Source organism: Zootoca vivipara, chromosome 1 (genome assembly GCF_965207765.1).
Source record: "Zootoca vivipara chromosome 1, rZooViv2.hap1.1, whole genome shotgun sequence".
NCBI lineage: Eukaryota > Metazoa > Chordata > Lepidosauria > Squamata > Lacertidae > Zootoca > Zootoca vivipara.
The window spans coordinates 116,537,185-116,609,273 of NC_142582.1; the positions used below are offsets into that span (position 1 = coordinate 116,537,185).

General features: G+C 43.6%; 1 protein-coding gene across 9 annotated transcripts; it reads left to right on the plus strand.

Annotated features, from left to right (window-relative positions):
- Positions 1-4,068: 4,068 nt before the first annotated feature.
- VRK1 (VRK serine/threonine kinase 1) lies at positions 4,069-43,868 on the plus strand. Of its 9 annotated transcripts, none has more exons than XM_035106459.3 (14): positions 4,079-4,226; positions 13,002-13,160; positions 14,833-14,888; positions 17,616-17,685; positions 18,993-19,080; positions 21,825-21,933; positions 22,067-22,159; positions 25,608-25,740; positions 26,563-26,683; positions 28,623-28,681; positions 29,582-29,760; positions 38,931-39,042; positions 39,322-39,406; positions 43,507-43,868. In XM_035106459.3, exons 2-14 carry the CDS (start codon positions 13,010-13,012, stop codon positions 43,604-43,606), a joined length of 1,356 nt encoding a protein of 451 aa, XP_034962350.2. In that variant the 5' UTR covers positions 4,079-4,226; positions 13,002-13,009; the 3' UTR covers positions 43,607-43,868. The 9 variants fall into 9 exon arrangements, with proteins under 9 accessions (XP_088529261.1, XP_034962350.2, XP_088529256.1 ...); XM_088673130.1 differs by lacking the exon at positions 4,079-4,226 and adding an exon at positions 4,278-4,389; XM_088673131.1 differs by lacking the exon at positions 4,079-4,226 and adding an exon at positions 4,278-4,389 and having other exon boundaries at positions 13,007-13,160.
- The last annotated feature ends 28,221 nt before the right edge of the window (positions 43,869-72,089 follow it).

Genomic DNA, 72,089 nt, shown 5'->3' on the forward strand with positions numbered 1-72,089 from the left:
TGGAAGGACAGATCGTGAAGCTGAGGCCCCAATACTTTGGCCACCTCATGAGAAGAGAAGAATCCTTGGAAAAGACCCTGATGTTGGGAAAGATTGAGGGCACTAGGAGAAGGGGACGACAGAGAACGAGATGGTTGGACAGTGTTCTCGAAGCTACGAACATGAGTTTGACCAAACTGCGGGAGGCAGTGCAAGACAGGAGTGCCTGGCGTGCTATGGTCCATGGGGTCATGAAGAGTCGGACACGACTAAACAACAATGCAAATTTGCCTAATGCACACATTTAACTATCCCACAATATAATGCATCTTATGCACACTTTAACCCAATATATTCAAATTTGGTTGGAGAACAGCGTGGCAAAATTAGGAGCATTTCATATTTTGAAGGACAGCTGTCATTGGGTTTGCCTGTTTTGGGAAATTGCAAATTAGGTACGTTCACCTTTAAGTGCACACGTTATCAAGTTTCTTCCTCACCCCTAATAGGAATTCACTCTAGCCTTTCAGTCCCTCAGTGTCTGGGGTTGTGCCTATTAGTAGTATTAGTAGCAAATGAGGATTTAAAAATACACCTACCTTCCACCTCACTGCATTGTGCCTGTTCCTAATTACCTCAGGAAATCACTCTTTGATCAGCAAAGCTTCTATCACTAAAGGCCAAACTCACTTCATTCAAGAGCTTTACGTCCTCCCAGCAATAGAGTAATAAATAAGGAGTTTATAGATTCTGGGGTTCTTGTTTTTAAATAGCATGTATTAAGAACACCGCTAGCATTTAATACAGTGATGTTTCGAGGTATGCTAATAGCCACAAGAAAATTTTCAAACCTCCATAATGTGCTTTAATCACCGGCTGGAGATCAAAACCCACCATGTGGTTTTATACAGCCTGGGCACCTTCCAGGATTGCCTTACATGGAAACAGATCAATGGCAAAATTGGTAGATACTGCAAAGCTTTTGCAATAAAAGCTTTTTATGTATCTCGTTCAAAGCATGTAAGTGCCTTTTAGATCACTGATTGAACTGTAGACAGTATAAAGTGGAACCTTTTAATACTAAAATAAATTTCCAGAGTAAAAATTCCATTATAGGGAAAAGTGTTTTTGCTGCAGCAGGATAGATAATAATTCTTTCACACGTAATGGGATTCATGAAATGTTTGATGATAAACAGAAGTCCTTTGTACAACCATAGCAAGACTGTACCGTTTGTGGGGGCCTGTATTAGGTATATGGTGGGTGGCATCATATGTTATATTCCAGAAGGTGATTAGAAGGTAGGCCTAATGATGGGCCAGGTAAGAGGGTAAAAAGCACTCTCATCAACAAAAAAATTGGGGCGATAAAATAAATAAGCATAACCACTTTGAAAGTCACAAGAATCCTTTTAATTTGAATTGATGTCATTCAACAACAACAAAATAATTTCCCAGGCTTGGAACTCTTTAAGAGACTCCCAAGTTGAACTTACTGAAGTGAATCATTCATCCGCCTCCTGATATCACTGGGGAAAATATTGTTGGCCTGCTTCCCGTGTAACTTTCTGCAACTACAATGAATATTTTCAACCCTCTCTCCCACCAGTGATTCCAAACTTCCAGGGATGCATATGTGCGGAAAGGTTATACAGTCAAACCTCGGTTTGCGACCGCCTCCGTTTGCGACCGCTTCGGTTTCCGACCACCGCGGACCCAGAAGTGTTTTCATCCGGGTTCCGCGGCGCTCGGATGCGCAGAAGCGGTCTGCGCAGCGCGCGCATGCGCAGAAGTGCTCTATTGGTGCTTTGTGCACACGCAGAATAATAATAATATAATAATAATTTATTTATACCCCGCCCTTCTGGCTGGGTTTCCCCAGCCACTCTGGGTGGCTTCCACCCAAATATTAAAAACAGAATCAGAAGCGTGCCTTCGGCGAGCGGCTGATATATATGAAGCCCTTTTGGAGAGGGTTCACAACAGCAGTCAGCACCCTTGGGCACCTGCTGACGGCCCTCTGCTTCTGACACATGGCGTCTTCTTTTCTGGAACTCCTCCAGTGATTGCCAGGCAGTTGCCATGCTAACTGCTCACAGTTACCCCAGAGCACCTTACCAGCAATCTGCAGAGATAAATAGAAGGGTTGCCCACTGACGTAGGAGACACAGTGGTTCTCAAACTCTTTTCCCTGGGCCACACTTTCAGACCCTCCAAGTGTTCCTATTTTCCAAGGACAGTCCTGGGTTTACAAAAGCCTTCCCGGTTTCTGATGTGATCCCCAGATGTCACACTTTCCCCCAGGATGTCCCTATTTTCAATGGAGAAATGTTGGAGGGTATGGTAGGACGTCCCTGTCTTCGTCAGAGGAACCGTAGAGGATATGCACTTTCAGAATAAAAATGTTATCGTGCCACACTGAATTTTTTTATTGATAAGAAATACATTGGGAAACAAAAAGAAACAACTCCTAGCAGTCCTTGAACTGCAACATAGAACACAAATACTTTATAATATAATCATTGGACATCCAGAAAGTATGAAACAATGCAGCTACATAAGAACAGGAATCAAGAAGCTGTTAATTATACAATGGAGTCATATATATATATATGTCCCAATGATCACTGCCTGTAATTTTTGCATCTCATAATTTTCTGCTTCATATACCTGCCAATTAATATTTCATTTCATGCCTCTGACAAAGCGAGCTTGACCTCTGGAAAAGTTATGCCAGAATAAATTTGATAGACTTTAAAGTGCACAATACTATTTTGTTATATACGGTATGCTTAACATTGAACTTAAGAATGGAAGGAGAGTTTGCTGGGTCAGGCCAGTGGCCCATTTAGTCCAGCATCCTCTTCTCACAGTGGCCAAGCAGATGCCTGACGGAAACCAGCAAGCAGAACCTAAGCACAAGAGCACTCTCCCTTTCTGTGGTTTCCAGCAACTAGCATTGAGCATAGCCATCATGGCTAGTAGACCTTATCACTCTATCCTCTGAATTTGTACCAAATCCTCTTTTAAAGCCATCTAAGTTGTTGGCCATCACTGCCTCCTGGGGGAGTGAGATTCATAGTTTAACTGTGTGCTGTGTGAAGCAGTCTTTTCTCTTCTCCATCCTGAATCTTCAACGTTCAGCTTCATTGGATAACCACAAGTTCAAGTGTTATGAGAGAGGGACATTTCTCCTCTATCCGCTTTTTCCATTAAATGCATACTTTAAAAAAACTTCTACCACGTTGCTCACCTTTTCTCTAAACCAAAGTCCCAAATGCTGCAGTAGTATTTTTCTTACGGCTGCGCTATAAGTTCTTGTTCTTTTCTAACACATTTGCTGTTTGCTGACCACTGATGCACTTTCTCCCACTTCTGTACTGACTGAAATGAGTTTGCGCGCACAGTTCTGCCTACCTAGAAAATATGAACAAGCTTATTCCATGAATATGCATTCTACTTATTTTGCATGAAGCTCTTGCCAACCTATTGCATTTTTTTTATTTTGAAAAAAATGCAAATGGCAGCTAATCTTAAACAAGGGGATTGCCTAGCCCTTTCCCATCACATGATTTGCATAATAAGTCACCCAGAACTGGGGTACTGGCATATTGAGTATTATTATTATTATTATTAATTGTTGTTGTTTAGTCGTTTAGTCGTGTTGGACCAGAGCACGCCAGGCACTCCTGTCTTGCACTGCCTCCCGCAGTTTGGTCAAACTCATGTTCGTAGCTTCGAGAACACTGTCCAAATTAATTATTATTAATAGAATAACAGAAAAAGGTGGGGTGTTAACAACAACAACACCCCAGCTTTTCTTCTGAGGGGACTCAAGGCGGCTTACAGAAAAAAAAGACCCACAAAGACATAAACGAGGCGCAGGGGGAATCATTAAAACAACAACCACAAATCAACATATATAACATCTACCAGTGAATGTACAGTACGGTAGTTTAAAATACTGTACATTCAAACTTAGCACCACCCCCCTCTTCAAAGGCGCATGCGCGAGAGGAGTGGGCGGGGTGGGAATAAGCGAGAAACGGCGGCGCGCCGTTCCTACGCGGGAAATAAAACTACACTTCCCAGAATGCATTGCAGCACGCGGTGGTGTCGGGGGAGAGAGAGAGAGAGAAAAAAACGAGGCGTTTGCCTTGCGACGGCGGCCAAGGAGGGGCAAACGTCACAAAAAAGAAGCCTCGTCGCTTTCAGGAGGAAGGGCGCGTGGATTAATTAACCAATGAGGTGCCGCGTCGCGCGGGGGCGGGAAAGGGTGGAAGCCGAGCGCCGGACTTTGACAGGGAAGCGGAGAGAGCGAGGGACTCGGCGGGAATTTCAGAGCGGGCGGAAGGAAGCGAGCGAGCAGAGGAGGGAAGCAGGGAGGTATATTACAGAAGTAAAAACAAAAGTAAGGAAAGGCCGTTGCTGCAGCCTGAGGGAAGGCAGGCGGGCGAGCCCGTGAGGGGGGCGAGGCGGGCTTAGGCCGCCGCAGGCCCAGGCTGCTCGCTCCTCTCCCCCCCCCCCCCTTCGGCATTCCCAGCTGCACAGTGTAAATAACGATGATGATGATGATGATAAGAATAAGAAATAACAGCCTCCAGGGTAGGGCTGGGAGGGCAACTCTGCTGAGGCGAAGTGAGGCGGGGTTGGACTAGATGATCCTTGGGGTACCCCTCCCGGTTCTACACGTGGGCTGGCAGGTTGCGGGGTAGGCGGAGCCACTCGGGAGGGGGGACTTTTCTGTGAGGGAGTTTTGTGGCACATTATTATTATTATTTATTATTATTATAGAGTGGGCTAGGGTCACTTTTATCAGATACAAACGGGGAGAAGAAAGTGCGTCTGCATCTCATTCCAATCCTTGCCCTCCTCCCCATTATTGAGACTCCTTAAAATCACTATTATAGCTGCGCTCATTATCCTTGGAGGTGCTGGAGGCAGCTTAGGTGGCTGTATCTGCGGCCCATTTCGTCCTCATGGGAACCATTGGGAGGGAGGCCTGTTCAGGAGAGAGGCAGGGAGTAATAATACTACTAATAATAATTTATTATTTATACCCCGCCCATCTGGCTGGGTTTCCCCAGCCACTCTAGGGCGGCTTCCAACAAAATATTAAAAATACAATAAAACATCAAACATTAAAAACTTCCTTAAACAGGGCTCAAGGCCGCTCAGTGTGTGGCTGGGTGCAAACCTAACTCCACTTGGCTGGGTATAAGCCCCGTGGATTTATTATTTATTATAAAACCTAACCCCACTTGGCTGGGTATAAGCCCCGTGGATTTATTATTATCTATTAAATTTCTTGTCATTTTGCCTTGCCCAGGGAAACCCAAAGCAACTTTGCAACTAAATAGATGTGGTTAGGCTGGACTGCAAGTGGGGATGTTCACCTGGGTATGGCGAGCCTCTGGCCCTCCAGATGTTTATGGACTATGGTTCCCATTACTGCTGACCACAGCATTGAGCTGATGGGAGTGGCAATCCGACACATCTTGAAGGCTGCTGGTGACAATCAGCCAAAACTGCACCAGCCACTGCACCATGCTGGCTTTGGAGATAGGGGAAGGGGGTTGTGTGCTCTTGCACACTTTATCTCACACACAACCATCACCTGCTGGAGGCCTTTTCATTATCTCACTTTGTATTGAAGCCCATTCCAAAGGGAATTCCCTTTGGTGTAAATGTGGCAGGTTGTATTCCAGCTCAGGATACTCCAGGTCAACAAGTTTTAATGCAAAACAAAGGCATTGTAGTGGCGGAGTTTTTAGAGCTGTCACGTACCAATAGAACTGCAAGAGAGCCATGCTGAATCTGTCCAAAAAGATGCACACACCTTTGCACTCTGCTTTTCACAGTGGGCAGTGAGATGTCATCTTGTAATTTGTCCCGTTGTTTGACCTTGGTATCAGCTATTTGGAAGGTACACTACCCCTGAACCTAGATGTTCCATTTAGCCATCATGATCGACAGTACAATGCTCTCACAAGGAAGTTCTATAGTGAAAGGTCTTACTCTCTAGTGAGACTGTTTAGGATTGCAGCTTAATCTCTTCCAGAGTGGGATCTATGGTATGTTCGTCTTTTGCCACACAAGCAAAGTTTGTCATCTTAAAGGTTCATGTTTATTACAGGGCAATATTTTGTGGGCTAGTGTTGATCTGATGAAGTGAACTGTAGTCCACAACAGCTTATGCCATAATTGGTTTATATTGTGCCTCTTATCTTGCAAACCATTTAAAAAAAATGGTAAACTATCCTATATTCTTGGGTCTTGGAAATCCAGGTTCACATTTCTATCCATGAAGTTCAGAGGGCTCTTCTAATAAATGGCTGTCTTCCTCCTAACCTACCTTGAAGACTTGCTGTGAGGCTAGAATAGCAACAATGTAGTCATGTAACTGAATAAATTAAGTTAAATATAAACAATTTGAGAATATACTGTATACTTACGGGATCTGCACTGATGAGTGACTGACAAGGAAGGAGATTTTAGGAGTTGTAGATACTTGAATGTGAAAAGGTCAACCCAGTATGCCGCAGCTGTGGAAAAGCGGAATTAAATTATGTATTATTTATATGCATTCATATAATAAAGTGTCTTACTATAACCAGGTGGAAGATATTTTTAGAAGTCAATATCCTGTTTAGGTTTCACTTGGTGGTTCTAGTGCTCTGAATGATTAGTGCTGTCACACCACTGATTCATCTCTAGCCCAGAGGACTGTCTACTCTGACTGGCAGGACTCTTTTTCTGCTACCTGATATTCTTTGAAACTGGAAATGTCAGGACTTGAATCTGGTACCTTCTGCGTGCGTTTCTTTTGTATTTCTGCATTATTATTATTTTGCTTTTGCACATTCACATTAAATGCATAAGAGAATCTCAAAAGCAATTTGTCTCATGTAAAAATGTGTGTGGACTTTGTTTTGTACTTCCATTTTACCTGTTTTTAATAACGAGGAGGTGAAATAGCTTAATGGGAGTTTTGTTAATGAGTTCTAAATAAGGATTTCTCATATATTATTATGGAGTTTGTGGCATATAAACCCACAGAACCTGACATTACATGTCATCTTCTGGTAACTCACCCCCCCCCCCCCCAAAGTGTACTAAAGGCCTGAGAAGAATTCTATTCCGTTTCCACCCTGAGATCTTATGATGAAGGGCTGCATATAAATTTAATAAATAATCAGATGTTAGTTGCTTTGGAAATTATCTGTTTCAACTCTGGTTGGCATCCATCTGTCGTTGGAGGAGTGCTCCTTTGGGGGTGAAGTCAAAGGTTGCAGCGCTGGCTGTGGCTGTAGAGACTGATGCTGGAGAGACCTGTTTTGTTGCAGCTGGGGCAGATGAAGGCATCCGGTTGTGCTGCTGCAAGTGTGCTATGGCTTTTCTTCTCTGCGCTCCTTCCAGTGGTCATTCCTCCTCTGATCACTGCTGGATGCTTGACCTGCCTGCCTGTCTCCAGGCATTGTGGTAGTCTGCAAGGGATTCCAACATAGCAGGGTTGATGTTCCCAGCCTTCATGTCACATTTGCACTTGTTTCAGCTCTCATCTAAACAGAACCTGCACAAGTGGAAAGCACTTTTGCTTATGTAAGCCCCTCCCCATTTTCTGTTAGTTTCTTCTTTCTGCTGCAGCCTCCTTACAACCACCTTAGCACCATATCCATTGTCAGTCCATGAAACTTTATAAGAGCTTCTGGGTACACAGGTCTTAAGCAGGAAAGAGGCAGTGAAGCTTTGCTGCATGGGCAAAGTACTGCTCATATTTTTTTTGTTACAGCCATTTGTAAATTACTAAAGTATCCATATTCATTTCCCCCCTTTCTCCTATTTGATAAACAGTGCCTCCTCATTTAAATAAGAGGAAAATCTAATTTCTTTATTTTTGAGGTTGAACGTGGGTGTGGTATGTCCCCTGTTCCTTGGGTTTTCTTAGAAAATTTCAACTATGCAGTAGTTACAAACTTAGTGGCATTGCCTGATCACTAAAAGGAAGCAACCTTGCTGAAATAAACAGCAGTTTGTGGTGGATTAGAGCACTACCAAATGAGGAAGGACATCAGCTGTTGAATCATTCTGTGTTCCCACACAGCAGAAACTTTGTGTTCAAAATAAATTAGAGGCATGTTCATTTTAGTTCTGTTCAGCAAGGATGGAAACATATAATAGGAAATGGCTGCTAAGAAACGAAGTGTGCAGGGAGGGAGGGAGGGGGGGAGAAAAATTAATGGCAGATGCAATGACACTGAACAGTCATTCATGCCCTAGTTATGTCTAAGTTAGATCATTGTAACACACTGTTGAGGAATATACCGTAATGGAGCAAAAAAGACTGTTGCCTAGTGAGAGGTGTTCCAAGTGCGCCACCTGAACATTATTTCAACTATAATACTTGCCCATACTATTTGCTTGTTCTTCTTGCTTCAAACATAGTTGAAGAAAGATTTTTTATTATTTTAAACCTCCTTTGCAAGCCTGAGCTCATTATGAGCATTGGCCCACCTGACCTCCTCCTTGCAACTCTTGGCTACTTGTATAGACTTTTACTTTGTGATTTCTCCTTTCTTCAATTTCTTATACCTTCCCTCCTTACATCTCAGTTCATCTGCAAGCTCCTTATGCAGTCACATTGGTTTATGTAGGTGCCTCCCACTTTCTGTTGAAATTGTCTACCTTTGGGCCTTCTTAAAATATTTTATCTTTAAGAAACTCCCATCTGTCTTGGACTCCTTTCTCTTTGAGTATTTCTGACTGGGATTTCACCCAGTAGTTCCTTAAGCTTTTTGAAATCAGCCTTAAAGTCCAGTTTCTATGTCATTCCTTCCCTCCATTTTCAGGATAGAATATATCATAAATTAGTTTGCATACTTTTTCTGTGTTCAGAATTTGTTTTTTTCACTAGAGGAGAATCTACCGTATTTTCCGGCGTATAAGACGACTGGGCATATAAGACGACCCCCAACTTTCCCAGTTAAAATATAGAGTTTGGGATATACTCGCCGTATAAGACTACCCCTCTTCCTACAATCGTCCGTGGGCCGGACATGCCCACGCTGCCCATATCCAAAATGTCCACATCACCAGAAATCGCTTCTGCACATGTCCGGAAGCCGAAAATCGCATCTGGATATACACAGAAGCGATTTCCAGCGCCGCGCTGCCCATTTCCAAAATGTCCGCAGCACCTGAAATCGCTTCTGCAGCTGCGTATAAGACTACCCGGCGTATAAGATGACCCCCAACTTTTGAGAAGATTTTCCTGGGTTAAAAAGTAGTCTTATATGCAGGAAAATACAGTATCTTAGTTCGCAAAGTTACAGACCCTGGGCAACAAAGTCATGACCTATTTCCTCTGTAGCTCACGCATCTTCAGATTCTTCTCACAAAATCACGAGGACTGCTTAACTTGCCTCTCTCCCCTGACCCCTTCACTTAAATAAGATTAGGAAGAAAGGCTGCTTTCAGAATACAAACTCCATGCAAGTGTCAGGTCGGCTGGAAAGCGAGTCAGAAGCCTTGTGACCTACACCTACCAAGGGGGTGCTTTAAGAAACTCCCATCCATCTTGGACTCCCTTCTCACTATGAGATCTTACACCAAGTGACCTTGAACTTTGATAACTGAGGCTTTCCTGGCGATCTTCCACCATATGGAGTATAGTGGATGGGAACAAAAGATGGGCCCTTTTCATAATCTTGAACTTTTTGTTTTGTGGCCAAAATATAGTTTCTCAGAAGAAACTGTAATGATTTAAAGTGGCCTATTTAATTTATTTATGACTGCGGTTACTGCTTTTTCTTTTATGTTTCTATTTAACATTAGCTTTGTTTTGATTTTGTCATTGTAAACTGCCGGGAGCATTTTATGGAAAGACAAGGATATTTTTATAAACAAATAAAATAATTAAAGTTGTGGTTCTTATGCTTTCATAATGAGTCTATTCTAGTTTTGGTATTGTAGGTTGTCAGGACCACCAACACAGTTCCACTTCCTCCCTTCTCCATTTTATCTATTCATTTGTTAATCACCTTTTATCAGAAGATGCCTGGGCAGTGTATAAAAGTGGGGATAAAAACTAGGTATGCCAGAATGCCCAAATAGAACTGCTATAGCTAATTTTCCTAAGCTTTTGCACCTTTTGGGACCCAGGTGGCGCTGTGGTTAAACCACTGGGCCTAGGGCTTGCTGATCAGAAGGTCGGCGGTTCAAATCCCTGTGACGGGGTGAGCTCCCGTTGCTTGGTCCCAGCTCCTGCCAACCTAGCAGTTCGAAAGCACGTCAAAATGCAAGTAGATAAATAGGAACCGCTACAGCGGGAAGGTAAACGGCGTTTCCATGTGCTGCTCTGGTTTGCCAGACGCAGCTTTGTCATGCTCCCTCGGCCAATAATGCGAGATGAGCGCGCAACCCCAGAGTCGGTCACGACTGGACCTAATGGTCAGGGGTCCCTTTACCTTTACCTTATGCCAGAATGCCCAAATAGAACTGCTTTAGCTAATTTTCCTAAGCTTTTGCACCTTACAGCCCCCCCTTATATATATTTGCACATTTCTAAAAGCAAGGGGTGATAGTTAGTTAATGAACAGAACAGTTTATTTTCAAGGGGCAAAAAGAGGAGAACCCTGTTTGTTAAGTCTTCTCAAATATAATAGCCAACAGCTAACTATATCAGTTATACCTTTTAATCCAGCGCATTTCTGAGGTGTTGTAGTTCAGTGACAGAGCACATCCATTGTATGCAGAAGGTGCCTGGTTCAATCCCTGGGCATCTTTACTTAGAAACCAGCTGATGGTAAAGACCTGAGGCCCTGGAGAGCTGCTTCCAATGGGAATAGTCTTTGCTCAGCTTGATGGACAAATAGTCTGACCCAATTTAAGGCTGCTTCCTATACTTCTAATTCACATGGTAGTTAAGCCATTTGAAAAAACAACAACTAGATGCTGCTATTTGTGTTATCTGACAGTCTGCTGCTCACTGTTGTCAGCATGCCATCCGTGAAACTGCACATGCTAACATCTCCAAGTCATTTATGCATATTCATATTTATTTAGATATCTAACCTGACTTTTCTGTAGGAAAATTGGGTGGAAACGTGCATGGATGCCTGCACAAAATTGCCTCTGCTGTATCTTAAATCCCAATGGACAGAAGTACCTTTTCCTGAGTCTCGGGGCAGGTTAAAGGATGTTTGCAGTGAGTTAAATTTGAGCTGTAGGGGTAGTCATAAGTAGGGTTGTGCAAGATTTGATATCTTCACAAAGAGCAGGTTGCCTGGAAGTGAATGAATACTGTGAAACTTGTGTTCTGCCCATTCAGACTCATTGCTTGGCATCAAGGCCCTAGTAATAGTTTGGCCACCTTGCAAATAGGCACAGTGCCATCATAAGCAGATGGATGTGGGCATTCTCGGCCAGGAAATGGAGCCTGTGCAGTTAGCATAACAGTAGGATTCCTAGAAAGAGTCCTGCTTTTAGTTTTCATAGTTAAGTAGTCTCCCTTCATGTGCATTGCAAGTAAGCATTTATAACTGTGTAGCACTTTCCTTCCAATTGAGAATACGTTGCACAATAATATTTATTTATTACTGTATAAGCAATTGTATACAGTACCACCCTTTCAGCCAGGTTACCTTACTCCCTCTGCCCATGTTTGTGAAACAAGGTAATATAATATGTTGCCACATCTAAAGTAGGCTTGCCATCGAGGCTTGCCAGGCTGCTGCTGTGACTTGTAGGTTATTTCTACCTGCACTCATGAGAATGAGGTGCAGAAACTCTGGATAAAATTTTAACTGTTGTTTGGCCATCAACACAGCCCTCTCCTCCCCCCTGGTTCAACATCTCCAATTTGCTCTGTTGCCATTTCCATCTACAGTACTGGATAGTGAGGTCATAGTTATGGTGAGGCTAGATAATTAAGACACATTTTAGAGCACAAGACAATTAATGTCTATAACAGGGCAGCATAAAGAGCTTTGCTCACATAGAAGTGTTGAAACTGGTTGTTCAGATGTACTCAGTCTTTATGAAGGATTGAGAACTGCTGATTAAATTCAGGCCAAAAGCCCATCTAGTCCAACATCCTGTTCTCACAGCAGCACAAGAGATAGATGCCTCCAGGAAACCTGCAAGCCGGATTTGAGTGCAACAACCCTCTCCTCATTTGCCATTCCCAGAAACTGGCATCCAGAGGCATACTGCCCCCAGCAGTAGACACAGAACATAGCCAGCAGGACTAGTAGCCATTGATAACCTCATTCCCTGTGAATTTGTCCAATCCCTTTTTAAGACCAGCTGCCTTTGGCTGTCCCTCAGCTGTCACCTTGCAGTAGCCACCAAGTTGAAGCAGAGAGAAAGAAAGGAAGTATGGATCTTCAACTGGCTGTACTGAAAGATCAGCTGCCTTTGGCTCTCCCTTATCTCCCATTCCATCAGGTTACCTGAGCAATTTCCATTCCAGCTCTTCATTATAAGAGCTGTAATTTAAAATGATAACAATACCTGAGTTTGCTTTTTTCCGCTGTCTCGTCCCCTTTTCCTTTCGTGTTGAGGCTTTTATATTGTAAGCCTGGGGGCAGGGATTGTGTGTGTGTGTGTGTGTGTGTGTGTGCGCGCACGCTTTTTAAAATGGATCTGGAAGTCTTTTCAGCTCAAGAGCAGGGTAAAAGTGTTTTAAAATAACCTGTATGGTCATAATGAGTGTTTGAGAGTTTGGTCGCTGATACATATGCCATTTACAAACTAAAGAATTCTTAATGTTGTTCATGTGGGAATATGGTTTTAAGATTCAATTAGGAGAAGGCAATTTTGTCCCAAAAGGGGGAGAAAACAGCACTTCAAGTATCTTCATTCTGGAGTGAGAATTTGTTTGGTTCTTATTTTAGTACTTGGGTTTTGTTGGAGGCAGCATATGTCGAAGAAAGAGAACTGGTATATTAAACAACTAAAAGCAAGTGACTGTGTGGAATAACCTACCTCTTAACAGGTGTGTTGTTTTTTGTTTTGTTTTAGTTTAGAATATGCCTAAGAAAGCAGCTGGGAAAAGAGGCCCTGCAAAACGGAAACTTGCAGAAGAATTTCCTCCAGGAGAAGTTTTTACTGACCTATCAAAGAAAGATTGGAAGCTTGGTCCGGTTATAGGCAAAGGTGGTTTTGGCTGCCTCTATCTTGGTAAGCCTGAGAAAGAAGCCTGTTAAAGTTGGAGCACTGCATTCCTTTCTTTAGGCCAGGGGTGGTGGTGTGGGGAACATATAATCCAAAAACATGGACACAGTGAAATCAATTTATCATGGGCACAATTTGGCTAGAGAATGGCAGCTTGATTTCCCTCCTTTCCTTCAAAATTATCACCTGATGAGCCCAAAGACACACTTAACATTCTGCATTGTTTAGATTATTCATTTGCTTAGCTTATTAAGTTTCTGCTGCTGATCTGGATTTTATTCATCACTTTCCATGCCCTGCTTGGAAGCTTCCCAGACGCACCTGGCTGGCTGCTGTTTGGAAAGAGGATGCTGGACTTGACAGACCCTAGTCTGATTAAGCAAGGCAGTTCTTATGTCCTTTGTTATGTGTAAGTTTGGACACAGTTGGCTGTTGGCTGGGCATGGCTTGTAAAAATGAATAATGCATTTCAGCTAGAGATTTCCAGAGTAATACCTGGAGTTTGTGTCTCAAATTTGTTATGATGTAAAACCTACTCATCACTGCCTAATGAGTTTTCTTCTTGTGTGTGTGTGTGTGTGTGTGTGTGTGTGTGTGTGTGTGTATGTAATCTGGTTTAGGAACAGAAAGTTGAAATTGATGGCCATAGTGTAAAGGAGAGGGAGGGATTTCTGTCTCAAGACTTGTTTCCTGCCAGGTTGAAGCCAGAGGCTCTTACTTTCTAATCCCTGCATATATTTTTTGCTTTTTCTAAACTTCTGATAAGTATGTCAGCCACAGGATTCCTTTATGAGCTGAAATATAAATGAGCAGAGTCTTAATATAAAAAGTAGCCTTTCTGTGTTATAAGAGCATTCGCTTCTACGGTGATCAGAGTATTAATACAAGACCTGCAACAGGAAGTACCTCAAAGACAGTGTAGTTTCTAGTTTCAGCAATTGATGCAATTGTGGCTCTTCAGTGGTACCGTTACTGTGCTGTCTGTACTGATCTTGCTCTGTTTGGACTAGCAATAATTGGAATGCAGAGGGCACGGTCCCTTTCTGGCTCGCAAGAGTTAGACAGGCTAATGTCACTATCTTCGTCACTTGCAGAAGCTAAGTGCCTGCTGGAAGTGACAAGCAATTCCCGGAGAGGCACTTCATGGTACAATTTAACATGTGCACGGAAAATTTAAATGTTAAGTGTAACAAGCACATGTTTATCACTATGGTTTAGCGCAGTGTGTATGAGCTGGAATGAGTCTAATCGAAGTCGCCTATTCGTTCCTCCTTCGGTGTTAATGGGAGAAGGATTTCACCAGTATTATTGTACAGTGCACACAGGCCATGTCCACTTGCCACACTAAACCATAGTTTAGCGCTGTGTCCAGGAGCTGCAATGCGCCTGAACAAAACAGTCTTGTGTGCTACCATCTCCTTCTGCCAGGAGGAGAACTTCACCAGCATTTATTTTCAGTTTCCTCTAATCCTGCCTTGCCATTGTGTGAAAACCAGGAACTGTGATTTGTCACAAAATTTGGTCAGTTACAAAACAAGCCAGCGTCAAACCACTGGTTAGGAAACAAGTTGAAAACTTAACTTTAAGCGTCCAACATACTTATTTGTTACTACTAACTGTATATTAAGCAAATAGTTCTTTCACCATGCTGATAAGAAAACCCTTCATATTTTAACAGCTGATGTTAATTCTTCAAAATCAGTCACCAGTGATGCACCCTATGTTATAAAAGTGGTAAGTATATATTTGAAGTACGGTAGTATGCACAGAATATCCTAGGAAAACTAGAAAGACTCTTTCAGTAGGTATGTGGAATTTTGTGGAGAGAAAATCCTTAGGCACCCAATGTCCCATGAATTACAAGTAGGTTGAAATAATTTTAGATAAGTTGAAGCCTTGCTTTAAAATCTTTCTATTCTGTTCTGCCATTAGAATTCCTTACGCATTGCTAAACCACTTCATATGAACATTCATAAATGGAAATAAATAAATACATAATACATTTAAAAAACACAAACATTGTCCTGTTGCTGAAATAACTGAACACATACTGACCTACATTCCTATAACTGCACGGTTATAGTCTCAAATTACCCTACTGCATTCATCTGCTGGGATTGTTTTTCTGCTTTAAGATTCCCTGAAATATTTATCAATCGCATAAGAAATGGACAGTTACTAATGCTGTGACAGATTGGAGCTGGAGTACGGGCTTATAACTTTTGGTATTGTATATGTCCTTATTATGGTATTAGAGGTGCTTAGCTATAATTACTTATTTGGCAACTAATTCTGGCTACAAGCCATTATACACAGTGGAGGGCCAGATCACCCCCCCCCTGTCCAGTCCCCGACTGCTGTCCAACTGTACCTCTCATCATCTTATTGCCTGACCTTGTTATTGTTATTAATTGAATTTATATACTGCCCTATACTTGAAGGTCTCAGGGCGGTTCACAGAACAAGACTGTCGATATAGAGGTGGCTGGGAGATGATTGGGCACTTGTTTCAGAGCCCTCTGCTATATTGGGGCGTTCTGACTCCATACACCAGCCAGACCAGCAACAATAGGAAAGAGAGCCATGGATTGCTTCTGATACAGCCCGTTTCCCCATAAAAAGTGAACGTGTCACCGAGGACAGAGTGCAAGCTTTGTGCAGCCACTTCCTTTCTGCTGCCTCTCCATTCCCTCTTCCACAGTCTCGCCACCCCTTGAGAAGGAGTGGATGTGGCATCCCTGGAAAGTTGGAGGGCGGGGGAGATGGCACCCCTTGAAGCGAATAGGATTTGGCCCTATTTGCTGAAACCCTGCTTGCTATTGAGACTATTGCCCATTTTGACAGTAAGAGGGAAGCCTGTTTATTTTTATTTTTTATTTATTTAAGCCAAATTGTTAAGTTTCCATTTAGCATAGTTGCAAGTATTATTGCCTGGTAGCAGTAAGCTAGTGCCGTGAATTTGCCTGTATTGGGCTGCCTGTTATTTATAGAGTTATAGACACTATGAATCGATTACGTTTATGTTTGTAAAAATAGCCTATACATCATGCCCCTGACTACTAAATGTATTGAAAAGCATTAATGCGTAGTTCATGCCGGTGATATATGTGTGGTTTTAAGAGGATGCTGATATAAACATTTTATTTATACAGAATATCAGTACTTTGTAGCTTGCTTTAGTGTGTAACCATAATGGAGACAAATTGTGTTAATAAATGAATGCCTCTGACTACATAGAATAGACAGCTTGAAAACGTAAATGTCTCTTAGAGATGGGGACGTATGACCCCAGATGTAGATATGAGAAGTACTTGTGTACATTTCAGTTTACCCTGGATCAAGATTGAGTTGCTTAAGTCAACTTCATGTGGACAAAATAATGTGGTATATGACATGGGCAAAGTTTGTACTTTGGAGAGAAGAAAACAAGGTTGAAATGGGTTTCTTGGCAAGGGAAGGCCTACCATACCGTTCAACTTGCGTCAGATCTCAGCAGGACGTGGCTGAACTAACATGAACATTTCTGACCAACATTAATCACCCATGCCTACTAGGCTTTGGTGTGCATAAGCTCACTCACTGCCATTAGTGGTAAATGATCTGTGCTCTTGAGCCAGGCTTCCTCAAACTTGGCCCTCCAGATGTTTTTGGCCTACAACTCCCATGATCCCTAGCTAGCATGACCAGTGGTCAGGGATGATCTGAGCCTTCGTTGTCATAGGAACTGATTCAATATAGCTCAGATGGTTAGAGCATGGTGCTGATGATGCCAAGGTTGCAGGTTTAATCCCTATATGGGACAGTTGCATATTCCTGCATTGCAAGGGGTTGAACTAGATGATTTTCGGGGTCCCTTCCAACTCTATGATAAAAAAGTATCCCTTGTATATATTGGAGGGACCATAGCTCAGTAACAGAGCCCATGGTTTGCCTGCATAAAGTCCCAGGTTCTATTCCTTGTGTCCTCAACCAAAAATATCAGGGAACAGGTGATGGGTAAGATCTCTGCTTGAGATCTTTGGGAGCTGTGGACTGTTAGAATAGACAGTTTGGGGCTAGGTGAACTAGTGATCTGACCTGTTATAGGGTATATTCCATTGTTACAAACACATATTTCCTCTAAGAGGGGGTCAAGCAAAAATGTATATATTAGTAATTTGCTATTTCTGCATACCACAATATTACTGAAACGCAGAATATCACTTAAGTTTTCAGTCAATCCCTGCTCCCAGCATTGAAATCTACAAAAATGTTCATTTTTTAATTGAATGCTGTTTTATGTAACAGTCATTAAGAAGATAAAGAAAAAGGAAGAGAATTTACAGTGGTTAGGTTGTTAGAATTCTGCATAGGACAGGGGAAGAAAGCTTTATTTGTTAAAAAGTATTTACTAGAGAGAGGAGAGTACCCAACAGATTTGAAAGCTTTCACTTTAAATATATATATGTGTGTTTTTCAAAGGAACCCAGTGACAATGGACCACTCTTTACAGAACTGAGTTTCTACACACGAACTGCTAAACCTGACCTAAGTAAGTGATCTACTGGTGTTTGAATCAACAAAACAACTTCTTTAAACCTTTTTGAATATCCTGACGTGAGACGTTGGGAGAGGTGTAATAATATATTTAATGATTCATGGGCAACAAAAACCATAGTTCTCGGAGGACTCTGAATGGTAACTTTGAGGGCATACCTAATTACAACTCTGTGTTTCTTCATAATGGTGCAGTGTTGGGTAGTTATTGAAGGTAATTTGTTTATAAACAGGGCCTACTGAACTGGAACACTTTCTCTTGTCCTTTTTTATGCTCGAAGGTCACAGCCCATTGAGGCTGCAGCCACTAATTTCCAAGGGGAAAGTGGAATTTCCGTAGCACAAGGTGGCTGTTCAAAGGGGGGAGAAAGCATAAGCAATTTTAATTAAATAATATACTTGAATTTGCTAGGAGGCGAGATGTTTGCTATATTAAAATTGCCAAGAAGGCAGAAAGAAACTCGTGGAACGCATAAATGATAGAAAGGGCACAATGCAGTTCCTAAATTGAGCCCTTTTAAATCCCACTAATTTCAGTGAGAGAGACCTAAGCACACGCCTAACTCAGTTGTTAGAGCATGAGACTCTTAATCTCAGGGTCATGGGTTTGAGGCCCACATTGTGTAAAAGACTCCTGCCTTGCAGCGGGTTGGACTAGATGACCCTTGTGGTACCTTCTAAATCTATGATCTTGTTGAGCCTTAAAATGCTTAGCGTTGATTAGGTCACATGCTTAGTAACTAAGGGAGCAATCCTATGCACAAACAGGTTGGCCTAAGGCAAGCTGGTGTAAGTTAAAGTTACACCAGATCCAAGCGCCATTCAGCGGCAGGGCTGCTGCTTTGCCTAAGCCTGGCAGATGGAAAACAGACCTCAAAAAAAGTGTTCTGTGCTGGGTCGCCAGGTCACATGACCAAACTGATTGGGCTTAGGAGCCCTCCTAAGTCCCTTACCCCTCCATTCTGGTACAGCCCCAGAATGCCACTTTTTTGGGTACACTGACCTTGGCTCTGCCAGCCGAGCTGGGATGAGCAAGTTATATGAGCATATCCTTAGCTGAGCCATGATTGGGGACTTAGCACTGGTTGAGCCAGTGCGTCCTAATCTTTTCAACCTGGCAGATCTTGCCATAAGATTGCCCCCTTAGTGAGTTAGTAGTAAATGTTTAGTACTTATCCATAGGTGTTCATCATTTTGCTTTCTGTCTGATTTAACTAATCACATCCTTACACAAATATGGCAATAATTGCTTTGCAGAAAGCTGTAACAATGCATATTTGGAAACTTTTTTTCTTGTTTCAGTTAAGAAATGGATTTCTTCTCACAAACTGAAATACTTAGGTGTACCCAAGTACTGGGGTTCTGGCTTGCATCAAAAGAACGGCAAAAGGTACAAACCTTTTCTTATTTTTGAGTTTATAGGATTTTTCATAGCCACTACTCCCCTATGTGAGTTTCTCACATTCTTACCACATCTCAGTAACGGATGGCCTTTGGTGTTATGTCAGCATTCAGACTTAAAAGTTCATCAATGTGAAAATATCGGAGGTATTGCCATGTGAGAATAAACTCTATATAGAGAATTAAACCTGTACTAACAGTTAAATTAATGTTACTGATGAACAGATCAATGTTACTGGAAATATGTATGGACAGATACATGCAAAAGGCATTCTTAGATTAATTTTAGAACTTTTTTCTGAATTGTATTCAGTTGTGTCCCTCTACTTGATGGGAAGCTCTTGAATGTAGTAGCAGCAGTTGTTTTTTTCTGGGGGGACGCAGCGGTATGCATACCCCTAAACATTTTGTGAATCTAAGTTTGGCCTCATTGAGGGGCAATATTTCTATATGAGTAGGAAAATAAGAGTACCCCTAAACATTTTTAATAGGAAAAAAAGCACTGAGTAGTAGCTGGAAATACAATTTTAACTGATTCTCCCTTCCCTTCTGGAACCTCCTTCACCTCCCAAAGTCTTCTCCAGAGGGTTGGGGAAGTAGCCCAAGAGGCTGCAGGAGAAAGGGGGCATTTTTTATTTTTAAAAAACCACCCACTCAGACAGCTCACAGAAGATTCTACATGATCAAAGAGCCCTTTTGTTTGGGGAGGGACTGAATTTGTCTATAACCCTCTATCTTTTGTGGCTCTTTAAAAAAAAAAATCAAAACCAAGGGTTTCTGAAGACACACCCTTACATATAGCTCAGTCGTTAGAACATGAGACTCGTAATCTCAGGGTCATGTTGTTTGAGGCCCACATTGGGTGAGATTCCTGCGTTGCAGGGGGTTGGACTAGATTATGCTCGTGGTCCCTTCCATCTCTGTGATTCTAGGAGCAACTTTTCACAGTCAACTAATACAGTTTCTAATTTCTATGTGAGTCACAAAAGCCCTCCCGTGTGGACTCCACGCTTTCCGTAATTTTGCTTTCTGGTTTCTGACCAGAACTCCTTTCTTTGGAATAGTTGCTTGAATGTTCTGCAGCTTTCAGCAGCAGCTTGTTATGAGTACCACCACGAAAGGGTGGTGGGTGCTGTGGGTTCCATGGTGGTGTTTTCATTTTTAATAAAATGTTGAAATGTCGTATCCTGCTGCTCAAAAGCAATAAGAACTTAAGCAATCTGTTAAAAGTGCATTTTCAATGGCTGTGAACCAGATAGAGTCCTCGGTGGGATCAGGGCATTCAGACTTCATTGCAGGGCATTAGCACCAAAGCAAAAGAAAAGTGAGTCAGTTATGTGTTATTTCCTCTACAGCCATCTTTTTCTCAGAGCATGGAATATTCACAAGCATTATAGGGCCTTTTTGGCATTTTTTTTGGAAAAGCAGCTCAACATCAGCATGATTTTTTAACTTCTTCAGTTTTTTGTTTTTTAAATGAGCAATTCGAAAATATAGAAGTGTAGGACCTAAGTCCCACCCGGGTATTAGGAGCAATGGAACCACACAAAGAGGCAACATGCCAGGCAGGATACGACAAGATTTATTTGCTCAGCATATGCTAAGTAAATGGTGCAGTGCAATCAGCTCGCAACCTGCACACAGAATTGTGGAATTACAATACTTTTATACAGTCAAAAACAGGCCAACACCTTATTTCCTTAACTACAAAAACGCATGTATTCCAAATGCCATACACCCTTATCTGGTCCTGTGAACCCAGCTTGTACTCTCCTCCTCCTTTACTTGGCGTTAAGAGAAAGGCAGGCATTTGATAACAGTTTGCAAGCTACACGCCCATGGGGCCCCCTGCCTGTGTCTCACTTCATGCCCCTCTATACAATGTTCTGGGTATTTGAATCCTAAATACTATACAACTATTTTCATATCAATTATGTGTGTCTTAAATAAAAGTACTGGCCCTTCATTAGGAATAGTAGGTAGAAATGGAAAGTAGGAAACAACCATTCATCAAATTATTAAATGAAAAAAGTAGAAGAGGAGAGAGAAGCAGCCTGACCCAACCTTGTCATTTGACGCAGAGCATTATCCTTTCCATTTAGTCAACTGCTTCCTGTTTCTGCAATTGAATCTTATTGAGGTTGGTGGGGCAGTGCCCCACCGGCTATAATGGATCAACCTCCACTGCTTGAAAGAATTACATTTTCAGTTTGAGATCATAGTATTTATGGATGATCTGCTTCTACACGATCACGCCTGCCTCCTAAGATATTTTGGTGAGGCCCAGACCTCTGCCCCACCAACATCTCTTTCTCCCGCTGTCATGGGACAGGAGACCAGACCCTGGAACACCCTCCCTCAGGAACCTAGTCTTGTCCCTGTTCATCCTTAGTAAACTTGCTTAGGAAACATCCTTAGGAAACTCGCTGTCTTATTCTGACAGTCCTTCACTGTTCATTTGTTCTCCTGTTTAGATTGCTCAGATTGCTTAGATTGTGTGTTATCTTTTTTGCCACATAATTTAAATAAATACATTTAATGTATCTATGGTAGATATTAAATTTCTGTTGTTAAATGTGCATGTTTATTCATTTTGTACTGTGCTTTGGGGCTTTTTTTCTTTGCTGGAAAGCAACCTAAAATTTAAAATACTTACACTAAAAAGGTATATATATTTTTAAGGTATCTCGTATGGATTATCTTAAAGGCTATGTTTTCTTTTTCTTAAACCAGCTACAGATTTATGGTAATGGACAGATTTGGGAAAGATCTCCAGAAGATTTTTGAAGAGAGAGGAAAGCACTTTACCCGCAAAACAGTATTACTGTTGGGCTTGAGAATAGTAAGTCAAAAATTAAGTATTATTAATGTTATCTAATGTAGTTTCTTTGCTTTAAATTAACTTGTAAAGAGTAGTTGCCCTCTGCTGTGTGTGGTTTATATATGCTGAAATTGTTCTGTTATGTCTTTATTAGCTTGATGTTTTAGAATACATTCATGAACATGAATATGTGCATGGAGACATCAAGGCCTCAAATCTTCTCCTGGGCTACAAGGCTCCACATCAGGTAACTTCCAGGTTTTTTCTTTCTTCATTGTTTAACCTATTGTTGTTTTTTTAATGGAGCTGCTGTGAACCTCAGCAGAAATCTTGCCTTTATGAATGTGTACAGCATTAATATTTCTGCTTGACATTTATATCTAGTTAATGTTGTACATTTTTTATTCACTTTGCTGGCAGTTGATCAAATTGGCTATTCTGCCCTGAATAATATTCAGGAGAATGCTTGCGATACAAAATGAATTTCAAATAGCTATTTGGGGGTGGAAGTTTAAAATTATATAGTACACCGGTGAATTACATTTGCCTGTCTGCTTTGTCAATTTTTTATTTCCTTTGTTTGAGGAATCCATCAAGCATAAGTGTTCTGTTACTTGGAAAACCTGATTTTTAACATGTTGATTGTTCAAATCAATTGGTTTACAGAAATATCTGTAGCTGTCTAATTTTATTATTATTATTATTTTACATCTTTAGTGTTTGGCAAATGCACATACAAAGTCCATAATTTCCCCTTGTTTGAGTGCTTATCTTGGAGTGAATAAGTGAATGTTATACTTTTTTTTAAAGTGGCCCAACTAGCCTTGCAAATGAATTCGTGACACTTACTAGCTACCCACATGTATATGGACTAAACTGGCCAGAGGTCTAAATGTCACTGGGCAATTGCTTTTTTATATATATACCCAAGTAGGAGTGCCAGCAAGAAAAGATCAGCTCTTGCCCTCATCTAATAAAGATGCCCATTTAAAGTTCACTGCTGTTCTGGCATTGCTGAACTGATCTCCATCCTCTACCTAATTCCCTCCCTTCCCTTCCCTTGGATGTCTTGTGTTTTTTAGTCTGCCAGCCTGAGGTCAAGGCCTGTGTCTCATTTTAATTTATGTACAGTGCCTCCCACCAGGACTGTATTGAATTTTTCATTGATGTGAGCTGCTTTGGGAGACAATATTTTTGTCCGAAAGGTAGGATGAAAATATAATTATTAAAAACGGTTGAACAATTTGTTAAATCCTTTATTATCAAATTAAGTATTCAACCAGAGGGTAGAAAACTCTTGGTCCTATTGGGGGAAGGGAGGGCAGAATTTCTCAATTTAAGGTATAGGGAAGAAGATGGCGCTAATACTGACTGGAGTCACTATGCCAATTAGTGAGTCTCAAAACAGATGCAAAACATTCCTCTGTCATCTGAGTGGAGTAGTGTCTGTTTGTTAAAAAATGAGCAGGAGTCTTCTGTAATTGAGTGAAAGCACTTACAACAACTGAGCATTCGTGATAGGTTTTAAAAATAAATTATAGATCAAACTTATCTTGGTGACTTCTTGATGCAAATCGGAGCCTTCGGGTCTCCACCAGCTCACCTGGGGCAATTTGGTCAGATCCATGCAGCCAACCAAATGTTTCTTTTTCAAGGATTATGAGACAATATAGTATTTACCTATATAGTTTAAAATACACCCCTTTTATTTTTAAAGCTCGTATTGGATTGCTCTAGGTCAGAGACCAGGAATCTGTGGCTTTCCCGTTGTTGTTGGACTTCAGCTCCTATCAGCCCCAGCCAGCACGGCCAGAGATGATGGGAGTTGAATCCCAGCCTTGCATTTAAGCCCTAGCCTGGTAGCCACAAGTGACAAAGAATTGCATACAGGTGAGCAAACAGGCTGTTGGAGGAGAGATGGAGTGCTCCTTCCCTGCCTTGTGTCCATAGAAACCAGGCAGGCTGACAGAAGAGAAAAGAGCCCTCCTCCATGCCCATCATAGAAATACAGAGACAAGAGCAGGCATCCCCAAACTTCAGCCCTCCAGATGTTTTGGACTACAATTCCCATCTTCCCCAACCACTGGTCCTGTTAGCTAGGGATCATGGGAGTTGTAGGCCAAAACATCTGGAGGGCCGCAGTTTGGGGATACCTGGACAAGTTTCCTGTGCCAGTCCCCAGCAGGATAGCATTTTTTTTTTACAGGCTAGTAACTTTGGTGGCGCTGTGGTTAAACCACTGAGCCTAGGGCTTGCTGATCAGAAGGTTGGCGGTTCGAATCCCTGTGACGGGGTGAGCTCCCTTTGCTTGGTCCCAGCTCCTGCCAACCTAGCAGTTCGAAAGCACGTCAAAATGCAAGTAGATAAATAGGAACCGCTACAGCGGGAAGGTAAACGGCGTTTCCATGTGCTGCTCTGGTTTGCCAGAAGCGGCTTTGTCATGCTGGCCACATGACCTGGAAGCTATACGCCGGCTCCCTCGGCCAATAATGCGAGATGAGCGCGCAACCCCAGAGTCGGTCACGACTGGACCTAATGGTCAGGGGTCACTTTACCTTTACTTTACCTAACTTTTGTGGGTTTGTTTGCAAGGTTGTTTTAATCCAATGGTCTTCCCATCCCTGCTCTAGATAGAAATACAGCATATAGGTAGACTTGCTTTAACGTCATAGAATCATAGAGTTGGAAGAGACCACAAGGGCCATCCAGTCCAACCCCCTGCCAAGTTTCTTCCTTTATTTAAACAACAACAAAAAGCAAGTATCTCACAATGGGATTGTGTTATATTGGAGTACGTGGAATCAATGATTAGTCACACCCAGTCATGAATGCCCCCTCCATAGGCAAGGTAGTGGAGAGAGTGGTGGCAGAGCAGTTGGAGAGATTCCTGAAAGATGTGGACTAGCTAGATCAATTTCATTCTGGGGTTAGGTTCGTATTTTTGACTGAACCAACCTTGATCACCCTGATAGATGACCTGGATTGATAGAGGGACGGGGGGATACATCTTTTGCTCCTGCTTCTCAAACCACCTGCAACTTTTGATACAATTGACAAGGGTGGCTTTCTGGGATAGGTATTGGGGGCACTGGTTATCCATTGCAACCTGCAGATAATCCTGGTGCTTAAAAACTTGCACCGGCTGCTCATATGTTACCTAGCCAGGTTCAAGGTTATTGTATTAATTTGCAAGGCCTTTAGCAACATGGGTCCAGAGTATCCAAAGGACCACCTGATCCCTTATATCCCATCTTGATCACAGATCTTTTGCGACATCTCTGTTGGCGATCCCCTGTGGCTCAGGTGGCATGGCTCGTGACTGCTAGAAGCCATGTGTTCAGGGCTGTGGGCCCAAAACTATGGAGCTCCCCTCCTGACTGAGATTAGACAGGCACCTCCTTGCTGAACTTTACATGCATGGCAGTAGAAGCTAGTGTTCTTTTTTATGAGGACTTTTTATTGTTTTATATTCTGCGTGGCTTATGTTTATGTGCATTGCTTAGAAGTATATAAATGACAGTATATAAATTACTTTAATAACGCAATAAGTAAAAATGAATAATGTGTAGATGCTAGTTCAAGTATAACCTAAGCATTTGAAGTCTGAATGATAAGAGAATTTTTGAAAGTATTGTAAAAGGGTCCTTTTAAATTCCTGGATGAAGCTGATCTTGGTGCATTTGGAATCTTAATAGGTGTACTTGGTGGATTATGGCCTCGCCTATCGATACTGTCCAGAAGGCAACCACAAAGATTATAAAGAGAATCCCAAGAGGTGTCATGATGGAACTCTTGAATTTACTAGCATTGATGCTCACAAGGGGGTGGGTAAGTAGTTCTGCTTTGCTTGTTGCATAACCTTTCCTGTGGTTGCTGTGCAAGGTAATGAGCTTGAAAATGTGGCCATGTTGAAATACTGGTCTAAGGTAGCCCGCTTACATATCAAGAATTAATTTAGACACCAATGGTGAAAAATAATAATAATTTAAAACTAAAAAGGGTCCCATCAGGAAGTGTGGCATGGGTCACTGTGCCTCAAAGTACATGTCTTCTAAGTTTAATAGGTTCAGGATCTTGAAAATGTTGAACCCAATGAGGTTTTGGACTTGTGCTAATGCAATGAGTGGCTCCCCATTCTTGTCATGCTGCTGAGGATAGTCTCAAAAGCAATTTGTGAGACAGCATGGGGTTTTCTGTTCTAAAAGAAACCCCACTGGACAGGTGCAAATCCTTGGGTACCACTAAAGTAGCTGTTTGGATCCCAGCCATTGTAATCTCTGACACCACTTAGAAACCTCATCAATTACACACCTCTTCTCCCTGCACCATTTAATCTCCAGCCAGGCAGAACAGCAGCTGGGGACTCTCCATACCTCATCTTTCTATTCACTGATGGCACTGGATGACCTGAACTATGAGCGCCTGTAGGCCTGTGACCAATAGTACCATGCCAAATCTTTGCCGATGTTCCACACACTCCAAAGAGTCCATCAGTTTTGAAAAAAACCTGTTGCAGTATATTGATGGCTCCTTTTGGATTCTTAAGAAAAAAATGTTTATAGTTCCCAAGCTTGATCTATAAATCATCTATATATCTTTAAATTGACTATAAAACATAATTGTGAATTCAATGCTCTGTTTTGTTTGCAGCTCCATCAAGGCGTGGTGACTTGGAAATTCTGGGTTATTGTATGATCTGTTGGCTTTGTGGTAAACTCCCTTGGGAAGACAACCTGAAAGACCCCAATTATGTCAAAGACTCAAAAATTAGGTAAAACTCTTATTTTTAATTTTCAAAAACAAATTTGGCTTATTCAAAATAGTAATCTTTCAGCTTGGCTGATAGTGAGGCCCCCAAATTCAAAATATTAGCCAGATGTATAGTTGGGGCTTGACTACCCAAAAGGAATGAGATAACTCTATTTTCCAATACCCACCTAACTGAACGAAAAGCCCTTATTTAAATAATACGATAAGGTATTCACATTGATTTTGAGTATTCCTCATTTTACATAAAAGAAAACAGATGACAGGGCTGGCCCAGGACATTTTGCCGCTTGAGGCAACCCTGCTCTACTCCTCACCCCCTCCTCCAAAACCCCTCGCTTCTGCCAGCACACTGAGGCTTCCCTGGGTGGTGGTCAAGGAGGTGCAGCAGCAGGCAGGCTGCAGGGGCGTGACCAAGACAGTGGCGCATGGCTGCAGTGGCAAAGGAGCAGGAGGAGGTGCCGAACATCTGGCAGCAGTGAGCAGCAGGCACACAGCTGCACCGCCACCTACAGGAGCCTACTGCACCGAGGCAACCGCTTGATGGGCAGGCCAGCCCTGACAGGTGAACATACTGAACATGCAGCAAATGGAAAGCGTAGCTGTTGAACAAGTAGCTCACCATCCACTTTTCATCATTCTCTTGCACATACCATCCAAACTCAGGAATCCCATTAAATGCACCCACCTGTGCACTGCTACTGTTGTTGTTTGCAACAGTCTGGTGGGGCCTTGGTAATAATAATAATAATAATAATAATAATAATAATAATAATAATAATAATAATAATATATTATTATTATTATTATTATTATTATTATTATTATTATTATTATTATTTATACCCCGCCCATCTGGCTGAGTCTCCCCAGCCGCTCTGGGCGGCTCCCAATTGAATATTAAAACAATACAGCATTAAATATTAAAAGCTTCCCTAAACAGGGCTGCCTTCAGATGTCTTTTAAATTAGGATAGCTGCTTATTTCCTTGACATCTGAAACTGCATCTGAAACTGCCAGAAACTGCAAACAAGGGCATAGTATAATCTGTTACTGCTGAAAATTTCTAGACATTGAGTACATACTACCTACTCATCCCACATCCCTCTTAGTTTGCAACAGATTCCTGACATGATTAGCATGACCATAGTTTTTTTTTTAATGTGCTCAGATGTGTTTTTGGACAAGCTGCCCTGAAATAACCTAGATGCTGAATCATTACCACGGTGTTCCTCATTAGCTAGCAGCCCTTGTTTTCGTGAATCACCCCTCCCTGCTCTGCATAGCTCAAATGGGGAACCTGTGGGCTAGCTGCAGCCCACAGCCAGATTTCATCTAGCTCTCTGGGTCCTGTTTCAACCATCTGTGGGGAAGGGAAGGGGCTTAGCTGTTGTGCAAAGTGTGGGGTTGCAACTCCATCCTCTGCAAGTAGATTTGCTGGCGTGGGGCCTCTTCACAGCATTCAGCTGGGGTAATGTGGCCCTCAGCTCTGAAAATGTTTCCGGCCTCTTTGGTCATTGTAATTTCAATCTGCCTATTATTTCTGCTTAAAATAATAAGCAGACTTTCTCTACTTTCCCAATACAGGTTGGTCCAATTAAAGGCCCCGGCTTTCCTAGTTGATATACATGCATGATTCTCTGGGAATTTCATGATATAGTAACACATCCATCAAAAATATAATGCAATAATCTTTTCATTCATCCACAGTTTTGATTGCCTGAATATTTTGAGCAAATGTTACTAAATGAGATTGTACTATGTTAGAAAATGAGATGTTTTATTCAGTACTAAAGTATCATTTTAAAATTTTAAGGGATTTGCCCCATTTTTACTCTCATCATTGTGTTGATACACACTTATTTACACAAGGGAGAAAATTCACTAAAAATACTAGCAGCTAATCTCTTAAACATAACTTGTCTGCTTTCTCCCCCTGTCAGGTATACAGATAATATTGCAGACTTGATGAGTGAGTGTTTCTCTAAAAAAGATAAACCAGGTAGGAAGATTCAAATTTCATATTAACCCATAATGAAACTTTTGTAAATTTTTTATTACAAGAATTATAAAAAAGAATTCAAAGGGGTTTTGTTGAAACAAAAGGTGTCCAGGATCTGATTGTTTTTAGAGAGCTTCTGGTGCTCATTTTCCAAACAAAAGTAAAATGACCGCTTGAACAACTTGCTTCATATTTGTACATTTTGAATTTTGCAAATATAGTTAAGGTTGTCATGAAATTGCAGGTTGAAAGGATTGGCTTGCAAGGAAATATTTTTTCTTTTTAATGCAGGGGGGCAAAATTCACAGCTATTAAGATCGTTTAGCGTTCACACATAGACCACCAATGGGATCTGAGTTGCCAGTGGGATGCCAGAGGGATCCAGATTCTTCAGTCATAGCATGCAGCACACGTGAAACATGTCTGGCTTTCAGATCATGACAATTTTTGCTTGTTTGAGAGATGTGTGTATTTGTGCCTGCAGACAAAACAAGCACTTTATGTCTAAAATACTGGGAAACATGACATAATTTCTGGGAAGTTTAAAAACTCCTGATTGAATTGGACTTCGGAACTGTAAGTCATTGGGCTCAAGTCTATTTTCATTGAAATAAGCCCTCCCGAGCAAGACTAGTATATTTTGTAAACGCCTCCTTCTAAAGCAAAATTGCAGGGTTGTTTGTAGTGCTTTCTTACTGAAATGCTAGGATGGCTTTTTCATGACGAAGGGCGATATTCAACGTAAGCCCTACTCCGAGTAAACCCTTGAAATCAGATTCTGCACAGCAGCCATGGCTAAGTGGTAGCATAGAATTGAGTGAATTTTCTAGGTGAGTCGCTTTAGAATGTGTTTGTAGTATAATTCAATCTCCTTAGACAGACACTTATTGTTTATTTCAGATGAAATAGCCAAATACATGGAAACAGTGATGTCTCTGACTTATGCTGAGAAACCACCATACGAGCAGTTACGAGAAATACTTCTTCGGGGTCTCAAGGACATTGGTCAGAAGGATGATGGTATACTGGACTTGGATGTTTCAGAGAATGGAGACATTCCAGCAAAGCCTGCACTTAAGGTCTTTATCTTTTAATTCAGATCAGTATTTAATGCCTCTTCTTTTCAGCTGGAAAGCGAGTGAGTGCTGTTGGAAATGGGTGTCACGTAGGTGAAATCCAGACTGGAAGAGGAAAGGGAACAAATGCACACTTGAGACTTGACTATATTTCATGAGCAAAAGGCTTGTTCCATCTTATTGTCACTGGCCTGAGTCCAAAGAGTTACTTTAGCCTTTCCCAAGAGCTTGCACGTGTGCCACTGGGAGGGTTCCCCCCCCCCTTTTCTTTTATGGAGACCTCTGTGCCACATCACAAACCACTGTTGAAATGCCTCTTTACACAGTTTAAGTGGCTGAAGTGGAGAAACACACATACACCCAAGTCTCCTTGGAACTCATGTGACAGCTAGGAAAAAGCTCTTTGGATCTTGACTACCCAGAAGGTTTTCTTTTTTTGTGCATTTCAACATGGCAGATACAATTTTCATGCAGGAAGTCATTGTGTGGCTCAGGTATGGATAACCCGTGGCCCCGCAGATAATGCTGACTACAGCTCTCACGATCTCTGAATGTTGACTGTACTGTTTGGGGCTGGCTGAGGAGAGTGGGGAGTCCAACAACAACCAGAGGGCTACAAATTCCCCATCCCTGCTGGGCTATCAAATCTGTAATTGACATGATAGCTGAACAGTGAGAGAGACTGTTCTACAGATAAACCACCAGATGTGTTACTCCTGTAATGGCATGTAAACCAAGCATTCAGTCTACTTCTATATAATATCCAATATTTTCCTTATCAGAATTTTATCCATAAGATTGGTATTGGGCAACCAGGCTATTTGATCAGAATATAATTACTGAGTACTAGCATAATGCTGTTCATGAACAGTAATTAAAAAGATTAGAAGTGGGATTTGGGGTTTGCCATAGTAATACATTTCTATGATGGATATTTATTTAGTTGTATCCCATGGGTAAAACATTGATGCACCAAATGCGTGTATTTCAGTATTTTTCGTATGAACTCTGTATAAATGCTGATTTTAATGCCTGTAGTTCTGAACAGAACTCGATCTACAAGTGTGTGAGTGTGAGAGAGAGAGGCAGAGAAAGAAAGAGAGGTCAGTTCCTTCTTTTCCTTTTTAGAGGCCATCTCTTTGCAAAAGCACATTTGACTGCTTTGTTATTCATAAACAGGAAAAACCTTCAGTGAATATATGTATTGACAGAGATGTCATGAAATGACATTATTTATGATTCAAGTGTAAGATTTATTTGAAGTCTGCTGTGTATATACAGGAATCAGCATCCACAGCTCAAGGTAGTGATGTACTGATAGTTGAGACTGAGGAAGGTTTTTCAGCTAATGCTGATGACCCAGAAAGCAAGAGCCGCAAAAGGAAGCTGGATAAGAAGGAAAGTACTAGCACCAAATGGCTGTGCTCAGAGCAACTGGCTGAAGAGAAGGATGAAGTGATAGTACTAGACTGAGCACTGCAATGCTTCAACCAATGGGACGTGCCAATAGGAAGATGGTTCGGATGTGCCATTTCTCAGGGTGTGGCTGCTGTCATGTGCTGACAGCTTCTAGGAGCCACAAGTGGGAGCTGAGTGCAGGGTAGGGACCAAAAGTCAACAACCTACACCAGAAGGAACATGATGTGTCTGCTACCAGAAGTACTCCTCCTCCTCTAACACCCCATACACCCTGCCAGCTTCTGCCAACCTAGCAGTTCGAAACCATACCAGCGCAAGTAGATAAACAGGTACCACTGCAGTGGGAAGGTAAATGGTGTTTCTGTGCGCTCTGGTTTCTGTCACGGTGTCCCATTGCACCAGAAGCAGTTTAGTCATGCTGGCCACATGACCCTGAAAGCTGTCTGTGGACAAACATCAGCTCCTTCGGCCTGAAGCGAGATGAGCGCCACATCCGATAGCCAGGTTTGACTGGACTAAACCATCCAGGGGTTTACTGCAAAACAATATTGATTTGTCGGCTAATACAGCTTGAAATATATACAGTCATACCTCAACATCTGAATGCTTTGACTTCCGAAGGTTTCAACTTCCGAAGTTGATAACCCCGGAAGTTTTTTCGCCGCGCAGGCCCGGCGCACGCAGTCGGCAAATGCACAGAAGTGAGAAATTGCGCTTTGCTCATGTGCCAACTGTGCACCTCGACATCCGCAAACCTCGACTTATGAAGACGGCCGTGGAACGGATCGTCTTCGTAAGTCGAGGTACCACTGTACAGTCATACCTCGGTTTAAGTACGCTTCAGTTTGAGTACTTTCAGTTTAAGTACTCCGTGGACCCGTCTGGAACGGATTAATCCACTTTCCATTACTTTCAATTGGAAAGTCCGCTTCAGGTTAAGTCCGCTTCAGGTTAAGTACAGACTTCCGGAACCAATTGTGTACTTAAACCGAGGTACCACTGCATAGGAATAGTCATAGCAGTAATTGTGGAATTAACAGTATTGTATGTTGAAGTCTTGTCACCGGGAAGCACTGTCTACAATGTTCATTAGTATACTTGAAATTAATAGATCGTGCTTGACATGTTGACTGGTGTAGCCTATATGTTTAAAAGCTAGAGTTTCTTAATCTTTCAGTCAAACCATATTTTAACAAAGAGGAGTGAAATTTGAAGTGGACTAAAAAAATGGATAGTTTAGAGAAGAAGCTGTTATCTTTCCATTCTGTTCACATAACGTATGTTCCGGAACAAGAAATCATTATTCCAGAGACTTCAAGGGAATATTGCTAAGGACAGGCAATCAATTGGCTTCTGTTGCCTGAGCCAAACAATAGCAGAAGCTATACACTAGCACATCTCTATGAAATGCATTAAAATGTTGAAAGCAAATACTGCATTTGGATTTCAATGGGCCTGACTTACTGCACTGGATGTTTTGCTGCACTAGCGCAGCAGTTGTGCATAGACCATCTCGTAGCAGTGCTGTAAGATCCTTTTCATCTGATACTATCATTTTCCTGCAACGGAAGGGCGGGATATAAATCTACCTAAATAAATATCTGGGACCCATCACTTTTTGAGTCTCTTTCAGTGTAAATTGATGTGATTGCTCTTGCGTTGAAACAGGCAGTTGGAGAATAAAGCCTCAGTCAAACAAGAATTAATCTTAGCTGGTGACTCTCTTTCCATCCCCCTCAACCCCCACCCTGGCAATTGATTTTTGTCTATGATTCAGGTTGTTAGCCTATTGATGTTTAGTTAATTGAAGCTATAAGTTGCAGTGAAATAATTGGTCTTGCTTCCAAGTAAATATCTTTGGGATCATGTTGTTGATCTTTCCCTCGAAGTTGACTTTAAATACAGGTGATGGCCATATGGTATTTGTAAGTTTGCTTTTCCTTTCCCTAAACCGGGAAATTGTATTCTGAAAGATAATCTTCAAATGCCTTGTCTGAATCGAGAGCTAGCTGTATATAGATTTAAAAAGTGTTCTCAGTGTTGAGGATCTTTGGAAGGGAAGTGCTCTGATTTACAATTCAGGTAAAAAAGCCACACTTTAGTTAATTGAACCAATTAATATATTAATGCACTCAGCTCTACTCTCTCTAGAATTGTTCAATTGGTTTATCTTGGCATTTAGCTTGGTGGGAATCGTGAATCCAATCAGCATTCACTTGTTTGGTATGCTAACGTATCTGTAAGCGGGTGGGAGAATTGTACATAATGTAGTTGAATGGATTCATAGTCTAGCTGTTAGTTTTGGACTACGACCATTCATAGTATAATGGTTAGTTTTGAACTAGGATCTTAACGATCAGGGTTCAGATGTTGAGCCAGTGACTGTCTTCCAGCCTAACCCACCTCACACGATTGTTGTGACGATGAAAAATAGGGGAGGAGGAAAAACTCTCGAAAATGCAGGATCTAAATGTAATGAATAAATGAATGACAATAAATATATAAACAAATCCAAAACTTTTTTTTCTTCCTAACTCTTTTTAGAATAGATGTACCATGCTTCACAGCAGCACTGGGTTAAAAAATAGAGATAATCTCTTGAGGAGCTGATGAATATTTATTCATTTTTAGAGATTTGTACCGTGCAGATCATCAAATTCCCAAGATGGCCAACGGAAAGGTCATATGACATTAAAACTAAAACAGGAAGACACCACTGTGTAGCTGGCAAAGTACAGTTATAATGTGATCACAGCTCTCAGTCCCAGTTAATAGTGCTGGAGGTAGAACACAGCCATCATGACTATTAACCTTACATCTCCATAAATTTGTCCCAGACTCAGATAGCTTATCTAGAAGAATGCCATTTCAGAGGTTAAGAACCAACAGGATGTAACAAGTTAGGCTAAAAATACTTTCCATTAACGCTTTGCCAGGTTGCCAACTTACAAAAATAAGAGTCGTAGCTATAAATAAAAAGTTGGTCATAGTTTGCTTTGCACCTTTTCTTTCCTTGCTCTCCTTTTTGAGAATTAATAGGATCAACATCTTAGCATGTAGCCTTGCCATCCCAAGAACTAGAACCTCTTTTTCCGAGTGAAAACTCATATTCTAAAAGAGCCTGCTGATCACATGAGCACAGTATTATGCCTGCAGGCTGTGTTAGCCATTTCATAATTGATTCATTAGTTTACTTATGATTGGTGTGTGGGAACGGCATGATCCTTGTAAAGGACAGTGTATGGAGGGACTTTCAGCATTTAGCAGTTGTTTCGACTGGATTTCAAAGTGCAGCTTGATAAAGATTTTGTTTGTAGCTCAGCACTGATTTTTACACTTCCCATTCTGGGGGAATGGGACTCACCATTTCTCTGCTCTTTCCAGGCACAGTCTCCATTTATAGCTTCATGTCTGAGCATCCCCACTTTTTTTTTTTTCTTTTGCTCTTGAGCCCTCCCCACAAAAACCCGAATTAACATTTGTTCCAATTCAGCTTTAAATAGTGGGTTTTCATGGGGGAAGATCCGGAGCAAAGAAAAAGGGTGCTTGGACAAGGAGCTTTAAAGTGTGGACGTGTGGCTGGAAAGAGCAGGGCAAAAGATAAGCATGGATAAACTCTCAGAAGCTTAGTTTCCTAGAAGAAAAATTCAAAAGTAGAAGCGTTTTGTCCTGTTTCTGACTGGTAAAAAATAACTTTCAGTTAAGCTGAAGAAATGATCGTGGTATTCTGAATTATGAGGTACTTCTGGTAAACACTTGTCATTATCAAGTCAAACAGCATTTATAGGTGGAAAAATACACTTTGTTTATTGTTATAATACTACTTTTCAGAAGAGACAGAGTGTTATACGCGTCAGGGGAAGGGAAGATTGATAAATCTACCAGCACTTTTAAAAAAACAGCAATCAAAGAATTATAGAGTTGGAAGGGACCCTGAGAGTCAACTAGTTCAACCCTCTGCAATGCAGGAATCTTAGGTAATGCATGACTTTGGTTATTTTATTTTTTTGAATAGAGGAGAAAGTGTTTGGAAGCAGCTAACATCACCTAATGCTAAGGTTCCAAAGTCTTGATGTTAATCCCTCTTGTCCCATCAATCCCCCTGATGAGCCATGAGTGGTCACTCAGACTCTCCTGCAAGGACATTTGTGGGCTGTAGTAATTGAAATTGATCCAATTCAGTTGGACCAGATAGTACTTTGTATGCCTCCTCAGCATGGTGTTGAATTGCATGCAAATCCTGAGTGTCAAGGAACGCGGGTGGCACTGTGGGTTAAACCACAGAGTCAAGGGCTTGCCGACCAGAAGGTCCGCTGTTCCAATCCCTGCGACGGGGTGAGCTCCTGTTGCTCAGTCCCAGCTCCTGCCAACCTAGCAGTTTAAAAGCACAAAGTGCAAGTACAGTGGAACCTCGGTTTATGAACACCTCGGTTTACAAATTTTCGGTTTACGAACGCCGCGGACCCATCTGGAATGGATTAATTCACTTTCCATTACTTTCAATGCGAAAGTTCGCTTCAGTTTATGAACAGACTTTCGGAACCAATTGTGTTCATAAACCGAAGGTAAACGGTAGAAGGTAAACGGTGTTTCCGTGCGCTGCTCAGGTTCAACAGAAGCGGCTTAGTCATGCTGGCCACATGACCCGGAAGCTGTACGCCGGTTCCCTCTGCCAGTAAAGCGAGATGAGCGCCACAACCCCAGAGTTGTCCGTGACTGGACCTAACAGTCAGGGGTCCCGTTACCTTTACCTGAGTGTCAAGTTGGCTTCTAAAATATCAGCTCAGGCTTACTTGCATGGCACTATTTTATGCTAAGCATAAAAGGTAAAGGTAAAGGGACCCCTGACCATTAGGTCCAGTCGTGACCGACTCTGGGGTTGCGCGCTCATCTCGCATTATTGGCCGAGGGAGCCGGCGTATAGCTTCCAGGTCATGTGGCCAGCATGACAAAGCCGCTTCTGGCAAACCAGAGCAGCACATGGAAACGCCGTTTACCTTCCCGCTGTAGCGGTTCCTATTTATCTACTTGCATTTTGACGTGCTTTCGAACTGCTAGGTTGGCAGGAGCTGGGACCAAGCAACGGGAGCTCACCCCGTCACAGGGATTCGAACCGCTGACCTTCTGATCAGCAAGCCCTAGGCTCAGTGGTTTAACCACAGCGCCACCTGGGTCCCTATGCTAAGCATAGTTGGCTCCAAACCCAAAGTTGGACCTATTGCTAGATTGGAAGAGAGAGGAGTGTGTGAAGTTAATAAAGTTAATAAGCACTTTCAATCTAACTTTGGTTAGAATATGAGACAGTCTTGCGTATTAACTGGACCTCAGACAACTCTGAGATGAGCTGTTGTTCTCCCTTCCTAAAAATGAAATTCATTCGAGAACTATATTTAAATGTGTTGACTCCTCTTCTGCTATTTCATAATTTGCATCCTAAACACACTTACTAGGGAGTAAGCTCCACTGATCACAGTGGAACATGCATCCTGAGTAAGTATGCATATAACATGGTAGGCTTCTCAAATGTTAAACTGTTGGGTGAACTTTAATCCAGTTTGTGCTAGGGTATATATGACATATCAGAATGGCCAGTATTGTGAAACATCTGCTGCCTACCTTAATTGAAATTCTTTCGCGCTAAGAGATCTACATTTTCTCCTCTACTATAAATTTTAAAATGATTCTAGTTCTGCGATTTATTAATGAGACATTGTTCCCAACTTGGCTTGAATCTAATTCACTTTCATATGTAATGGATGATGTTACTTTAATATTTGCATGGGTTCCGTTAGCTCCTGCTGAAAGAGAAGTTATCCTCATTGTGGTGCAGTGAAAGCATCCATTATTGTTCCTGTAAACTACTCAAGCCGTGGGGCATGTCTTATCCTCAGTGATGGGCCCATTGATGGCACTCGATAACTGTTAGGAAACATTTGAAGTGAAATAAATATGAATTAGTGATTCATAGTTTGCCTTGCGCTCTGCATCAAACATGGGTGTTGCCTCTGTCAGAGAATGATGCCTGACTTCTCTTGCCATGTAACTCACCTGCATCAAGATTAAGAAATCCCTTTTTTATTGAATAAGCTTGGAAACAAGATAAATGTCCTTTTGCTTTTTGTGTGGGAAGTATTGGATATCTGTTTTCGCAATGAGCCTTTTAAAAATCTCTCCTCGGTGCAACCAGGAGGAATGCGTTTATATCCTGAATATAAAAGCAATACAGTGGTGAAATATTCCTTCTTAATTTTGGTCAGAACGAACAAAAGTGTCTGTGTTTATTCCTGCCTAATGCATCACAAATCTGCTGACATGCTAACCTTGGAGTCTTGGTTGGCGTTAATCAGGCCTGTGCACCGGCAGGAAAGATGTACCTAATGCACTCCATCAGTGCAGTTTGCATATGGAAGTTCTCACAGGGGAGCTGCCCTGTGCCAGCTGAGGGTTACCTGCCCACTGCAGTTATTGTATGTAATTATCGAACCAATCTGTTCAGCCCAGCAGGGTTTAGATGGTAATCATGAAGCAACACTTTGGAAAGATGTAATGCACTCTCCCCTTCTCTCATCAGCTATGTGAGGTTGCAACCACTACAGCAGCTATTTCAGTAAAGCTACACGTTTGTCAAACTTACCCCCCCCCCCAAAAGCAGGCTGAACTTTCGCAGTTATTTTTATGCTTATGGGCGAATATGTGTTTGTGTGTCTGGCAAAACGTACTGGCTTGTCGACATTCATTGCAAAAAGATTGGGAAAAGAGAGACACCCGATTTATTTTAAAATATTTTCCATGCTCTGTTGTTTTTAGAATATGTCTAACCTGATGTATCTTTGGTTGAGAACCAGGTCTTCCCATAGGGTGATGTGTCACGGGGGTGGGGTGGGGGCTGCAGAGATAAAGGAGAGACATTTTTTTCAGGCTCAGTTCCCATGATGAGGAAGGAAGGAATCTGTCTCTGATCCGTGTCACTTGAACATGTTCCCCACATGATTAAGTTCTCTTTCTGCATTAATTTGCATTTAAAAAGAAAAAAAGAAAGAAATTCTTAAAAATATTAAATGTATTCATTTTCTCTCAAAATGTGTCCTTAACACATACTTTGAATTAGCCAAGAACTGTGTCGTGACATTTGGAGAAACGTGAAATCAGGTGCATGGCAAAGATCCATTGCACATACTGTATTGGTCTGAGAGGTGCAGATCTGCTCATTTTGTATAGCAATTTGCAAAAATCAGATTTCTTGTGCATTCCTAGCTGATGTTGTCCACATATTGTAAAAAATGTGTAGTTTGTTCCCTGTGATCTCAAGGACAAGAAACTTTAAAATAAATATTTGGGCACAGTTACTCAGGAATCCCACAAAGTTCATTTTCTAGTCTGTGGCTGGGGGAATGCCCTTGTCTCTGAATGCAATCCACATGCATTTTAATGATACAGCATTTGATGTATTATACCTCATGATTGCGACTATAACTTTCTCCAACAGACTATGGGTTTGCATAGGAACCTCATGTAAACAAAAACAAAAACCTTTCAAAATAAGGGAATGAAAACCATGGTGTGTTAATTATGACAAAATACTATTCCTTTTATGGGCTTTTGATCTAGTTACTCACACAAGGGCAAATATGGAGAAACATGCCAAACAGTTGACTACAGTGCACCATCATTTTGTGATTTAACTTGTCTGCATGTACTTTTCTGCTTTGTATAAAGTGCAGCTTTGTTTCTTGTTTTGTTTTGTTCGGGAATAGACAAAAAGAAAACCAGTTGCTGCATCAGAGCCAGCCTCTACTGATGAAGACAACGACGAAACAGCTGTAGAAGATGTGAAAAACATCAAAAGAAGAAGACGTGCTACCTCTAGTAAGTACCCCGTTGGTATTTGTCATAGATTTTTCATTTTGCTAAAAAAATAAATTAAAAAATCAAGTTTTGCAATAAATGCTACTCTTTTATACTAGGCAACCTGGGGAATGTAAGGTAGTCAGCTGTCTATCTGCAGCAAATGCGAAATATGCTTTTGGCCCAACATATAAAGCGGATGGTTGTGGTTGGTTGTAGTCCCTAGCCCCTTTCCCCGTCTTTTATTTTCCTCTCTGTTCTCATTTTCATCCTCCCCTATCTTGTCCAATTCACTGTCAGGAAGTGCTCGCTCCCCAGGACCAATTCGTCACAGCAGGTTACAGCCAGAGGCTAGCAGCAGCCGCCGCAGCCGCCGTATTCAACAGTGAGTGGAGCTACTTTAAGAAAAGGGAGTTATCCAGATAGACTGAAAAAGAACCTTGGTGCTGCTTCGGCATAATTGGTAGCTTACGACCCAGGCTATGTGCACCAGCAGAACTTTTGAAAACAAGACTTGCCAGCCCCTGCCACCCAATATCTTTTTAGCAAGAAATGCCAGAGGTTAGATGTTGGAGCCCACACACCTTCCGCCGCTGAGCCTGTCCCTAAGAGACAGGCATTGGTGCAGGTGATGCTATTTCCAAGTGAAGATGCATGGTCTATGCATAACTCAAAGGACTCGACTTCCACCCAGTCTGCTACGCTTATCTAGCCTGGTATGGCCTGCTCTGGGATGGATGAAATCCATTGCTTGGTTTTTGTGTATGTTTGTTTTTTTTTTAAAAAAAATTGTTTGGAACTTTTATTTTTTTCATTTTGAGCTTTTTTTAACATGTGGAAACATGTTAAGAAGAAAACCCAGCTTTAAAATGAATCTGTCACCTGTTAAACCTGTTAAACATGAAGCTGTTATAATTAAGTTGTCGATTGTTTAGCTTACTTGGGGGAGGGGGGAATCAGAGAAGTGGAATTTTTAAAAAAGCTTTCAAAAACTTTCTGCATGGTTATTTTTGGGGTGGCGGAGGTACTTCAGAGGAATGGAATTCCTCAGTCCCCATATCAACTGACCCAGACTCTGTGATGATTGTCTGAGGTCCTTCCTCGTGTGCCTCCTCCATAGGGTGGCAACATGAGAATGGGCCTTTTCTGCAGTGGATCCCTGTTGGTGGAATAATAATAATAATAATAATAATAATAATAATAATAATAATAATATATTATTATTATTTATAGCCTGCCCATCTGGCAGGGTTTCCCCAGCCATTCTGAGTGGCTCCCAACAGAATATTAATAACATCAAACATTAAAAACTTCCTTAAACAGGGTTGCCTTCAGATGTCTTCTAAAAGTCAGATAGTTGTATATTTCCTTGACATCTGATGGGAGGGTGTTCCACAGGGAGGGCGCTACTGCTGCAAAGGCCCTCTGTCTGGTTCCCTGTAACCTCACTTCTCGCAGTGAGGGAACCGCCAGCAGGACGCTGGACCTCAGTGTCCAGGCTGAACGATGGGGGTGGAGACGCTCCTTCAGGTATACTGGCCCGAAGCCGTTTAGGGCTTTAAAGGTTAGCACCAACACTTTGAATTGGAGCCTCACTGGAAGAAAAGTGTGTGGAGCGAAGTTGTTTAGGGTGCGAAACATAGGCATGTAGCTTTCTCAGCAGCGGCTAGCATCCAGTTGGCCCGGCACTGAAGTGTTAACTTGCAAGTGTTCCATTTCTATGCCACTGAGCGCACATTCTTTCAGTGCCATTCCGTTTTTCAAGGCTGAATTGGGCCCTCAGTGTTCAAGGCCTCTAATCCATTATGCGCCTTCTTCAGTCAGAGACCCCACACACTATCTGGTCTGTTTTTTCCTGTTAAGCTGTTGGCTAATCTCTCAGAGTTTCCAGCCATATTATGTATATTTTCCATGGTGTTTCTCCAGCAATACAACTTTGCACAGATGCAGTTTCTTTATTTTCTGTTCCCAGTAACAAACCAATCATGTGGTGTTGAGAATTGGTCTTGGTACCCCACCTCCTGTTTTAAATTTCTTGAAATATGGCTGGCATTTCTCCCATGTATCCTTTTCAAATGTCTGAGGTTGCAGTGGGAATTTCAACATAAAAGTGTGTGGTGCTCCTTCTCAGGTCCAGCCATCCTTATTCCAGGATGCTGTGTTCCATTTTGCTTTTCCCTGAATTTCCATTCCCTCCCTCCTAAGAGCCAATTGGCATTCCTTGTCTACTGAGCAAAGTCAGTCATCACTGGGCTCCTGCATTTGAGATCCCCCAGATTATTATTATTATTTGTACTTCTGCACACCTTGGAGTTCCTCCAAGCCTGCTGATGTCTCCTAATTTTGTGTGGATGGTGTCCTTTTGGCGACATGAGGACCCAACATCAGGATAATGAGTTTGCTATTAATATGTGAGCTTGTTAGTGGGAAGTACAAGGTTTTTACTTTTCCTAGTGCATGTTTTATGTGTTAATACAACAACAACAACAACAACAACAACAACAACAACAACAACAACAACAACAACAACAACAACAACAACGGTTTTATTATTTATATACAACAACAACAACAGTTTTAATATTTATACCCCACCCATCTGGCTGGGTTTCCCCAGCCACTCTGGGTAGCTTACAGCACATATAAAAACATAATAAATAGCTGAGATCGTAGAATTGTAGAGTTGGAAGAGATTCCAAGGGTCATCTAGTCCAAGCCCCTGCAATGCAGGAATCTCAGCTAAAGCATCCATGACAGATGGCCACCCAACCTTCCCTTAAAAACCTCCAAGGAAGGAGAGTCCACAGCCTTCCAAGGGAGACTGTTCCAGCTCTTACTAGATACTAGAGATGTTTGCCTACTACTCCCTAGTTAAAGCTGCATGAGTGCTTGTATGCTTCTTTATCTTTTTTTGTACTGAGAAACATTAGTTGTTTCTGGACCTTGCCTTCTGTGTCCCCTTTAGAAATATTAAATTGCCCCAATTCATTTCCCTTTGTTTTACTTTCACTGTTGGATGTGAAGCTGATTTGCTCATTTTTGAGCAAGTTTGGATATAAGGGTGATAGGAGTAGCAGAATGGAGAACTGACTGCACTCTACTTAACTGGCACATGGATCTCATTTGCAGTCATATTTGTGTTCTGAAAAAGTCTTGGAATACACAGATCAGATCTGACAGCAGGCAAGGGGAGAGATCTCTGTGTTTTTTAAGTGATTTAGACAATGGAATATCAGCGAGAACAACCAATGCAAGAATCACCTACGCTCCTTCTTTACCTGCTAAGGCACCACTGTCCAAACAGCCCTTGCTTTACCCAAAAATGTATTTCCCGCACTGGAGCATCAGTTTCTCACAGAGGGACTTACACGCTTGCAAATATATATTGAGGATTCATTGTCATTAGCCAAACACCTCTTTTCTCCCTGCCCTACATGCAACTCAGATTTCTAAACAGTTGTGGGGTATTTTTATTGGTCTCTGAAGACATAAGACGAGCAGCTGGGAGGGAAGGGGTGCTGCAACAACAGCAAATAAAGAACTTTTTGTGTGTGAACACCTATGTATACAGCTGCAGGTCCCTGGCTGTGGATCTGCTGTGAGACCATTCTACATGAAATTACATTGTTATTACCAATATTACAGTACAGGAGCATACATGGAAAGTATTCATTTTAGAGGTTGGGGTTCATGCAAAGATAGGGGGCTAACCTGAGGCACCTCCCTCCTCACTTGAAGCTGGAATGTATTTCATAGAATCATAGAGTTGGAAGAGACCACAAGGGCCATCCAGTCCAACCCCCTGCCAAGCAGGAAACACCATCAAAGCATTCTTGACATATGCCTGTCAAGCCTCTGCTGAAAGACCTCCAAAGAAGGAGACTCCACCACACTCATAGAATCATAGAGTTGGAAGAGACTCTATGCGTTCTTTCCCACCTTTTTATCCTTCCCCTCCCTAACCCCCAGGCCTCGGCAGCTCATGTGGATGCTTGGGGAAATGCTCTTGGTGTCAGGACTGTAACAAGTGAATGCTCCCCAAGCATCCCTGCTAACCACTGGACTCAGGAATAGAGGAAAGGACCCATTGTGTGCCTAAGAGCTGCCTCGCATAGTCCTCTCCTTTGGCAATGTAGACACACAGGGATCACTCTCCAGGAATCTTAACAGGGGCCAGATGAAATCGCGTAGAGGACTAGGTACTGCCCATAGGCTGCCATTTCAAACTAGATAGTTTGTATAGCTTGAAATACTATAAACTGCTTCTACAACTTTTACTGCTATAAATTAATTTTGTGGGGTTCAAGAGTGTCCTAAAGCTGATGTGAGCAGGTTGGGTTCCCTTTCCTTTCCCCCTTTTTAAATGTCTGGTCTAAATCAGTGGCAAATTCACGTGGATTTTCCTTTGTTAATATAAAACGTTCTGATTATATCCTGACCACCTTAACATAGTGAATATTTCTAATCTCTAAATTGTTTTTGTAGAGGCAGGAGCCACGAAACCCAAGGCACTGAAGACCCCTCCCAAAGCCAAGAAAACCTTGACCCCCAGGAAGAGGACCCAGAAATAGGAAAGTCTAAATGATGAGTGCTTGCTGCTTTTTACTAGTTACTATTCTTTTCCCAGTAATCATGGGCTTTCCCCTTTTTCTGTATGTGTTTAGCCTATAGACAGTCATAATGCGGCACTGCATTATGTAGCTGAAACTGGAAAGGGGGTATTTTAAGCTTTTATGTACAGTTTATTACTAGTACAGAAATTTTCAAAAAATCTTGAATGGCTGTTTTTGCACTTGCTCGTTTAACTGTTTAGTTTATGTCAAACTTGAATAAAAATAAAGTCACAATTCTGGTCTCTGTTTAAATGAAACCTGAGGCTGAAGTAGAAGCGTGTTTGGGTGCAAGTTGCGTTGGGATCCAGGTGCTGTACATGCAAGATAAATGTGCTTCCGACTGGGGTGCGATTGCAGTTGCTAGCTCAAGAAAAGACTGGCAATATACATTTATTTAGGGTAACTTATGTGCCCCTGGAAGATTACTCAGGTGGGAATGCAGCACACAGTCTCAGAAAGGTTCCCTGCCCCGATGTACATACTTACATGGCTGGAGCTATACTAGCAGCAGCTTTGACAAATCTTTGCCGACAGAGTTTACAGTTTAAGCCACAGAAGAGGTTCGTGGGGTGGCGAGCAGACCAAGGCCAGAACGAACAGGAAGGATATGCAGTCATTTCAGTCCCAGGCACTATAGTTTGGTCCAGTTTGGTATTTGTTCATCCTAAGGTCGAGGTCCAGGAACAGAGCTGAAAGAATTAATGGAGCTTGTTTGCACGAAAGTGTCTCTGAGAAGCAGTTCCAGGCCGAAGGGGCAGCAAGAGAATAAGTGAGGACTGACATTTGGGAGCAGGGCTTGGAGTGACTTGAGGATGGCAGAACTGACCAAGGGAAGGTTCCAAAAATGGATGTCCTCAGATCCAAGAGTGGAGAGAAGGAGAGAGATAAGGCAATTGTTACTATTTTTAGAAAGCAAGAAGTTGGTTCGCTCAATGAAAACCTGCAACATTAGGGAGAGGCTTTCCTTCGGAACTGCTTTAAAGAACCAGGGAGAAGATAGGAAGTGCATTGCTATGACGACATGGTTAAAAAGTATTGCCCTATCCTGTTGTCTGTAGGGTGGGAGCACAGAAGGAGGGTGGCAGCACTTGGGGGGGGGGCGTCCTGATTTGAATGTAAAGTCCCTTACACAAAGGAAGCAAGCTTCCTTATAGACTGCATTTACTGCTCTTGATGACTCCAGTTGTGTGTAAATATTAGAAAACAGCAGGGTCCTGCATTCCAAGAATCACTTGAGCACTGCCACGAAGACAAGAGTCCTTACCGGTATTGTAGTCATACTCCCGAGCTCTCCTGCTGTTTCTAATCTGTGCGCACAGCCGTGAAAAAACCGGACTGACATTTACAGGCACAGCAGGGAGACACTTGAGTCGGGAATGTTAAAGACTCCACTACCTACGTGGGGTTCCCCCCTCCCCCATCTTCTCTCTCCCCACCTCCCCACCCCTTTCAAAGTAGCCACCATACATGATAAATCTTCACAGGAGAACCAGTACTGTATGTACTTCAGCTGATGGTGTAATGAGGGTATTGATAATGAAGCGTACAACACCTCTTGGTGCCAAAACATTCAGTAGGCAGATCCTTGTGTACTTTGGTCCCCTCCCTCTCTAATCTAAAATATCTGGAGGGGAGACTTTGATTTAATTATAGGCGTAAGGAGTTGGGTTCTGTCCTTTCCCTCCCTCTCTCTTAAAAACACACACACACCCCAAATACTCTGCTGGTTTGATGGTTTCATTTTCTCTCTGCTCCCGTTCCCCCAGTAATAATTCTTAAATGAGTGTGTGTATATATAATCTCTTAAGACTCTGACAGCCCAGAATTGAATAGCTTTGGCAGCGCACCCCTGCCGATATGCTAACATGGTTTGCCCCAAGAAGCTACCAGATTTGGGATGCCATAACACCACTAATATAAGGGGGGCATTTTTGGTGGTGGTGGTGGGGAGGGGGTTTCACATTGTCTGCTTGACTTCTCAGTTAAGAATTCCGCTTCCCTTTGGGAATAAGACTAGACAGACTGTCATTTGCTATTACTAATTCTGCTTAGCATTATCACTGGAGCTCTTTTTCTTTCTTTCTCTCTCTCTTTTGTAATTAGCTGTCTTAGTTGGCTCTTAAATTTTAATAGCCAATTGAAACTACGTTTTAGCCAAGTTCCATATCTAAATTGTATTCAGTCCATTAAGAAAGTTGGTTAAAAGGCTATTAAAGCAAAAAGCCAATATATGGCAGCCAGTGCTTGTGTTTGCAGCTCTCGCAATGCCAGATTTCAGTAGAAATTTTGGAAGGGGTGCCTTCCACATTGCTCTGAGTGGGAAACACATAGAGGCTAAATTCTCACCACATGTCTAAAGCACTATTATACCACTTTAAGCAGTCGTGGTTTCCCCCAAAGAACCCTGGGAACGATGGTTGGCTGGGGGTCCTGAGAGCTTTTAGTAGATCACAGAGCTACAGTTCCCTGGGAGGAGGGATTGATCATTAAACCACTCTGGGAACTGTAGCTCTGTGTGGGGAACAGCGTTCCCTACCAAATCTCTGCATCCTTAGCCATAGCTGCCAAGTTTTCCCTTTTCTCGCAAGGAAGCCTATTCAGCATAAGGGAAAATCCCTTAAAAAAAGGGATAACTTGGCAGCTAAGGCTTAGCAAACTATGGTCCCCAGAATTATTTGCAGGAAAGCCATGATTGTTAAAGAGGTATAATAGTCCTTTAAATATACGGTGCAGATGTGGCCAGAGAGTCCACAGGCTTTGTTTGTAATCCCATGCATATGTACCTGGGAGTAAGTCCCAATAAACACAGTGGAACCTGCTTGTAAGTATAAGCATGCAAAGGATTGCACTGTTAGCTTTGGAAACCAAAGATGTTCAGAGATGGAAGGAGGGAGGGAGGGAGGGAGGGGCAGCAGCTGAGAGGTGGAGGTGTCAAGGCTCAACTAGCTAATTCTCCACTTGGAGTCTTGTTTTGATTTTTTTTAACTTATTTTTTAATCAGAGGAATGATGGTTTCCCCTCTGTTTCATCTAGTTGATCAAAATGGTTAGCACACACATCCGAAGCCCCTTCTGGTGGGGCGGTAAATCTTGCAGAGATTACTTTGCAAAACACCCTGCCAGGAAGTCAAAGAGGAAGCTTATACCAGCTTGCAGTCAGCGGATGCAACTTCCTTAATTAAAGACCTCTGTCCCAACTGAGGCAACTCTAGACAATGGGCGCATCCAGCCAGTTCAGCGGTGCATGGATATGCATCATAATGCAGCGTCTCTTTCAGCTGTGCCCAGAAGCCCTTCTGCACATGGCTGTTGCTTTGGCGGATCAGGGCATTTGGGTTTTGTTCTGGAGGCCGTTCCTTTGCAACAGGGTTGGGGAACCCGAGGCCCTGCAGATGTTGTGCTGCTACTGCCATTATGTGTGACTGATGGCCCTGCTGGTTGCGATCGATGGGAGCAGGAGTCCAACAACATCTGGAGGGCCACAGTTCACGCACTCCTGCTTCACAGCCTTTTCTCTCCTGCTTCATCCACTGCTAATGACATGGGAGAAGTGGCTTGGAAATTAGTGCAATCTTAATCAATAGGATTTATGCCCCAGTAAATATGTAAATACGCGGGTGGCGCTGTGGGTTAAACCACTGAGCCTAGGGCTTGCTGATCAGAAGGTCGGCGGTTCGAATCCCCATGACGGGGTGAGCTCCCGTTGCTTGGTCCCTGCTCCTGCCAACCTAGCAGTTCGAAAGCACATCGAAGTGCAAGTAGATAAATAGGGACCGCTCCGGCGGGAAGGTAAACGGCATTTCCGTGCGCTGCTCTGGTTCGCCAGAAGCGGCTTTGTCATGCTGGCCACATGACCTGGAAGCTGTACGCCGGCTCCCTCGGCCAGTAAAGCGAGATGAGCGCCGCAACCCCAGAGTTATCCGCGACTTGACCTAATGGTCAGGGGTCCCTCTACCTTTTTAAATATGTTTATGGTCATGATCCTAGGACTGGCCCATTTCAAATGACCTGTGCAAGAGAGGGGGGGGAGGAGGAAAGGGGTCCCCGTCTTCGTCTGCTATTTTATTTGCCCCTTCCTTGCCTTTTTTGTTTTCATGAAAAAAGAAATACTCTGCCCCTAGCTCATGAAAACAAGAGCCTACTTTATCAGGCAAATCGCCCGTCTAATCATCCATTTGTTCTCACAGGGGGTGAAGTCAAACAGCTGCATTAGCCTGGGCAGTGTGTATGGAGGTCCTGGGCTGCCCAGATGACAAGAACAAGACTCTTGGTCTCTCTAATGTGGTCCAAAGGAAAGCAGAGCTTGGCTGCAGGTGTTGCTTGAAGGAGGCATACAAGTCACAGTCCAACTGTCTTAAGGACTCCGCTCTGGATTTGTGTAGGGTTTACTCCTTAGCCTTTTCTTCCGGAGGTAGCCTGCAAGGCAGTGGAGGTTTAGGATCAGAGTTTTTCTTCTCCTAGATGGGCTGATGAGGGGCTCCATGTGCCCCCCACATCCCTCTATAGCATGTGCAGAGACACTGACGTCTTGTGTCCCGTTCGCCCAATCCTCTGGAGCCTTTCTTCATATGCAGAGGAAGTCCCTAACACACAAAGGGTTTGAGACTCATCAGCTACCTTCACCTGGTTTAGCTGGCCAGTCGAAGCTGATCCTAGGGTGTGGATGCTGTCGCATGCTGACAGCTTTTAGGAGCCACAGGTGAGATCTGAGGGCAGGGTGCGGACCAAAGGTGGATAAACTACCCCAGAAGGAGCATGATGTGTCCCCCACCAGAGGTACTCTTCCCCCCCTAATGTCCCATACACCCCAAAATATACAGGTGGCATTTTCACCAAATTGCTCAATGAAAGGAAGCCAGAATCTACTAGAATCTTATTCTGGCCAGTTTGAATGCAAACTCATTGGGGGAATTGACAGAGCACAGGTCTGATTTGTGGGTCACATCTTGAAATTATTATATATTTTTTATTAAAATCTTTTGACTAAACATTCTAGGCTGTCAGTATTTGGGGTTTTGCTTCCCTGTTGACTTAGGATGCCTTATTTTCATCTCACGTAGCCCTACACAGTGTTTGGCTGCATGCCCGCTTTCCCTTGTATGGACGGATCGCTTTGGGTTAACACTGCCTGAATATTGAAATGCTGGAAATCTCTTCCTAACCCTATGCGTGACCAGGCTTCGTCACGTGTTCCTACCACTCTGAGATTCCACCTGCAAAAAACGAGCATTTGTAAGTAGCGTGTGGAAGTCAATTACTGAAATGAAACTATTGCGGGCTAAAAGGGGACTGGCAAATGACAAAAGCTGCAATTAGCTACATTTCCATAGCACTGCCTGCTCGCTGCTGTTGGGAGGCTGGAGTGTCATTTGAAGCAGTCAGTCTTCTGGCCTGATGTTCATGCCTTGCTTTGATACTCCTCGTGTCACCGATTGCAAAGTGCCCGGAATCACTTGGGAATGCCTGTTCCAGATAGCTTTAAACTCTGCAATCAAGCTTTAAACTCTGCAATTGGCTTGAAGTGTGATGTACTGAGAGAGAGGGAGTTGGGGGGAGAGAGAGAGAGAGAAAGAGAAAATCCCTGGGTTGCCAATAGATGCATTTGAAGACTCCAGGGTCCTCTCGTTTGAATTAAAGCATCAGCTGGGGTGTGGGTTTTGCATATGAGATGCGCGCAGAGCCTGCAGAAGTTGGGAGGCCCCCCCCAAGCCAAGGAGTTGCAACCATCTTGGTAGTAGCTCTTGCACAGCAAAGTGGAGATGAGCGACTTACACCTTGGTGGTTAACAAGGCGGGCCTGGAGGATAGGGACTCCTGAGCTTTTAAAACCTTTGTTGAATGTCCGAAATAGGAATCTAGGTCATCTCAAGACATTGGCCACTGTTGTGTATAGAGAAGCCAACCAAGCTGGCAGCTGAATCTTACTTCGACACTAGTGAGGACCCAGCATCCAATATGGTGATACTTGAAGGCAGCAGATTAGCTTGGGGAGCGCAGTGGAGGCCACTTGGCCAATGCTGCTCTGTCTTGTACCATCTCACTGCTGCGTCCAACACCAAGCACCTGCCTCAGTCTGCCTAATGGTTCACTCTCCTTCGGTTGCTCCTCAATAATGGTAGAGGCAACCCTGGAAAGAACTGCCTGCTCCTCTTTATTCTTTATTCAATTTGCATGCTGCCCTTCATCCGTAGATCTCAGAGCAATCTGTAACATAAAAATACAAGATAAAAAATACAACAACAACAACAACAACAACAACAACAACAACAACAACAACAACAACAACATATTTATATCCCGCCCTTCCCAGTCAAGATCGGGCTCAGGGCGGCTAACAACAAGAATATCAAAGCAAGCATAAAAGAAACAATTCAATTAAAATGGAGATTAAATACAATGTTAAAATTCAATTTTAAAATTAGGAATCTACAGGTGCAACCTCATTTAAAAATCTGTAGGATAAAGCCTATGGGGAGGGTAACACCGGGGTCAGACTGAGTCAGTCCAAAGGCCAAGTGGAACAGCTTCATCTTGCAGGCCCTACGAAAAGATGACAACTCCTGCTGGGCCCTAGTCTCCTGAGAGAGAGCGTTCCACCAGGTCGGGGCTAGTACTGAGAAGGCCCTGGTCCTGGTCGAGGCCAGTCTAACCACCTTGTGACTCGGGATCTCCAGTATGTTATTATTTGTGGACCTTAATGTCCTCTGCGGGGCATACCAGGAGAGGCGGTCCCATAGGCCAGGAACAACAACAAACCAATAATTCCCCTCCCACAACACATTTGAAAGGACATCAGATGTCAGTCACGTAGAGCAAGCCTGGATAGGGAGGTGTGTTGTCTTCTCCTTCAATCATTTAATTTGTTGTTGTTGTTTAGTTGTTATTATATCCTACCTTTCCTCCAAGGAGCTCCAGGTGGCTTGCACTCCCCAGTGTTATCCTTGCAACCACCTTGTGAGGTAGGTTAGGCTGAGAGGCAGTGATTGGGGATTTGCTGTGATCTAAACCACTGAGCCTCTAGGGTTTGCTGATCAGAAGGTCAGCTGTTCGAATCTCCACGACGGATTGAGCTCCCGTTGTTCTGTCCCAGCTCCTGCCAACCAAGCAGATGGAAAGCACACCAGTGCAAGTAGATAAATAGGTACCGCTCCTGCGGGAAGGTAACCGCCGTTTCCGTTCTCTCTGGCTTCTGTCACGGTGTCCTGTTGTGCCAGAAGCGGTTTAGTCATGCTGGCCACATGACCAGGACAAACGCCGGCTCCCTCGGCCTGAAAAGCTAGATGAGCGCCGCAACTCCATAGTCGCCTTTGACTGGACTTAACCGTCCAGGGGTCCTTTACCTTTTACCTTGTACCTAGTCCAGCAGTCTGTAACCACTACACTACACCCAACTGGCTCTTCATTTGGCAGCTTTTCGAAGTATTATTATGGCTGCGAGGAATTCATTTGTCTGGGCAAAAAGAGAGAACAAACACCGGCAAGTTCTTCAATATATTACAAAAATATATATAAAAAGGCATAACCAATAATATTATTGAGCATAATAGCATATAAAAGCACAACATTTTTCAGCTGTTTATCTAAGTTAGGTTTCAAATGGAAGGTGCTTTGTTTTCAATGCTAATAAAATAGCTGTACTCTACTTTCTCTCTCTCTCTCTCTCTCTCTCTCTCTCTCTCCTTTCTTTCGAGAGGAAACAAAAATAAATATTGTGCTACATTTCTTCAAATTGCGGGGGGGAAATTAGATTGCTGGCAAATAGCTTCCCACAGATGTAGCAGCATTGTGAGGGAAGGGAACGGCAATATCCAGCATTTCTAGATCTATCAACGTTAAACGTAACCTCTGGAAGTGTACATTCCGTGCTGGTGGGCAGGAGGTAATCAAGCCGAATAATTGCTATGCATGCTAAAGTGTTCCATCTTTACCTTCCCATTGCTTTCTGCTGCAGAGGATAATAAAGTTGACCTTGTTGTCATTGGCCTGTGTTTTATTATTGTGATTTTTTCCTTAATCTTAAATATTGTTTCACATGGAAAACATTCCACCGTTGGTTGCGGAAGCAAGCATTGTTGTATGTTGTGCAAAACTGCTCTGCCTACACGGCTCGAGAAAGACAGGGCTCTCAATGGCTATTTCGTACTCAGTGCCTTCAGAGACTCCAGCTAGTAGTAGTAGTAGTAGTAATAATAATAATAATAATAATAATTTGTTATTTGTACACCCATCTGACCGGGTTGCCCCAGCCACACTGGGCGGCTTCCAACATATATAAAAACAGAATAAAACATTTTTAAAAGCTTCCCCATACAGGGCTGCTTTCAGGTGTCTAGTTATATAGTTACTCATCTCCTTGACATGGGATGGGAGAGCGTTCCACAGAGTGGGCGCCACTACTGAGAAGGCCTTCTGCCTGCTTCCCTGTAGCTTCCCTTCTTGCAGAGCGCCAGAAGGCCCTCAGAGATTAACTTCAAACTGAATGATGGGGATAGAGATGCTCCTTCAGGTATACCCGGCCGAGGCTGTTCAGGGCTTTAAAGGTCAGCACCAAAACTTTGAATTGTGCTCAGAAACGTACTGGGAGCCAGTGTAGGTCCTTCAAGACCGATGTTATGTGGTCTCGGCAGGCACCCCCAGTCAGCAGTCTGGCTGCCGCATTCTGGATTAGTTGTAGTTTCCAAGTGACCTTCAAAGGTAGCCCCACGTAGAGCGCATTGTAGTGGTCCAAGCGGGAGATAACCAGGGCACCCCAGCTGGTGCAGGGATGGGGAACCTGTCATTCTGCAGATGGTGTTGGACTGCAACTCCCACAATGGTTGCTGACCACTAGGCATGCTGGCTGCAGCTAATGAGAGGTGGAGCCAGAAGGTTGGCATGGGATGTGGACGCAAGAAGAGCCCCACTGGATCAGTCTGAGATCCATGTAGTTTAGCATCCTAGTAGCCAATCAGATGCATCCAATAAATTCACAAGGAGGACTTGAAAGCCAAAGCCCTCTCCTTCTATTGCTCCCCAGCGAATGGCACTCAGTGGCATGTTGCCTCTGACCATTAATGTTCTGCAAAGCCACTTGGACTACAAGTAGATTTCAAGCCCTTAGCACCATCATAATCTCTTGTGTCGGAGAACTCCCACCAGCTAATCATGCAATAGGTATGGGCAGGGCTCCCCCCCCCAAGCCAGAACTAGCTGGAACTCAGTTCTGGCACCTCTCAATTGGGTGCCATTGCCATTATAAGAGAACATGGGAGGCATTCATGGTGAGTTCCGGCACCTCTTTTTTCTAGAAAAACAGCACCGGTCTCAAAAACAGCAAGTTCAGAAGAGGGGGAGAGGCTGATTTTAAAATTTAGCCAAACACAGATTTATAAATACCGGTATGTATATTTATGAGGTTTTAGATACTGCCCTTCATCAAGAGATATCAGGGTAGTTCACAAGATGAAAATCACAGGATAAAATCACAAATACGTAGTCAAATCAGAAGCAACGAAACAATAACCCTCTTTCCCACAAACACACTTAAAAGGCTGTGGAATTTTCATCAGAATATTGAAAGGCTGTAGAATATTCAACAGCCCAAGGCCTGGTTGAAGGGGAACATTTTTGCCTGGTGTCTAAAGATATACAGTGGTCCCTCAACTTACGAATTACTCGACATCCGATGTTTTCGACTTATGAACGGGACAAATGGCTGCACGCTTACGAATTTTTCTACATCTGAACGGAAACTGTTGGCGCTTTTTAATGTGGTTTCCTCGACTTACGAATTTTTTAATGCGGTTTCCTCGACTTGCGAATTTTCCCGAATATTTTTTCCCCTATGGGAATCCGCTTTTCGACTTACGAAATTTTCGACCTATGGATGTGCATTTGGAACGGATTAAGTTCGTAAGTCGAGGGTCCACTTTATAATGAAGGCGCCAGGCGGACCTCCCTGGGAAGAGCATTCCAGAAGCAGGGAGCCACTACAGAGAAGGCCCGTTCTTATGTTGCCACCCTCTGGACCTCATGTGGAGAAGGCACATGAAGAAGGGCCTCAGATGATGGACGCAGAGTCAGAGTCAGTTTATATAGGGAGAGACAGTCCTTGAGGTATTGTGTCTCCTGAGAGTTGTGTCCTTCTTTTGAGAGAAATAAATATTGTGCCTTACAGGAGAGTTTTGACCAATTTAAAATGGCGGTGCACCTGGTTCATGGCAAATTGCTTATCAGGACATTCCCATCAATACATCATCTGATTTCGCTGCCATTATCCTGGAGCCAATATTGATTTCGTTTTGACAATTGCTTAGGGCTGCCTGGAATGTATTTAATTTGCCATGACCCAGCACAGCCCTCAGTCTCCTTGGTGTTCCCCTTCTCACTCTCTGGATTTGACCAGGGCGTTTCGGTGGCCTCGACTTCCATTTTCTGTTACTTCTAAGGCATCCAGATGGGGCAACGAAATGGAGTGAGGGGCTGGCCTTCCATCTGTTGATGGGAAACTAAATACAGGGTTTTATTGTTCGGTAAGTAAGAACAGATACAGCCTCTACATCAAGGCCAAGCTATATGCTATTAAAGCTACCCTTTGAAGTCTTCCATCGGGCTGACCAAGGACAGATGGCAAACTGGTATCACTTGATACTGGCTTAGGTCAAGTCGAAGTTCAAGATTAAAGGTAACAAGAGCCTCCATTCAGCTGCCAGACAAGCCATTCTATATATTGAATACCATCTAGTCACCTCTAATTCTGCAGGTTAAAAAACAAAGATATAAAGTAGGTCTCTTTTATTTCCTTCTTAGCTTGTCTAAATGGAACGGATAGCCTAGCAACTTTAGAGTTTTTATATCTGAATATGAATGAAACATTGTTCATTTTCAGGTGGTGGTAGATTCCCCCCCCCCCTTTATCCTGGACTACTTGCAAATAAAGACTTTGATATTAATTTTATGCTTCAACTATTTCAAGAAACAAATAAAGCTGTCTAAGACACACATTTTATTTATCCCTCTTTAAGATTTAAAGATATCTATTTAAACATATTTATCCCTCTTTAAGATTTCACCCCCAAAACGTCCAGCGAATTTGCTCTTAACACCATCTTTTGCATTGCCTTATAGTATAGCAAGTTTAAAAGAAGTTTTGGCAAAATTCAAAAGGAGACCTGTAGTACGAAATGGGCGAGGTCCGCCATGGGAAACAAATTCACGTTGTGCCTGTTTCGACAGTACAGTAATGCTTTTAGGGCAGGGATTATGGAAACTAATCCAACAACATCTTGAGGAATAGGTGCCAACTTCTGGGGGCCAAAGCACCTTGCCCCCCAAAATGTTTTCTTCTTTTAGGGGGCCAGGCTCCTTCAATGTTCAGAGGCATTTGGCTCCATGCCCTGGCTCCTCGCAATATTGCACATGCAACACCAGGAAATTGCGCAACATAGCACACATGATGTCAGGGCATCACATTCTCTCTCCCCCCCCCCCGTTTCTCTAGAAGTTGTTGCCTCTATCTGGAGGGCCACTGGTTCCCCACCCCTGTTTTTTTGGGGAAAGTAACTGAACAGTTTTATTCCATTTCTCTACTGTTGAATGAAAAGCAAATCTTCTGTCATACAAATCTTGGTGTGAGGCATTCATCCCTGCCCCCCTTAGCCATCCCTTTACAAAACAAAACATTTCTCAAGCATCAGAAAGGCAAACCTTATTCCTTCCAGAACTTGTTAAACAGATGATCCAAATATATGGCCTATTTTTAAAATTTCATCCAAGAACACAGATAGAGAAGAACTTTGAATGGAGCATAAAGTGGAACTGATCTCTTTACTTTCGAGGCAGTAGCTTCTTGTTGCTACTAAGGGTGTCTTCAAACTCTTTCTTTCATAGAAGCTGATACATCAACCAAAGTCTTGTTCAGACATTGTGATGTGGCTCAGCTGAACAGGCACAAATGCAAGCGAGAATGTCTGTATTCATAGAGGCTTTCATGTATTTTGAAACCCTGGAAAATCAGGATTCCAAACGACTCCATGTGCACTGGGATAGGAGTAAAGGAATCAGAAGATCTAACTGGCTGTTCTCACAGTGGCCAACCAGATGCCTACGAGAAGTCCACAAACAGGACCTGAATGCAACACAACTCTCCCCACTAGTGTCAGGCTTCAAGGAACCCGATCGCCTTACCTCACGACAGGCTGCTAGTAATGGAATGACAAGAAGCTCTTTTATTCAATATTCACAGAGAGAAATGTAGAAATGTCACCTCTCGGGTAATGGCGTTGTTCCGAGTAATCTCCTCCCCTGTTCCCTTCTCAGTCAGCAACAGCCCGCAAGCCCCTTACGGTGTCTGCTTAGGGACAATTGCCTCTGGGCTCTCTGCTCTCCTACTTTCATTGCTTGCCGTGAAGGGGGGGTCTGGAATGCTCCAAGCATGGGCGTAGGCAGGGGGGCAGGAGGGGGCAATTGCCCCCCCTAGAAGCAAAAGGCTGAGGGGCGCAGGCGTGGCAGCCCCAGGCTTCTGCTCCCGGTGTGAAGCTCCAGAGGCACGCGGGGAGCGTAAGTGGAGGAGCGCTAAGCAGGAGCAGGGAGCGTAAGCAGAGGAGGCAGCCACAGGCTCGCGTTCCCCGCGTGCCTCTGGAGCTTCGCGCCGGGAGCAGGAGCCTGGGGCTGCCTCCTTGGAAGACCGGGGAGGCGCGGAGGAGGCAGCCACCGGCTCGCGTTCTCTGCGCGCCTCTGGAGCTTCGCGCCGGGAGCCTGGGGCCGCCTCCTCGGAGGACCTGGGAGGCGGAGGAGGCAGCCACAAGCTCGTGCTCCCCGCGTGCCTCTGGAGCTTCGCGCCGGGAGCGGGAGCCTGGGGCCACCTCCTCGGAAGAGCTGGGCGGCGCAGGCAACGTAGCCCTGCCCACATTCACACTGTGGCCCCTCCCCTCCCGCCCCTTGCCCCCGCCCCTTGCCCCCCTCATTTTGATCCTGGGTACGCCCCTGCTCCCTAGTGATAATGTGTCAGCCAGCTGTTCCTGCTTGGCTTCTGCCATTATTTCCCAGCTTTGCCCCTCTTGTATCTCTGAGCTGTGATCCTCTGAAAACCACCGTTGTAAATCTATACTGCCCTCCTCTTCTCTGGAAGGTTCAGGAGAAGGGGGATGCAATCTACACCATTCACCCTCCGATGTCCAGTCCCTTACATTTAGTTATTCCCAGCAACTGATAGGTGGACTAGTAGCTATAGTTGCCTTATCCTCCCTGAATTTATCTTTTAAAGCCGTCCAAGTTGATGCCCATCACGGCATCCTGTAGCCATGGCTTCCATAGTTCAACTGTGAACAAATACTTCCTGAATTTTCCAACATTGGATGTCCCCAAGTTCTAGTATTACTGGTACGAGAGAGGGTGAAAAGCTTCTCCCTTTTCACTTTCTCCCCATAATGCATCATCTTCCACATCTCTATCATACCTTGCCTCACTTGCCTTTTTTCCCTTTCTTAAACGAAAATGCCCCAGGGACCAATTTCATCAGAATACCATTTAAAAATGACATGAGTGGGAATGTTTGCGTTGAAATATATGTTTTAGAAGTGTCACAAAAGACTCGTTTTCTTTATCTTAACTTTCAGCTTAATGGCCTTGCTCTCCAGCCCTCCCACCAAATACTTTCTCCGTATTCAATTACTCTTTGGGATAATACTTTTTTTATTTTTGAAAGATTGTGCGTTGCAGTTCAATTCCATGAAATTTCACTTAAGTGCCCCGAGATCCAAGGATATGCCTATTACTTAAACTGTAAGTAATGGTTCCATGCAAAAATTAGGAAACATATTGTGCTTTAGATAAATTGCATTCAAATTAGTTCTTATTACAAATGGGGTAGAAAATGGATTTTTAGCTCTGGCTGGCCAAAGAGCCAACATTTGTCTCTAGTTCATTTGTTTAAATATATTCAGGCCAGATTGAAATCCATATTGCTTGACATTAATTGAGTACTGAAGCATCAGTGTACTCAAGTTTCATAAACCACTGATGACTGAGTTTTTACAGGCTCGATTTAAAAATATACCATCCCTTTTATAGGAAAATGATGTTCTGTTTATAAAGTCATTTTCAGAGCCCACCATTAAATGCCATACATCTTAATAAAACGAATTTAAATTTGACATTTGTACTATTGCAATGACATCTTGTTTGCTAAGAATTTCCCCCCCTCCATTTGATAATGTATTTTTACAGAGCCTTCTGTGCAATATCCTAAGTAAACATGTTTCTCTTTTCTGGGAGGACTTGAACTCAAAGACAAGTTAACAGTAGCACACAGGCAAAAATCTTTCAGGTTTCAGGTACAGATCAGGGGAAATGTTTTCCCGTAGATATGGCATACAGGAACAAGGAAAGAATCCTTGTATCTAGTCAGAATATTGTTCCATCTAATTCAATACCATTTACATTGACTGGTAGCAGTTATCAGGGTTGCAGGTGCAGAATCTTACCCATCCCTAGATAGGGATGCCAGGAACTGAACCTGGAATAGTTGGCGTATTTTATTTTATATTTGTATAACACCCTTCATCCAAAGATCTCATTGCTTTTTTTAAAAAAACAAACAAACCACGAACAATTGTTTTCCTTCGCCTTTCTCCTCCGGTTGCATGCACAACATATGTTTAAAGCACATGACTTCCCCCAAAGAACCCTGGGAACTGGAGTTTGTTAAGGGTGCTGAGAACACTAGCTCTGCGAGGGGTAAACTACAGCTCCCAGGTTTCCTTGGGGGCAAAGCCATGTGCTCTAAATACCCTCTAAACAAATGGTGTGTATGCAGCATCCAAGGAACTACTTTTGAGACCCCTTCATGTTTTTGACAAAGTGGGTTCGGGCCTGTGAAAGCTTACACCATGCTTAGTTCAGTTTCGAACATGCTGGGAGTCTGTTTCTGCTTTTGCGGCAATGAATTCCTCTCCCTGGAATCATCACCCTGAAATGGCCCTCGTCCAGGGTCAGGCCGCAGTGTCCTAATGCCATGCAACCGATACTCAAGTGGCACGAAAAGCTCTTGTTCATTTGCTCGCAAGGGTGCAGCAGTTGACCCATTAGCATCAGGCGCAAGCTGGTCTTTGCATAAGGACATGCACGCACCACGGGGCAATTAGATTCCCTCTCTTTTAAGTGAGAGACCTTCCTAAGGAAATGGCCCTTTAAGCCTTTGTGCCACAATGTTTTATAAACATCAGGTTAATTGAGGACTGCTGTATATTTAATGGGGGTGGGGGCCCTCTGGGAGAAGACTGCAAGGGATCGTAGTTGTTTGGCGGTCCATTAGGCAGACGAACTGCAGTGCCGAAATGGTCCTGGCCGTCCCGGAGGGCCGAATCATTAATGGGACACTAAGCTCCAATTAAGGACATAGCCCCAAAGACCAAGGTGAAAAACATGGTCCTTAGTGACTCTCCCAGAGGACCTCCTTAAGCTCGCTGCTTGATTTCATCCGAAGCAATATCCTGGCAAACAACGGCATTATTTGCTCAGAGAAGCCAGGCTTTGTTGTCCAGAATTTCAGCAGAAGGAAACACAAAATAAGCGCCCCAAATGAAATCTGAATAGGCTTCTTAGAAGTGTAGATTGGTCCCTTGCAATCAAACGAAAAGCAAAGTCAGGTTTATGGGTTGCAAACCCAGGCCCATCTCCTCTGACCGTTTGCAGAATATGCATAGGTTTTGTAGGAAAGATCTTTGAGCACCAGACTGAATTCCATGGTGCCGACATCTGAGAAATAACGGATAGTTTAAAGGAGGAGCCTACCAAAAGGGGTGAAGACAGGAGTGCCTGGTGTGCTCTAGTCTATGGGGTCACGAAGAGTCGGACACAAGTAAACGACTAAACAACAACAAACCAAAAGGGGCAGAGCCCAACTACTAGAAATTGTACTTAGAATTGGCCTTGAGTTTTGAAATTTCACCATGCATGTCCACACAGGTTCAAGCCTACCTTGCTCACCTGAAGGGCTAAAAACTCTTTTAAAAAAAATAAAATAAAATAAAATGCTGCACCAGCCCAGATGATGAATTGTAGGCCTATAAGTTATTTGTTCAAGCTGTCAAACTGCAGAGACAATGACACATATTTTGGAAATTTGTTTGTTCACTATGCATTTGGATACCATTGAAGATATTGTAATCACATTTTGCATGATGATCCCTGAGATAAAGGAACAGGTTGTAATCTGTGCTTAGATACAACTGGATGCCTCTTCCACGGAGGAATCCCGAAGTGATTTACAATAATATCATGTATAAAAAATAGATAAATAAAAGTAGTTAAAATAGTTGTATCCACAACACACTCACACATTCATGCACACTCTAAAAAGTCTAAATCAACAGCACATGCGTGAAATCAGTTCAAGACTGATGCCAACTGGGATTAAGATTTTGGTGGGGTTGTTGAAGGTGGAACCTCTTTTGCAGGGCTGGAATTACAGCAGAGAAGGTGCTCGTCGGGCAGGCAATGGGAGGGAGTTCCACATGAATCTGATTAAAGAGAAAGGAACTGTCTAGGGATCCTCCAGTTGCTTCAGATCACCATTGGCTGATGCTGGGTCTGCCAATAAGGGCGTACGAGTTCGTGATGAAGGCAGTCAGTGGCTGCCATTGGCACTGTGCAGATACATGACTGCTGGTTGGCACCCCCATGGTTAATCCTCTATTTGTTTCACTTCTTCACTGGCTGCCACCTTAGGAGGCCGTAACTCCTAAATCACATTTACTCAGGAGAAGAGGGTGGAATTATTCCATTGACAAGCTTTTTATTCCTATTGACTTTCTGATGTCCCAATGTGGCAAAGTTCGTCCGCTAAGAAATACATCATAATTATGGGCTCAATCCATTGTAAACCTTTTAGAGTCTCAAGGGAGCCTCATTTTCTTTTGAATAAATTTAGAGGCCCCTAAGTGTGTAAAAATGCACACAAGCACACACACGCACACAAAAATAGACGAGGAAATTTTATTGCTATCTGCAGCAGAGCATGCCAAGAACACTAATAATGGGAGCTTGGATCTGAGGGACTCCTTCACTTGTTATTCCTGGAGAGGAGGGTGTCCTGTCAAGATCCAGAATCACAGGAGTGCTGGACAGTGCAATTGGCCATTGAGTTCTGCTTCATCCTTGAGCAGATCCCAACGGGTGCCTCTACCAAGGCTGGCCGGCCAGTGCTACAGAACCTTGCAGAATTCCAAGAAAGCAACCTTTTCACACGAAAGCTGGAGGTTGAGGGAGGCTTCGAAACTCCAGATTTCCCCATGAACCCTCAATGAAGAGTGTGGAAAGTGCTCCTTTGTATTTCAGTGGGTTCTCAGTGGCTCCATGTACTGTTGTGGAACAGGAAGTGGTTGGCTCCTCAGGTAAACCTGGGCTCATTTGAGAGGGTCCTGGCTTGGAGTCTGCAGGTTGATGACCTTCAGCTTCAGAGTCCAAAATGGTTTTCTCATCATGGTTTCAGCTTTTACTGCTCAACCTGTGGCCCTCCAGATGTTGGGCTACAACCCCCATCATCCCTGACCATTAGCTGCGGGCTGATGGGAGCTGCAGCTGAACAATATCTGGAGCACAGCATGTTGACTAGGCCTGGTTTCATGCCTGCCTTCCATCACTTCACCATAGCAACCAGCCCCATGATGGTTTCTTGTCCCTAGCTTCTAGGTAAGCTGCTTTGGGAACCCTCAAAAAGCCAGTCCTGATGTCAACCCCAAAATGATGGTCTGGCTCGCTTGTCCCTCTCCTGTGCCACAAGTGAGTAGTACAAGGGCCCCACCTGCCCACACACTGTCTAAGGAAGCAAAACCTAAATGATAGCCATAGGCAAGGCTATGGTTTCTTGCAGACATCCTCTAGCCCTCGGGCCTGCGATACTTTGGATTTTTACTGATCAGAAATTACTTCCATCAATGCAGATTTCCGCCAGATATGCTGTTAGAGATAGGCTGTGAAAATGTAGGTTTTGATGTTTCTATTGTGCAGATCCAATTCAGGAGGGTTCTGCCTCTTTTATAATGCTTTTAAAAATAAAATAAAATAAATAAAATCTGAAGTCTGGGGAGGATCAGACATGTTTATTTTGTTTTGTTTCATCTTATTCCAACAAGAAGTTCATTGAAAATCTACAGCCAACCTTCAGTTCCAGTTCCGTTCTTTGTGTTGTTGTTTTTTGGTTTTCAAATGCAATACTCCCATATTCCCACCTGAGGTCATTAGCCACAAGGTAGGTTAAAAAACAAAGTATTTGCGTCCGTCCTTCAGCGGTGCCCAAAACCCCATTAAATCCTCATTACTGCTCAGCTAATTATTTTGAAAGCTAGCATATTACCCTGTTAAACAACATTCGGTTCAGGAGAATGCAGCGTTTACTTGGCTTACAGGGTTCAAGCAAAAAATACTGATGTGGAGGCTCATCTGAACTGATGTGAAAAGTGAATCTTTCTGATGAGACTAAACCGCAACATAGCACTTAACGGAGGGCAGAAATGAGACTCGTCGTGCTGTTCTCTATAGACCTTTCCTGGACAACAACACAGGGGTTGCTTGATCATTTAATATTTCAGAACAAGGAGGAAGCAATTAAAGTGGATCCAAACTTTCTGAAGTCCAATTACAAGGGCTGCCAAGCAAATGAATAATATTTATTTGAATAATCACCTGCCTTTAAACCAATTAGCTGATCCATTCATCAGTTATATTTAAATATCTTTGCATATCACCAGTACCTCAACAACAGTTACTTTTTTTCAGATGCAGGAGGAGACATATAATAATTCAGAATTTCATAAGCAAAAGTCACTGGTTGAAATGCCACGTTTTAGAGATGAAAAAGCCCCTTCCAGAATTAGCCTTCGTTGTTTACTTCACAACATGCTTTCCTCTGAATTAAAAAGCCAGGTACTCTTCTTTATTTTTGTTAATAATATATTGTTCCAGTTGTGCCGCAGTTTACTGGTGAAAGACACACACTGGGTCCCCTTCAGAGGTGGGTTTAGGGCAGCATGACTGTTCTGCCGCACTGGGTGCCAAGCCTAGGGGGCGCCACAACCAGGTTGTGGTGAACTGTGCAGAACGGAAGGCAGAAGGCATACGCGTGCCTGCCAAATTTTGGCCTCACACAGGCTGCCGCTGAGATTAGAAAAGCCAAAGTCCGCCCCTGGTCCCTTCAACCCACCAGGTTTCTAGCTACATACACTCTTCCCATCACAATGATGGGAATTTCGGCAGCCCTAAGCAAAAAAGGAAAAGGAAAGGAAAGGGTGGGAGGGGAGAAATGCTTCCTAATATAATCTGTTGCCTTATATTTAATTGCAATTCCTTCCAGCGATTCTATGGAGAATGCCCACTATCCCCGGCGGTTCTCAAACTGTTCTTAAATATTGCATTAAAATAAGGGAAGAGGCAACCGTGCATTGCCACCGAGGGCTTCCTGACACAAAATGCAGTGTACAATTAACAGGAGATGAAGGGCTTCCCAGAAGCCCCTGTTCAATGCATTCTGCTTTTATAATAGGGTTTTTTGGGTCTTCTTTTTTTTCTCGAGAAAAAAGAGAGCATTAAATTAACTTTGTGCCAGTGAATATTATATTGGGACAAGGGACTAGATGAAATGATTAGAATAACAGCCTTAGAAAAGATCACATCTCCCTACTGTGCCAATGTATTTGACTACATACAGCAGTCCTTTTAAACCACCGTTCGCAGTGAATGGTAACAGCTTCCTGCCAAGATCTAAGTTCTGCATCTTTTGAATGGCAAATGATTAGAACTAGGTCAGGCCGAAGAAGAAATAACCAATTCTTAATCTGCTTTTAGGGTAGTACACATAGGATCAGCTCATGACGAACAGGCGTTGTGTACGCAGCTTCTTCTCTCACATGCCTCTAGCAGGGTGAATTACTTGCGCCGTGTTTCATAATTAAAAGGTGTGTACAGCGTTTTCCTGCGTGAAGATTATTGAGGGGGAATCACGTGTAATATTGTTCTCTGTAAACCCCACAAAACATGTACCATGTGTCTTGGCAGTGCCTAATCAGAGAAGGTGCAGTGAAATGGCCAGAGATGTGATTACTCACACCCCAGCAGTGTAGGGCATGCCCAACTGTCATGGTGTATATAATCTTGCACTGAACTTTTTTTCCCCAGCCAGAACTCACCGGAACTTAGTTCCAGCACCTCTCAGGTGTGCACCACTGCTATTATAAGAGAGCAAGGGAGGTATTCAAGGTGAGTTCTGGCCAGGGGCGTAGCAAGGGGGAAGAGGAGGGGGCGGCCTGCTCCTAGCTCCGTATTTTTTGGGGGCAGTGCGACCGGCGGCGCTGGCACCCTGCTACGCAGCGCGCATGCGCGTCATCACTATGTAGCAACGCATGCGTCATACGTGGCGGCGCATGCATCGTACGTAGCGACACATATGTTGTACGTAGCAACTCTGTGCATGCACGCTATGTAGCAATGCCCCCACCCCCGGGTGCACGGCATGTTTGCCGCTCCGGGTGCCTGAGCGGCTTCCTACGCCACTGGTTCTGGCACCTCTTTTTTTAGAAAAACAGCACTGGTCTTGCATATGAAATGCAGCCTAGAAAAAGCTGTTCCAATCTGTATGTACCTCACCCCATGAACACCTTTCACAATGTTGCACCAAACCATGGCACATGAATCACAAGAGTCCTGCTCTCAAAAGCATTTCGGAAAGTGAAACTCAGCTTGCACGATCCACTCGCCAGTTTGCAGGTTTCGTTGGCATCAGGAGACAATGGGAGCGAAGTCAAACCATTGCAAGAGTTACGGTGCCTGCCATGGCTGTAGAGACTGATATGGGAGAGACATGTTTTGTTGCAGCTGGGGCAGATGAAGGCGTCCGGTTGTGCTGATGCAGATGCATACGCATTTATGAAAGTGGCTCTGCCTCATCTCACTTGATGCTGTCTCTATGTTTTAAGGTCTCCTTCTATGCTTCTCTGCTTGTGGCCAAAAAAGGGCTGTTTCTGTGACTGGCACTGACTTTGTTTACTTTTAGGCACCAGAATAAAATGATCTGATTTTCCTATACATTTGGTGGTGGTGGTGGTGGTTGTTGTTGTTATTATTATTTATATACTACCCTTTATCAGAAGGTCCCAGGGCGGTATACAGCATTAAAAGCACATTACAGAGCACCAAGAATAAAAGCATAACAAAAAGCATAACAACAGACATAAAATAATAATCATAATAACAACAGCCCCTTCCCCCAAGTTTTAACAGGCCATAGATTATTTAATAGACATAATCCTGAGTAAAGAGGAATGTTTTTGTCTGGAACCTAAAGACATGTAATGATGGGGCCAAGCGAGCCTCTCGGGGGGGGGGTCATTCCACAGTCGGGGAGCCACTACAGAAAAGGTTAAGTTGGGTTTTATTTCTTTTTTGTTGCTATTTCTGCAGTTGCCGGTTTTTTTTGCTAATCTTAATGTGGATTTTTAAAAAAAAAAAAAAAAAACAGTGGTAGGGAACCTCAGGCTTGGAGGCCAAATGTTCATTGGAAGAATGCTCACCGACTGCTTCTGAACCTGGAAAGCAAAACTGCAGCAGTTTAGTGGCAAGCGAAATACTTGTCTATTCACCTTTTTTAAATTATTATTTTATTTATTTGCAATAGGTTCCAACAAACACATCTGAATACGCAAAAAACTTTCCAGCCGAGATACAGAATCAAAATATAAAATACATCAACTTGTAAATACCCTATGTCCCCCCTCCCCCCTCCCCCAACCTCCCCTCTTTTTTCTTTCTCACTCCCCCCCCCTTGTCTATTCACCTATAGAGAACGATGCCATTATACTTAGGTTATGGGAAAGCACACACATACCCCATGCAAAAAGATTTCTTTCTTTCTTTCATTCAGAATAATCTTCATTACACAAGGATTATTATAATTGTCATTTCAATTATGACTGATTCTAGACTTAAAGGGGGGGGTATAATAACACTCACCATCCGAAACTGAATTACTGTCATTAAGTTAAAGGTGCACTTTATCATTTAACTTCGCTCCGTTTTAAATGCTCAAAGGCACACGGGGCCTCCATTCTGCCACTGTGAAAACCTTTCAAAGCAATGTGCTGATACCAAGTCCCTTTCACTGAAACTATGCTGAGCAGCCGATGAAGCAGGCAAGGCACTCCGATGAATTCTGCAGCGAAGAACATCAGGGGAATCCAGATACTTGGGGTCAGACCAGAGGAGACGGAGCCATGGCTCATCATGTGATCACGTGTCTTACAGTACAGAGGACAGCCCTCTATTTGAAGAACTCTGTTTGAAAGGTTTTGCCAGGGGATTGTTGCAGCTACTCTCGAGTAAAGACGCTCCAGTCCGCTCTGTCTTTAAGAGCTTTATTGTGCATATTATTTACAGTGCAGAGATATCGGAAAACATGACTGCCTAGTCCGATTCAGAACCCGGCAATGGCTTATGTCGCGTCTTGGACCAGCATAAAAGCCTGGGCACCCCAAAGCGCCTCCCCCTAGCCCTGCGTGTGGGGGCGCGCCTCAATTCGGGCGCCAGAAGGGGCTGCGTTCCTTCTCCCGTCCCTTGGCTGGAGCGTTGCAGAGGCTCCGGCACCTCGCTGTGCTGTCCTTCCTCCTCTGACCAGCTGGGTTGGTGCCTTGGCTCTGACACGTCTGAGAGCCCCCTCTCCACTCCGCTCCATTCCTCATTCCCTCCTCCTGACCCGCTGCTAGCGCTGTCACTGGGCAAAGTGCTGGTCAGGATGACTGGGGGAGGGTCCCTGTAAGGAGCCCCCCTGACAGGTTTCCTGGTCCATGTCCAGTTTAAAGCTCAAGAACCCTCAGAAGGGAGAGCAGGAAGTAGCCTCCAAGTTGCCCATCCGCAGATTAAAACTCGGTCAGCAGGCTGAGCAAGGATCCACAGCTCCCCTGGTCCTTCTCTCTAGGGTGAGATGCATTGTATTTCTGCTTAAATGACAGCACTTGTTTCCAAATTTGCATCTTTGCATATCAATTAGCATTTGCAAATGTCCCCTTTTCAGGTCATATGCTTTCTTCTGGTTTTTTTTTAAAAGCAACGTAGAAGTGCCTGCCCCTCACTGCAGATCGCTCGTGTGTCTACCTTGTTTGCATATAAAGCAGGGCTGGGGAATCTTACCTCTTTAGCATATAAAAAGATGGCGCTGACCCTTCTCACTCGCCAGTCCTTTTTCCGCCATCAGTGGCTCCAGCCACTCTCTCTGTTCTCAGAGAGGCTTGAGTGGGCCTTTGCCGGATGCTTTCTGGGGACCCCATTCTACCTCAGTAGGCTTCAGGCAGGAGCAGCAGAAGCAGCAGCGACGCTCCTTACTGCTGGACTCTGGGTGGTGCCATTTCAATTTCCCACAGTTCCCCCAGAGTGTTGCTACATCAGAACACTGATTTTGGTTTAATTTTATTTTGAATAGAATGACAGAATCACAACATCGTAGAGCTGGAAGAGACAGCAAGGGTCATCTAGTCCAAACAACCTGAAATGCAGGAATCTTTTTGCCCAACATGGGGCTTGAACTCATGACCCTGAGATTCAGAGTCTCGTGCTCTACCAACAGATTTGAGGTCTTGCTATGCACCCTCTCAGCATGGAGAGTTTATTTACTAACTGCTTTGATATCCTGCCCATCCTCCAAGGAACTCAAGGCAGTGTGCGTGGTTCTCCATTTTATTCTCACAATTACCCGGTGAGGTAGGTTAGGGAGGTAATAAGTGCCTCAAGGCCAACCAGTGAACTTCATGGCTGCATTGAGATTTGAACTTGAGTCTCCTGGCTTTTACCTCAGCAGCAGTAGCGGCTTGCTGGGTGGGGAGGAGTTGCTACACTAACTTCTCACAAGTGGGTCCTTGGGAGGTTTGCAAATGCTGGAGCCATTTTGGTGCTCCTGCCACTGGTGGAGGAACGGGAGTGTGGAGGGAGTGGACCACCCCTGGCACCACTATTCTGGTAGGGTGCCATCGCGGCAGCCCCCCAGACACATGCCATGCACCCCCGCGCGCCGGGCACCATGCCCCCAGAAAGTGTGCCACGCCCTCCAGGGGGCACCAGTCACACCTTCTCTCCGCTCCCAGTAGCGGAGCATGCAGCTTCGCCACTGGCTCCTGCTAGTGTGTTTGCACCATGCCAGCCTCCCCAGTGCTTTGTCCTGCCCCTCTCCCTCCTGGTAAGCAGCAGAGACCCACCTGACAGGAAGTTAGCAGAACAGCTCTTCCCTCATCCCATGAGCTGCTTCTGCTCAGCACTCTAATCACAGTTGTTCTAGAGCAGGGAAGTCCAACTGGTTGACTAAGATCCCCGGTAGGTTAGGGTAGATCGCAATCGACTGTGGACTCTTTTTCTTTTGCCGGGGGGGGGGGAGGATCTGACCTGCCCGCTCGCCCTGCCCTCCATTCGCACATGATCTCTAGAACGGAAGACAGAGTTTTCGCTGATTGATCTTTTGGTGAGCGACTTTCCCCTTTCCCCCCTAAAGAAAGATGAACATTTTTGACATGCCCTTCTAAAAAGGTAAACATACCTCCTTAAAAAAAGCTCAACCCTGCCCCCCAAAAGGGGTAGATCATTGCCAGTTTGTTTTTATTCTGTGAGTAGATCGCAGCCTCTTGGGAGTTGGACGTCCCTGTTCTAGAGAATTCCAGAGGTTAAAGGGTAGTTTAATGGCAGCAGCCGGGGGGCAGAGAAGAGATTTACTTGCTGACAGTGTTGTAGATGAAGCGATGGCTGGATAAGTAGGTTTGCATCCTTCCCCTCTCATGGGGCAGGTTACATTTCTTTTGTTTAACTGTGGTTTATTTATGATATTTGTTTTATTAATTGTGGTTTTCATTGTTAGATTTTGTAAGCCACCAGGAGAGCTTGGGCTGAAGAGTGGCTAATAAAAAGCTTAAAGAAATAAAATAATCTCTACCTTTTCACAAAGCTGTGGAGAGAGACTTCTGGCTACCAACTCTACTGTGGAAATATTTTCCTTTCGGATACGGGATAGCTGTTTTCTCAAGTTTTATTTGAACTTATTACAATTAACAATAATCTATGAGTACTTTGAAATATTCATCTCATAAACTGAAAATAAAAGCAGTTCGTGGCATTATCTGAAATGGTCTTTCCAGTGATCTTGTGTTTTAATGCTTCCTAATGGTGCTATAAAAATAAAGCAGCTCGGATCGATAGCTTTCCATACAGACCTCTTTTATGTTTGTATGCATGCATGGCAAGGGGACTATAAGTTGAGTGGATATTGTGCATAATAACCAGCCACTTGTATACATTCACCAAGCCTTGTGGAGAATGTGCATACAATCCTTCCATGAAGAGGGAACTTTGTCCCCTTGGGGAATCCACATTTATTGACTGAATTTTGTACACTCTCTGGCCATTATTTCCCTATGGGCTTTGGGAAATGTACACATCTTGGCACACTGGAAAGCAATGGGGAAATGCACTGAAAAGTGTGGGATGAACAAATGACAACTGGGAAGGCGTGCAAACCATCCAAACCATCCAATCCCCCCTTCTCCCCCATTTTGGTGGGCTCCCTCCAGAAAACAAGGATTTATTTGGCTCAAGGAAACCCTCCTTTCTTCCAACTGGAACTTATTGATTTAATTCTCCCCTCTCCCTCCTTTACCCACATCTTGCTGGCTCCCTGACCTTTCCCCAAACGAGCTTTCCTCTTGCTGCAAATACTCACCCTCCCTTTCTCTGCCACTGCATTCCCTTGTCTCCACCCCAGCCTCTTGCCATTGTGTGGGATTTTCAGTCCCTTGCCTCCTGCCTGGACACCCCACCCCCAGCACCCTCTCCTCTTCCTCCGGACCCTCTTCCTTCCTTCCTTTCCTTCCCTCTCTCTCTATCTGCTGGGATCCCTCTTCCATTCCCTCCCTTTCTCCGCTTCCCAGGTGTCCACTCACCTTTTCCTGGTGGGCGGCGTTGCGGCTGGGCAGCCGGGTCGCAACAGTATTCTGGCTTAAGGGGCAGAGGGCTGCTGCCTCTTCCCTGCATCATGCCGGCCACGTTGTTGCTGGGGTTCTGCCCTTGTTGGACATCCCCAGCCAATCTGCTCTCAGTGTGGGTGTGGCTGTGGGCGATTAACTGTGGCGCGGCTGGCCGGCACCCTCGCCTACCTAGTAGCAATTATCACAACTTTTGTAAGCCTTTGTCTGGATGGAGGAGAGGTTGCAGCCTTTGCTTGCCCCTCCTTACTAAGGGTATCCTGTTAAAGTGATCTGGTGTGTGAATCTTATCCGAAGCCTGGACATAGGCTAGGGCAATGTCACAGCCCCTACGGGGACCCCTTGGGGCGCCCCTATTTGATGATAGTCATAGGGCGCCCCTATCGGTGGTTTACCCTTAAGCGGACTCCCTGCAGATGGGTAGGAGTCAATATATAGCCTGGCTTCACTCCAATGCCTAAGCCAAACCGCTCACATCTGTAACCAATAACGTTGTGGCCTATTTGAACCCATAAACCAAAATGCATTGTGTCCATGTGCTTTATTTTTCTCCTGGGAACTTTGTGACTCAGGTGCCTTGGCACGCAATCCCTCGTCCCTTCGAGGGCTTCTGTCGTGCCTCCAGTCAGCTCAGTTTGGAGTGACGGGTAGGGAGATGCAGGCAGATCTCACTGTGGAGAAGTAGTGCCAGGGTTGCGGAAGCATCCAAGAGCTTTTCTCAAAATCAGGCAGGCTTTGGGAAGGTGGCAGGATCCCCCCCCCAAAAGCTCAACAACTCTGTCCGGATTTTCACTTTTGGAAATATGGCACCCCTAGTTCTATATTGATTTTAATTTTATTTTTTCTTATGGAATAACACATGTATGGATATTGCTTGGAGACCTTTTAGGCAGGAAGTGACTGATAAATTCAAATGATCGTCACCCACATCATAAACAAATCAGGGTGAATGCAGAATGAATGCTGACTGTCATACAAGGGCCCTGTAAACAAATCCGGTGAAAAATCTCGATAAAGACTCGATATGATCTAACCTCTCCTAAGCTTTGTGCAAGCAAATCAGGATGGACTACAGGAAACTGCCTTAGACCGTTGGTTCATCTAGCTCAATACTGTCTCTACTAACTTGCAGCTGCTCTGTGGGGTTTGAGGCAGGAGTCACTACCAGCCCTAGCTGCGGATGCTAGGGGTTGAACCTGGGGCCTTTTGCATTCAAAGCAGATGTTCTGCCAATAAACTACCATCCTTTCCAATGAATATTTCATAAACAGGTCATCTGGAGGGGCCTTTCTACAAAGCTGTCAGCACAGTAGAATTTACAGGGTAGCTGCACTTGGTGTATGAGGTACAGTTCTTGTAGCCCCATCTCTAAAAGGATATTGTTGGGTAGCGAAAAGTTCCCAAAAGGGTAATCAGAATGGAATACTCATGGAAAGAGTAAAGCATTTGAGACCTTTTAATTTAGGAAAACAAATAGTGTGTGGAGGGGGGAGGGCAGTGCCAGATGCTTATAAATTTGGGAACAGTTTGGTAGCCATGAAAAGAGTTGCTGCCCCTCTCTCAATTTCACACCCTCCTTCTCCGATCTCCCATTATCTATATCTTGCACCTCCTAGGTTGAGTTTCTCCCGCATGCCTGCAGCCTCCTTGGTTGCTTGGGCTTCCTGAACTGAAAAAGGAGAGGTTAACTCTTGATATATTTCCCTAGGCTTTAATTGAAGAGCGGGAAACTGGGAAGGCTGCAAAGTGCAGGCCACAGGTGAAATGATCTGCAGGATGAAGGAAAGGACACTTACAGTAACAACAACAACAACAACAACAACAACAACAACAACAACAACAACAACAACAACAACAACAACAATTTATTTATACCCCGCCCATCTGGCTGAGTTTCTGCAGCCACTCTGGGCAGCTCCCAACAGAATATTAAAAACACGATAAAACATCAGACATTAAAAAACTTCCCTAAACAGGGCTGCCCTCAGATGTTTTCTAAAAGTCAGGTGGTTACTTATTTCCTTGACATCTGATGGGAGGGCGTCCCACAAGGCTGGCACCACTACTGAGAAGGCCCTCTGCCTGGTTCCCTGCAACCTCACTTCTCGCAGGGAGGGAACTACCAGACGACCCCCGGAAGAGGCTGAACGACGGGGGTGGAGACGCTCCTTCAGATATACTGAGCCGAGGCCATTTACGGCTTTAAATGTCAGCATCGTCACTTTGAATTGTGCTCGGAAATGTACCGGGAACCACTGTAGGTCTTTCAGGACCAGTGTTATATGGTCTCGGCAGCCACTCCCCGTCACCAGTCTAGCTGCCGCATTCTGGATTAGTTGTAGTTTCCGGGTCACCTTCAAAGGTAGCCCCACGTAGAGCACATTGCAGTAGTCTAAGCGGGGGGATAACTAGAGCATGCACCACTCTGGCGAGACAGTCTGCAGGTAGGTAGGGTCTCAGCCAGCGTACCCCTCA

Coding starts and splice junctions, on each gene's coding strand:
- VRK1 (XM_035106459.3), top strand. CDS start 13,010: ATGCCTAAGAAAGCAGCTGGGAAAAGAGGCCCTGCAAAACGGAAACTT. Junction 19,081..21,824: donor CATCAAAAGAACGGCAAAAG/GTACAAACCTTT, acceptor TTCTTAAACCAG/CTACAGATTTATGGTAATGG. Junction 22,160..25,607: donor GCTACAAGGCTCCACATCAG/GTAACTTCCAGG, acceptor GAATCTTAATAG/GTGTACTTGGTGGATTATGG.